The sequence below is a fragment of the Gordionus sp. m RMFG-2023 genome, chromosome 4 (assembly GCF_954871325.1).
Source record: "Gordionus sp. m RMFG-2023 chromosome 4, tfGorSpeb1-WG-v2, whole genome shotgun sequence".
In the NCBI taxonomy this organism is placed as follows: Eukaryota; Metazoa; Nematomorpha; class Gordioida; order Chordodea; family Parachordodidae; genus Gordionus; species Gordionus sp. m RMFG-2023.
The window spans coordinates 20,520,348-20,592,436 of NC_088778.1; the positions used below are offsets into that span (position 1 = coordinate 20,520,348).

A 72,089-nucleotide genomic window follows, 5' to 3' on the forward strand; every position below is an offset into this window, starting at 1 on the left:
TCGGATCCCCACACTCTCTAAAATGGAAAGGGATTATCTATCTATACAAGGAACATCAACTACTTGTGAAAGGCATTTCTCAGTTGGAACTAATTTATTGTAAAAAAACCGCTTGTCATATAAGGAAGAAATTATGAGAAAAACTTTTTGCCATAAAAATTGGCTTAAATTATAAATTAAATTAATAATATACATTTTAATTTTGAACTTGATTATATATTATTTATATTGATTACATATTATTATAATTTTTTCTGTTTAACCCTTCACTACATAGGTGGAAAAAACTCCCGCGGTTACATAGGTGGGGTCTATTTTACCCCAAATTTTAAATAGCTATATCTCAGAAAATAATAAAATTTAAGACCTAAAATTTTACACACTTATTGTAAAAATATTGAGATAATAAATATAAAATTTCTAGATTTCCATTTACTTCTAAATAAAGTTATGGTATTTTTACTAAAGCTGCTCAAAAAAAAAATCTTTTTTTGGAACTTTTCTTAATCATATGATATGACCAAAAATAAATGAAAGGAAGCAAATTTGATTATATATTTTATTAATTCAATATTTCATAGTAATAATTAAATAAATTTTATAATAAAACATCAGATATTAAAAAAAATATTTGATATTAAAGTTCATGCATCTTTTTTAAAAATATTCACGACATGTTACATAAATATGATCTTTGCATATAAATTTTGAACAAATAAATGAGGATTTCTTGTCCCTAACTCTTGGACAAGAGGAGCACCTTCCTTTTTGTTTGGTTGATATAGGTTTTAATTCTTCTATATTAAGCATATTCCCAATATTATCCCTTAGCAGTTTATTAACATGTGGGTTTTTGTACTAATATAAACTTTGATCTATTAATCTCCTTTAAATTATTGGACTTATAAATTATTAAAGAATTTATGCAAGATATATTCAACAAATTATAAAAAATTGCCATAGGACATCTATTTGTTATTCTGGATATTGAATAATTTGAACATAGCTGATCCACAACATCAACACGAGTCTTGGTGAGATTGTAAAATGTGATAATTTCTGGTTTTTTCAAATCCCCAGTTGATGTATCAATATTATTATCATAGTGAAGGGTAGAAAGCATCATGCTTATACTTTTTTGGTACATATGATACTAATGCCATATTATCTTAGCAGGCAAATAAACTTGAACAAATATCTTTCTTTTTAAAATTAAATGATGTTGGAAACTGCTTTTTATTTTTTCTTAAAGTTCCTACTATTGTTAATGAATGGGAATTTAATAAATGTATAGCAAGTTCATAACTAGTAAACCAGTTATCTGTGGTGACATTCCTATTACTCTTAGAAATGGGCTGAATTAACCTTTCAACCACATCAAAAGGCTTATTTCTCAATTTATATGGTCCTTCAGGCTGATTGCCAGCATATAATTCTATTTTCAAAGTATAAAATGTCACTTCTTATCTTATCTAGCACGTTGGTCATAGACCTGCCCAAAATGAGCGGACGTGAATTATATGAAGGCCCACCAGAATAATTCAAATTAAAAATCATATGTTAAATTTATGATTTTTTACTCCACCGAAAAAATAAATAATATAAAATTTTCAAATTTATAGTCATATATATCAATCAAAAAATAGATATAATTATATTTTTTTCAATTATATTTATTAACCTGTCATACATAAATATAATTAGTAACAAAAAAAAAATTGGATTAAAAAAAATTACGTCATTACATAGGTGGGGTATATTTTACCCCAAGCTCAACAAATAGCATATATCTCAAAAACTATCAAATTAATAATCATGAAATTTGGAAGTTGTATTCCTAGTTATAAAATATTAAACTACTGAAAAAACCAGGTCGGAATATCTTCTAGGTTTTGTATTACAATTATTATAAAAGTTGTGGGGTCGTATTTACCCCACCTTTGTAGTGAAGGGTTAAAATCAAATTTGTAATAAAAAAAATTGTCAATATATTTGAGTATAATTTATTTTATTAAAAAAATTAATTCGAATCGAATACAAATAGTAGATTTTATTATTCGTACGAATTCAGATAAACGAATCGAATATGAATAATGCACTATTCGATTCGAATTCGTTTTTGAATAGGCCTAATATTATAACCTAATATGTTAATATGATAATTTTTTATATATAGAACAAATTTAGATATCAAAATTATTATTAAAAAATGTGATTTATAATAGATTTCATAATATTGAAATTCATAATTATTAATATATGTTTTAGAACTTATTAAAATCATATTACTATTAAAATTTAAGTCAAAATGAAATAAAAAGTGCTAGTTAAATAAGTATTTTTTTACAAAATAAAATTAAGAATAATCATTATTCAACAACTCTTTAGCCTTTCTTTTAATTTCCATTTTTTTTAAATATTGAACGCACTATATTAAACTTTTATTAATTTCCAATGATTTCTCAATTAAACAAAAATAAACTAATGATTTGAAAAATACAAAAACATTTAATAATTTAAAAAACCAAAACAAAAAATATATGGATTTATCATCTTTTACCATTTTTTTAGGCTTTTATACACAATTTGAAAATAAATATAAATTTGTTAATAATCTTCTCCAAAAATAAAAATATTTTTACGATAAATCTGACTCACTAAAATAACAATATTAATTTTGATAAAGATGACATGACAAAATAACAATATTCATTTTGATAAAAATGACTTGACCAAATAACAAAAAATAATAATATGTATAACACGCCCCCACTAATCGAAAACAAAACGTAGCACTCTAACCTCATCACCGGCATAATTATTGTCTTTCCATTGTGTTTCCAAATATGCACGGTATTTAGCTCCTTGAGTATCCTCCCTTTGTTCGCTGGTATTGTTAATCTCTTGCAGGAATCACGCCTTGGTTCGATTTGGCTCCATTTATCATTGTACATTCCATAAGCATGTTCTCCTATTAACCCTTATATCGCTGATTCCCAATATCTCTTATATTCGCGGCAAGGGATATTTCACTTTCACAACCCACGGGTTTAGCGTGACCCGGAGGAAATCTGCACACAAATGGAGTTTTCCATTGGCCTTCTTTACCGACACCAACGGTTTTGCCCACTCGCTATATTCCATAGGACATACAATTCCCTTCTTTACCCATTGATCCAATTCTATTTCCACTTCTCTTCGCCATTCGAACGATACCTGCAATTCACAAAATTTTGGCACACGGCTTCCTTTCATTTTAATATATACTTCATAAACTCTTCGAAAATCTCTTGATAATTATCTACTAATTTAGGATTGCGGAAAATAAGGACATATGGTCCGGGATTGTCGGGAAACTAAATGTTTTGAATGTGGGAAATTTGGACATATAGCCACGTATTGTCCGGGTAAACGTGTAAGATTGCGTTGTGCGGATTGCGGAAGATTTGGAGAGAATAAAGAGGAATATAATACTGGAAATTATGATAACAGAGTGGGTTTTCCATAGAGAGGAATGGGACAAAATACTTCAAATGTGCGAACTATTGAGAGCGAGAAAATGGAAGGGACTGTTGAAAATATTTTGAAGGAAACCGAGGAGCAAAATGTAAAGTGCTTTAGATGCCAAAAAAAGGACATGTGGCGAGAGAATGTGGGGATTGGTGACCATATGATGGCAATAAAAATAACGGGTCAAGGCGAGGAGATTAAAAGAGACGGGCATGTTCTCATGAAAAATTAAAAATAATGGGATGTGTAAATATGATAAGGAAGGAATGGTACATGACCCTTGTCCAAGAGTAATTATAAATTTTAATGGGAGTATGGTACCAATGCTATTTGACACGAGAGCAGCCATTATCGGCGTATTTGGCCAGATGAGATGATCAAAAATGAAGGATTGAGAATACGGCAATTCGATGGATTACAAGTATATGTAATGGGGAGAGTTGAAATAGAAGCAATATTGGGAGATAAGTGGATATATTAGATTTATGGATTATTAATCGAAGGGTTGAAGCGGTGATGGGGTTGAATTGGATTACCCGAATAAGGCCATGGTATAATTTTGGGGGAGTATTTGCATGTTGGGGCGTGTTTGTACTCATAACTACAAAAGATGTGTATGGAAACATATCGGAAAAATACATAGAAGCATTACCAAAATTTGAGACAGCGTTTAGTAGGAATAGCGAGAGAAGAAAGAGAGGGAGTATCATAGAGATAATGGAAGAAACTGCGAGTGAGAGAGATGAGAGGAAAGTATTCATAGGAAATGAGGGAATAAGCGAAATAATTATAAGGGGGTAATAAGGCCAGCATGTTTCTAGGGGGGAATAGGGGAAAATAATACTAGAAGAGAAATCAGGGGCAGTAATAGGGGTAACTCATTGGGGAGTAATTGGGGGGGGGGTCTCAAGGGGCGCATTATTCTAAGGGGGAAATAGGAGAGAATAAGGCTAGGAAAGAAATCGGAGGGAATTATTATAGGGAAGAAATAGGTGGGTATTTTAAGAGAGAAATGGGGGGAACTGTTAGGGGGGGGGAGAAATAGAGACGGCATTTAGGGGAAAATACGATAAGAGTTCTGTAAAGGAAATAGAGTTGCCAGAGGAATATAAGGTGGAGACCGAGGTGGAACGAAAGGTTGGAGGAAAAGTGCGTATTCGAGGAGTTGAGATGGAAATAAAGAAAACGGAGAGGAATAACGAAACAGTGTGGTGGAATAAAGAGATGGAATTGGGAATGATCAAAGTGCAACAATTTAAATTCATATACTCTCTTCTGCGAGAATTAAAAACCCTTCTCACTTTCATTCTTCTTCCTTATAAATTTCCTCTCGGACCTCTATATGGCCCTAACATTTGATTATATTCAGGTCCTCTATACCGATTTCCATTTTTCGTGTTAGTTATTTTTCCATTCCTATTTAATCCGTTGGCATCACTATCAGTCCACCCTTTAATTAATTCCTGCACCATTAACCATGTTACTTAGTCCATAATATCTTCCTCTCCATAGTGTCCTTCAATTGTCAAAGTTTGCCCCTTTATCCTCACACTTCGGTTTCTCCTAATCCTTCTTCCCAGGAATATACGCATCCATATTAGTAACACTATCAAAGCCCCAAAAATATTATATTGTATTTCCCAGCATTTAACAAATTTTAAACTCTTCATCACCACTCTATAAAAAGTTTATGATTAACTTCAAAGTTATTTTGGTTATTTGTAATGTCAACAAACAGATAAGATAATATAAATATTCTAAATAGTCCAATTATGCACATTCAAAAAGGAGAGCGCGCTACTTTAACACTCTGATTAATTATATATCTCTTTTATATATAAACTTATTTATTTATTTTTCAAATTTTTTCATTTAGGCTTGTGCATTTGGGTATAATCATTGGCCCATTATTTCTAATTACTCATCCTTAATCAAATTAAAATTAATTGGAGTTATCAATGATATCAATAATTATTTTTTGATTTAATAAAATTATGTATTTTAGCCAAATCATTTGAACATCTTCTATTACTAGCATTAATAAAAAGAGGTTTATTAGTTAATCATTATATATTATGCCCATCTTATTGTATTATAGATAAGATATAAGTTAAATATTTATAGTATAAATTGTACTTATAGTATCGTTTTTTTCCCGATGCCTCTATTATTGATTTATTTTCACACAATAAAAAAAATTATCTTTAACAAATTTAAACATGTTATATAGCAAAAATTCGTTATTTTATGGTCAATTTTTGAAACTAGATAAATTAATGCAGGGCCGTAGCCACGTAAGTGGCGGAGGAGGGGAAGGCCCTCATCCCAAAAAATTTTTTTAGCCCCCAAACCTGGCCTCCATAAAATAATCTATGGCCCCAAAAAATGGCCCCCATAAATTTTTCCGGCCCCCCAAATTTAAAAATTTTTTTTGTAATAACTATTTTTTTATTTTTAAAACATATCTAGTTTGTAAATTTCTTTCTATCCTGTTATTTTTATCCAATTATAAATCATCATTCATTCATATTTTATCATTTTCATGTGGGTTTGTGTGTGAGATTATAATCGCTTAATCACGTTTAAATTGTACTTATTTCAATGATAATTATTCTATATGGTTTAATCACAATATTATTATTATTATAATTTAGCCATTTTTCTAAAACAGCGGTGAATATTTTGGAATTATGAGGAAAATACTGAAATAACAACAATTTTGGTAAGATAACAAATTAAACCTTATAAGTTTACACAGTGGCGTAGCTAAGAATTTTCCTTAGAGGGGGTCCATACATATAAAAGCTGGGGGCTTCGCCCCCAAAACCCTCTTAACGGGCCTTTGGCCCTTTTGCCCGGCCTTCGGCCGGGTTTATCTTACAAATCATAACCATATCTTCGATAATATATAATAAATATATTTTTTAAATGCATCAATAATATGTTATTATAATTTAGTAGATTATTCTCAATGACTTTATAATAATCCAGAATAATTTCAATAGTAATATAATATCCTTCCACAAACATCAAAACCAGAAAAATATAATTCATATAAAATCACTTTTAAGTCTTTTGAAGGTATAATCTAAAAAAAAAATTTTGCTCTGGGAGGGGTCTAAACCCGAAAACCACCCCCGTAGCTACGCCACTGAGTTTACATTTAATCACAGGTGATCCAAAAGTAGGCTTTTACCTTCGACAAAGAATATCAATTGAAATTTGTCGATCCATGCATATCCATACATGAGCCAGGATTTTCATAAGGGGGGGGAAAATCAAAAAAGTACTGGCCCTTTCCGCTTTTCCCCGGCCTTCGGCCGGGTTACTTTAATCTATATATAGTCATAAAATATTTTTACAAATTTTAATAAAAAAAATAAGCCTGGAACAAATATGAAATATATTTTTATTAGTTTATATAAAATAAAAATATAATAAATTACTTGTATTGTATATACCTTAATATAAAAGCATGGTAATAATTTATTCCAAACAATTATAAGAAATTTATTTATAATAAGTAAGTAGACATATAGTTGATTTTACCCTATTATATAGAATTAGTTATAAAATACTAGGTAAAATTCCAATTTTACAGACATATTTGACAATTAGAGAATATATTACAGTTAATAATCTGACAAAATTTACTAATCAATGCTCTTAATATTAAATATAGCAACAATATGCATACAATTATTTAACGCCATCTATTTTATTTAAGTATATATAAATTTAATCTTCATAATATTCATTCCACAATGTCTTTAAAAGATATTTTCTGATGTCCTTATCAATATTTTATAGTTTTCTGTAAAATATATAATTCGCTATATTGGTAAAAATACTTGATTGTCATTTGATAATTAGATATATTGTAAATCGACGACATATAATATTCCACTGTTTATATTGTGCTTTAATATTTTTTTAATTTATGATTTAATTTTATCAATAGTTTTATAATTATATTTTACTTTTATTGAGATAAATAAATTAAAATTACTCACTTTAGAAAAAATGATATTTGATATATTATATTATTTAGTAATTTTATAGATCTATTATTAATAATTATAATACATTTCACTTCTGTCTTAAGAATTATCCTTGGCCTATATTCCATTTATTAAAAAACATTTTTGGTTCATTTTATATATTTATAAATTTATTTTCTCAAAAATCTATAAATTATGATGAATAGTTTTATAAAAAAATATCAACTTTTACATTCTTTCTTTTAAATTATTATTTAAGATATATGCATACATATATGAGGGTCAGGGAGTGGGAAAGGGGGATATTTTTTATTAGCTATAAATGATATTTACAAAAAGTGATAAATTTCTGAAGGGGGGGGGGAAATTTCCCCTTGTCCCCCCCCCTGGCTACACCTATGAGTCATTAAGTCCCAAATATATTATTTTAAATTAATTTTTTAATTTTTCTTCCTTTAATTATATATTTTAATATAGAATATAGATATTATATGTCAATAATAATTTTAATATTCTTAAATATTACTTTTATCATTGTTTTGTTTTATTTTTATAACTGTGCATTGAAGTTTTTTAAAAATAAAAGTGATAATATAATCTTTATTATCTTAAATTAATATTTGATTATTTGATGCTATTTCTTAGCATACAGGAGCTACCTTTTCATGAGATTAGTTCAATAAATTGCGGATGCTGCAAAAGTTTAAATCTTAATTTATTCATATGGACTATTTATAGCAATGTTTCATACACCATCCAAAAAGATCCTGGATTAAATAAAATTATGAAATAACCAATATACATCATCCCAGAAGTAATATCTATTATGGAAGATATGGTGCTTGAAATATCTCAGATAAATATAACAAAAGTGAGTGCCTTTTTTTCTTTTAAGGATAATTAGGCAAAAAATGCATCAGATTGTGAAAACCTGAGCATAATTGATATATTTTTTCTGGAGAAATTTAAGAAAATTCAATAGGAATTATTAAATTAAAGTGTCTTTCTATTAAAACATTACTGATTGCATTTTAAAGCAACTTAATGAGTTAAATGTTAATTCAATGAATATAATAAGCCAGGTATATGATGGTGCAAACGTCATGTCTGATCAAAATGAAGGAGTGCAAATCCTTCATAAAAAATTTAATAAAAAAGTTCCTTATGCTACAACCACAAGTTGCATCTTTTAGTTCAAAATTGGTATATTATTGTTATAATTTCTAATTTTTTATCTAATGCACTGTATTAATATTTAGGCGTTTTAACATATCCTGTAAATATATAGGCCATACTCTTAAGAAACTTTTAGACCAGAGATGGACTGGTCATTTAAAAGCATCTCGCAATATTTATGAGAATTTTGAGGCTATTGGTGAAGTATTATTTTACTTTTCTAATAGAACTCTTAAGTCAGAGGTTTACACTCATGATTCAGTCGACCTCTTGTCTTTTATCTCAATGCGTTAATATAAATTACGTTATATTAGCCATTATAATTTATGAGATATAATATCAATAGATCCACTAAATAAGTATCTATAGTCAGAAGGTACTAATCTAGTGGATGCTAAAAATTGTATTGATTCCACTATCAATATATTAAAAAATAAAGAAGCGATAATTGTTTTGATTAGATTAGAATTAAGGCTGAAAAAAATTTAGCAAAATTTAATATCACTACCCACAAATCATCAAGGGTGCGTAAAACGCCTATAAATTTCCAAGATTTTTTAGTCGAGACCAAATTACAATTTGATTGTGAAAAAGACTCCAATTGGAGTTCTTTAAAAATGAATTATTATGAAATTATTGATTACTTTGTGTTGATCGTTTTTTAGATAGATTTACACTAGACGACTAATCTTCTCATGTTTTAATACATTATCCCCCTTTAACCTTGATTATTTTATATCGAATAAAATGACCCGATTAGATTCCTTTAAACTTAAATATGGAAACGTTACATCATGAACAGGGTTTCCAGGCCAAAATTTTCAAATTGCGGGAGAAATTTGGTATTATGAGGGAGAAATATGAAAATTGCGGTAGAAATATAAAAATTGCTAAAAAAATTTTTTTTGCGGGACTGTCTTCCGCCGGGATTTTGAATTGACTTAATTATCCGCCTATTATCTTTTAAAATTAGTTTATATAAATACAAAGTCGGTAACTATTTTTATAAATAAAATAACATCTTGATTTATTAAAATATATTAATTTATAAAAAAAACCAAAGATCTTTTTTAAATATAAAAGAATGTAACAAGATAAAATTTTATAAAAAAAACGATTTAAATTTTACAATTAAAAATATATTTTATGCGAATGTCCCGCAAAATGACCGCAATTGGAAATCTAACGTATGTGTGTATAACATTATAAGGATAGGAGTTTAATTATCACGTATCACGTTTAAATAGGTAATAAGGTACTCCAAAAATAAGAAATAATACAGATGCAACTACAGTTGCGGCAATTGTAATCACTTATCTTGTAGTAAAATATTCACAGAGATACTTATCACCACAATGTTGGTAGAATCTTTTTTTCCATAATATCTAACGACTCTAATATAAATGAAAAAAATGAGCAAGGCTATCATTAATGTTTTAGGACCTAAATCCAGGAGGTCAATTGACGATTTGAAAGATGGCATAGATATGGTATTCTAACAGATGCATCTAATAAGGGAAATATTCCCCGCTATTTCAACAAAATTAAGGTCGTTTCAATAAAACAATTAAATTTTTCCCCCTCAAATAGTGAAAAATCCAAAGACATAGCTAACCATATAATGGTAAATATAGCAGATTCGAGATTATCAATAAATTGCATGTCAGCTTTCTGATCTGATAATGCCTCATTTAAAAGCAGAGTGTATTTACAGAATTGAGTCAGCACAATTTTGGTCGCGATATGTTCCTAATACCCGCCATCGATAGAATTTAAAAATTTTATAAACCCTTAAAAAAATATTTCTTAAATAAAGATTATAAAATCTGTCCTAACATTTGGGAAATTTTTTTCAATAATGAATGGCAGAGGTATATTTAGGAATGATTTCGCATGTAGGAAATCTACTACATGCTGTTAATGTGTAATTGCAATCAGAAGAATCTTAACAAAGATTCACAAAATTATGCTGCAGATGTGTTCATCTTTACAGTAAAAAATTGACAATAAATTTTATGGCGCCATTGCTAAAACTTAATTATATTTTATTTGAGATTTAAACAATAGAACTAAATATTTACCGTCGTTATTGAGATATTTATAAAATTCCTGGCATGACATATTATATATTTGTTTAACCATTAGCTCGGCCTCTAATGTTGTTAAAGCAATCCGATTTTTCTCCTTTTTCCAGACAGTCCTATCAGGCTAAAAATGCGCTCGGATGAGGCATTAGAATTAAGTAAGGAGAAGACATACTCGCATATTTTTCCCAGCATGGGGATTTATCGTTATCACGAAAAAATTCTACCCATTTCTCCTCTGCTTTTAGACCATCTAACTTTAAGTATTTTGGCGAATCATAAAAATAGAGAGAATTACAATCTCCTCAAACACGACATCAATGTCTTTCGGTATTTTTAATATATTTTATTTATTAAATTATAAAAACCATCAATTGATGGTTTCTGTTCTAAGGTCATAATATTTATACATTTGTAAATAGAGTTATTAAAATCAAATTTTGATTGTAAATATTCTAAAATTGTGTTAATAAAAATATGTGCTTCATTTAAAAATGTATTAATTAGAGTATTAATTAGAATATTATTTGAACATTTTAATATAGCGCCATAAAATTTATCATCAATTTTTAAATGTAGGGATGAACAGAGCTGTAGCATGATTTTGTGAATATTTTTTAATAAGGAATATTCTGATTGCAACTGAATATTAACTGCATGAAGTAGATTTCCTACATGTGAAACGAATCCTAAATATATTTCTGCCATTTCATACTCAAAATTTTTTCAAAATTTTAGGAGAGCTTTTAAAATCTTTATTTAAGAAGTATTTTTTTAAGGGTTTGTAAAATTTTAAAATTCTATCGATGGCAGGTATTAATGACAACCACCTGATAGGTATATATTGCAATAACTTACACCATTTCAAGTCAGACCACTTCACCAACTCTTTTAATTCATTAACTCTTTTAGTTGATGAACTAAATTTGTTAAAACATTTCATCACAATCATTTCGACATCCTCAGATAGTACATTCATTGCCTTCTTGCAATAATTATGTAGTATATGACATATACAGCCAATTGATATTAATTCATTATTGTGCTGCCTCAATTCGGTAACTTTGGTTTTTGCCAATACAGAGGCATTATCAGCGCAGAAAGCTGACATGCAAATCATTGATAAACCTGAATCAGCTATATGTACCATTATGTGGCTAGCTACATTGTTGGATTTTTCACTATCCGAGGAAAAAATTTTAACAGTTTTATTGAAATGTTCTTATTCTTGTTGAAATAGCGTAGGATCGAGGGAAATGTTTTAATATTTCCCTTATTAGATGCATCTGTTAGAATTGCACATGGATGCCAATCTTTCAAATCGTCTAGAATTGACCTCTAGGATACATGTACTAAAACGTGATAGCCTTGCTCATTTTTGTTCTGCCACAAGTAAGGTTTGCACTTATATTGGAGTCGTAAAATATAATGAGAAAAAGATTCGATCCACATTGTGATGATATAGCTCTGTGAATGTTGAACTACATGATAGATGTATACGATTTGCGCAAATGTAGTTGCATCTGTATTATTTATTATTTTTGTTTTGTAGTGCAATCGATGTTGATATACTCCCCTGTACTGTCTTATATGAATGAAATGATGTTGATTTATTATTGGATAAAAATAAAACAGGATAGAAAGAAATTTACAAACTAGACATGTTTTTCGAATAAATATTTAAAATTTATTTTTAAAATATAAAAATAATCAATTAATGTCTCTCAAAAATATTATTTATATATTAAAAACGTTAAAATACTAAAAAAAAAAATGCGATAGAAATTAAAAAATTGCTTTAGATTTTTGCGGGAGATTTTCCAATTGCGGTAGTTTTGTTGGAGTGAGATATCTGCGTGTAAACTAAAAAATTGCGGGAGTCTCCCGCTGATTGGGGGAGACATGGCAACCCTGATCATGAAATGAAAATAGCTAAAATATTATTAGCTGCAGAAGTTAAAGAAGCACTATTTTGAAAATATTCTAAATATTATGTATAAAAAAAATATTGTTATGCATTTAAGGAATTGTATAAATGCTACATATCATCATTAGGGTGCCAACGGCTTCTTGTGTGGACACTTTCTCTACAATAAAGAGGGTTCTATCGAGCATTAGAGAGTCGATGCAAGATAAACATAAGCAAAATTTAGTATTGATGGCTTATGAAAATAAAATAACACAAAATTTATCCTTTAATATATTTATGTTAAAATTTAAAAATAAAAATCGTCGTATTATATTGTATATTCATATTTTAGTATTATGTTGCATTCATATTACATTAATAAATTTTTAATAAAATAGCAAAAAATTTATATGAATGCTTAATTATTTGTTTTATTTTAAATAATGACCTACTCGTAAGCATGACCCTCCTAGCTGAAAAAGGCCCTGAATTACTGACACAATTTTTTAATATATTAAAATATCAATTAATTGAACGAGAGGATAAAATCATGAGATTATTTTACATCATAATTTACTAATAAAATTTATATTTTGAAGGATAAAATCTTGTCTAAGATGTGATGAATCATAAGTTGCTGTCATGTAATAAATGCCTACATATTATTTTTTTACTGACTGACAGATGACTAATTTACGATATCTTTTTTTTATGGTAGAGTTTTATTCATATTACAGGTAAATTACCAAATAATATTATAGCATTTTATTATGTTAGAGGCCAATCAAACTAATTAATTTTATATGTAAGGTTTCTGCTTATCTGCTGCAATATTTTATTTTTAGATTTTTTTTAAAATTAATAGTAAATATAATAAATTTGTGCTATATAAAATTTATCATGCTTTATATTTATAAACTGAAGCTGGAATGCTATAATATTCTGTATACATTTATAACTTACCACATTTTGGTATTGTTTAGTTTGTAAGCCATACCTGACCTTTTAGGATATTTTGTCTTATATTAAGCTCTACCACACCTTAAAGATGTTTAATGCTAATTATACCACTAATTTTTTAGACTGATAATTACAATAATATCAAGATTTATGTTTGCAGTGTATATATTTAATCCACTCTTAGAATATGAGAGTTCTAAGAGATAATTGGATATATATGTTTGAATCCTTTAAATCTATCATAACTAAACATTTCATCATTGGCCCATTTTTTAATAAATTCTAAAAAGAAATAATTTTTTAAATAAAATAAATAAAAATTTATAATAGATTATTTTACAGGTAATTTTAATATATAATTACTACCATTAAAAAATTATTTAGCTTATATATGATTTTATTGGTTTTGGGCTGAAAACAATGTTTAAGAATATATAAGATTCATCAAATATATTAATCTAATAGAATTTTACCTCTTAAACAAATAAAAATGTCTAAAAATATGAGTAATTAATATAATTGTAGATATTTTAGCTAATTATTATTTTTTAAAATAAAATATACTTGTTTTAAATAGATTAATGAAAAAGTATGTATATTGTTTAAAATAAAAAAATATATTAATGCAGAAATAGTGTTTTTGTCATATATTTGAAGATTAGAAATCTGCAAAGCCCAGCTTAGTTCACCCAAAAGTCAGGTAATTTTTTATTCATAAAAAATCAAGCAAGGCCTAATAAATCTCAAATTTTAATAGGCCAGCCTTGGCATTAAAAATTTGATATATTTTTTTGAATTTCAATCTAATATTTTGAATAATATATTTTTTATTTTTCCAAGGAGATGAACGCTCTTGGCTTATTTTTTGTCATCTTTATTCCACATTCCTTTATGGATGCTGTCTTAACAACCATTGTGAAAAAATGAAGAATTGCTCTTGACTAGTACAATATCCAGAGACTTTTTCATAAGTATTTGCCATAAGTCAATATTGAAGAAACTTGAAAATCATATTTATTTATTCTTAAACTTTGCTTTGTAGCTACTTTTTTTGTTGTTTATCAAGAGAAAAATAAAAATGAAGAAATGGATTATCTTAAACAATGGCTTAAGAAATAAAATTAAATTGCGAAATAGCTGGAAAAGGGAAAATTAATGTTGTTTCAATAGGAGACACTGATTGCAAATCTTTATGTACAAGCTTCTTTAGGTCATTCAAATTCAAAAGGAATGTTGAGTAAAGACGTTAAAACAAACTGAGAAAATGTTTACATAATCTAATAAAGCTTCTCCCTGGGCATTGGTATAATCAAAAAGTGCGAGAAATTATACCCATGGAAATTTTTTAAATATCATGATATAGCTAAGTTTATGAACAAGCTAAAGCTTGTTATTTGCTGTAACTATATACTGATTATATATTAATGAATGTAATGTTTAATTAAAATTATTATATTAATAATAAGAGTATAATTATTTTGCTCCACCCTTTTGCTAACCATTTATAAATAGGCAGCATAGAATGACAAAAAAGTCTGATTTTACACGGAGACTCACAGGTTGTTTAGAGGTCAGCAATGGCAAGGTTTTACACTAAGGTCTGCCCGCCTATGGTTTTTTAAAAACTTATCCACCCACCCATTTATCTCAAAATTTGCTTAACCCACTTTTCGCCTAATGTTTAAAAATTATTTTATTGGTTTGTTTGGTTCTTTATTATTAGTTAGACTTATAAAATATGCAAAATTATGAAATAAAAAGGTAATATTTAATAAATATAAGTCTGTTCTGCCAATTTTGCCCCAAAACATTTCAAATTCACTGGCTCCTTGATTTAAAAGTATTTTTAACCAACCCACACTTACCTACAGAATGTAAAATTTTTATCCTGCCAGCCTGTAAAATGGACAAACTAAATACCCACCCATTGCAGATCTCTATGCTGGATGTAGATAACATTTTATATAGTTAACTAAAATTAATGTCCCTTGGGAGTTAACTATAATGAGGTTTTATATTGCCTGAGTAATATTTCAAGCAATTTGAGTTATTTGAGTATATAAATTAAGAATAATTCAAAACTATATGACCCTAATGATAGGTTAGGTATTTTACTTATACTGTCACAAACAGATCTTAAGATTTAAAAATGAGCTCAGCATTATTTTGTCATTTTTTTTTCTTTTTAGCTTTCACCTTTTCTGGTGGTAAGCTCCTTCACTTATCTATTATAATATTAATCTTGCTATCTATTTTTGTCTTTGTATTTCTGATCGATTTCATTTGTATCGATCACCGGTGTATCATTTTTGAGGCCAAAGTATCTTGAACTCCCACCGGTGTATGAAATCAGTATCGACCAGATATCCTACCTGAGTATTCCCAACACGGAGTTATCAAATCGACAGATATCCCAATCCTGATCTCTTAATATTTGTTCACCGGTGTATCACGAGGCCAAAGTATCTTGATCTCCCCCACCGGGGCATCAAATCAATATCGACCAGATATCCCACCTGAGTATTCCTCACACTGAATTATCAAATCGACAGATATCCCAATCCTGATCTCTCCCATTGGTATCAATATCGATGGATATCCCACCGGAGTATCTTTATCAAGTCTATTTTAACTTGGTAGACAGACATTGAGCTTGAACGGCCCCCGAGGTCACCATCATCCCATCATCCTAGCGCTGGCCAAGAAATCGTTATCATCTGACCTACGAGTTCAGCTGGCCTTCTTTTTTTTGGTTTATTGGACAAGTATCCTAGCACCCGGCTGTCCAAGCCTGTCGGTGACCGGGGTGGCATTTCTCAGCTCAGAAATTCATCATATCATATGTCTAAAGCCATACACCATTGAAGAAAAACCCGAAAATTTAGCTCCTTCCCAGCATTGAACCTGGGACCTTCGGTTTACAAGCCTTCATCACACACCACTGCACTTTATAATTACTTTATTTATTTAACTATTTTTTTAAATTTGCAAAGTATAATTTCGCTGGAAATATATTCCAACATGTGTAAAATGCCTGTCTACGACAATTTTAATACATATTGCCTGATTACGCATATTGTCAATAACATATATAAAAATTAAATATCAATCTGAATTAAGAAATATATTTTTCCTATGTCACTTAAGAGATACACCGATACCGATACTTAGTATTAGTATCGAGCTAATATACTCACAGTATTGGTATTTATCGATACTTTTAATTTTAATCAATACTAGTGGCCGATACCCCAAAATGATAATTAATTTTCATAAAGTAAAATTTTTTTTGCGTACATTAAGCTATAAAATTTTAAAAAAATTAATGTACCAATTTCTAAATGGATAGGAGTTTTTTTCCAATTTCTTTTACTCTTAATTTAGTATACATATAAATTTAATTTATGGTATACATCATCTGGGTTTTTTATTCTAAATCGGGCTGCGAATGCTTGTCCGCAATTTCAAGTACAAATATCGGTTTTCTTACTAATGAGGAACTAATCATCGCTCTATCGCTTCATCTTGGATAATAAATCGCTTCCTTCAAGATGTATTAATTGCTCCTTAATTACCTTCAGATTTCAAAGGCCGCTTCCCCCAGACACACAAATATAAATAATGATTTCAAAAACCTTAAAAAGGACTAGTATCTCAAATACTCTCGAGATATCATTTTTGCTTAAGGAACAGGAATCGATGAGCCGAATACTTTGGTCATCTGGTCTTCAAGTTGATTGGGATTACACTTGCATAGATTTATAGAAATGTCTCTGCTATTAATCAGCCTGACTCTTGAAAATAAATAAATATATATATCTTTGCTGAATTCGTTTTTAGTGTAAAAAAATTATATAATAGACCGATAAAATATAAATATACTACATTACTATTTTTTGGTATAGACCTATACTTTTTAGTATTCATGATATTGTTTTGATATTTTTAAATAAATATTAGATTTCTTATCATTCATTATTTAAAACAAAAATTATATTTATATTTCAATAGCTAGAAAAAGACCAATGAAATTGTATGTTAATGCCACTAAATTATAGAATAAGCTTTTTGCTGTTTTCCTTAATGATGTATTCATTAAACATCGTAGCAATTTCGACTAATAAAAGTGGTAAATAATTTTTTTTCAGCATATTCAAATTTCGATATTAAAATTTACAAAAAATAATATTACCTGACTCAAAATAAATAAATTATAACTTTATTAAATTAGTGATAGTAGGAGTTGCATGTGAAAACCAAATATTTTTGGCGAACTGTCATTCCGACCACGTTATACACATTGTAAATGCAGTGTTTGGTCGTTTTAGCCTAACACCATGTGGATCTGATCTAGAGGAAGAAAACAATATATTAGCAATTGACCAAATGGATTTACAATGCAGTGCTTCCAATTCTACTGATTTTGTCAAGAAAAGGTTTATTTTTAAGATTTAATTTTGATTTATTGATTGAAACCAGGTTGTTGAACCCTACACCTGGGTTTGTGAAAAATTTTGCTTTGAGCTCCCAACTTTAACCCTCAATCTCATCTTTTATATCTATTTTTTTAGCCTCATGATAACTTTCAAACCCTAATTGTGAATAGAGTTCTGCCTAAAAATATATCAAAAATTGGGTTGAATTTATTATTATGGGCTTGGGCTCTGGCTTAAAAAATTGAATAGAAAAAAAATGTGTTCGCTTGATAAAAATAAAAAGATAATTAAAATTTCTCTTATTCACCCCCTAAAAAGAAAGTTATTTGAAAACAAAGTAGGATCACAGGGTTATCCAATACACTCAATCTTTTTATCAGGAATTCGAACCGAAACGAAGATCGGTTCATGTTCAGTTCAAACTTCTAAAAACGGGGTAAAACCTTTGTATACAAAAATATTACATTTTGATTTGTCATTTATAATACCATATATAAATAATTTTTCAATTTATCTCTAGGCATTACATTATATGCTAAAAAATGTTGTTATATATAAAAGTTTAAAAAATGTGACTGCCACTTATCAATCAAAATTAGTAATCTGTAAAACAATTCGGATATAAATTAATATTTTGGCAATATACTAGTAATAACTTTCACATTCTTTTATAAGCACGAGGCTCAAACCGGTCAAGAATTTTCGCTTCGATAAAAAATAACTGTTTAAAGGCTCGGTTCAGGTTCGGTTTGGATCTCTGCTTTTTATTAAGAATAATTTATAATTTATAATTGTTATTATAATTTTAATTTATTAATTTTAATTATTTAAAATTTGATTATTTTAATATTTTATACGTCTTGTGAATATTTATTAAGTTTTAAAATTTATAAGCTATATATTTATAATACTACTTGATTTTAAAAATGACTCAGACTTAACAAGTATTCGAGAGGTGGCCATATCATATACTCGTTCAGTTAATATATTGAAATCTTTTATATTGTTCATACCTAGACTCGGGCTTAAAATAAAAATCCACATTGTATTTTGGCCGAATGACATTGGATTGAGCTCGGGCTTACTAATTATTAAAATTACAGGCTTGGTATAGGCCTATATTGAATTCGCAGGGCCTTAGTCTTAACTGCCATTTTTCCATGACTTTACTTTGGAATAGACCCGTGACAATTTTATTCATGCTGGAAAAGCCGACGATTCAGATGAACGGTGCGCCAGGCTCACCGCCGATTTATTTGTGGCAGCGCGGCGTGTATAAATTTATTTAATTATATTTATACTTGATTTTTGATATCTCTGGTGAGGCTGATTATGTAAATTGCATTGCACCAACAGATATTATTAATATGAAAAATATTAAAAAATTGCCATACCTGTTGGCACGCATTAATTATTGAGAAAGTATCCGTAGTGTTAACAAGATTCTTATAAATAATGTTATAAATAATTGGAAAACAATCGTTAAAACTTTTAATGGGATATAATTGACAAACTTTGCACATTATTAAATCATTCAGAGAGACGTTGGAATTTCTTTCCTCCCAAAGGGATCAAGAATAATTTTAGAGTTATTATTTTGTAGTAAAATAGAAACACATATACAAAACAATAAATCTGATTGCAAAAGGAAATAAGGAAAAAAAGCTTGGGTTTCTAATTACTGAACTTCAAGTAATTTATTTTATATTACATTTTTATTCATAAAATTATACTTTAAACATTAAATATTAGCGAGACTACTTGATCCGAAATTTCAAAACCCTAAATTATTTCAGAATATTTAAATTATTCTACAACATTATTTCAATTGTTAATTAGACAATTAAAATTATTAGCATGATAAAAATGCACAGAGTGAGATCAAGGTGAAGATAATGGGCAAACATCCAGTTCATATATCTAAAATAGCTCCTAAACGATAATAGGAAAAAAAACCCCGGAAATAAAATATTAAAAATTTCAAATTTAAATAGTATTTTTTTTTATCAATAAATAACACTTTTTGAATCTCACTAGGATTTCTTCTATGAGATCTTCTTCAAATCGAAAAGTGATTGGGAATTATTAGGAATGCTTTATCATATTAATGTATGGGGGTTGGGTAAAGCAAGGTAAATGTTGTTTTGATTTTTACTTTTTTGCTAATTTCTATAAGGAATTTTTTTTTTATTACAAATTTGAATATTCTTTAAAGTGGAGGATTGTTTTTATACGCTCTTATATTTTAGTATAACCTAGTAATAATTTATATTGATAAATAAATATATAAGCGAGTGCCCATGGCAATATATTATATTGATAAATAATTAAAAATTATATCAATGGAGTATCAAGGGATCCGACGAAGAACGCACAAATAATCAATGTGAAGGTTGGAATCTTCGTTTTTCTAATCTGGTTGGGAATAAACTCCCATCAATCTGGGTATTGATTTAAAAAAATGAAATGCTAGGTGGCTACCGATGAAACCAAACTTGAACGATGGCGTGTAGATAGTTGGACACCGAAAACAAAATCGCAGAGTTATAATACCCAGATTCGGTTAAAGAAACTTTGCGAATAATACCGTGATTGGATGCGAAACCTTCCAGATTTTATAAGAGTGATTTCCTTCAATATTCGATGTCAATCCATATAATTATTATTCTAAATTGTTAAATATGTATATATATATAATTATGATTTACCAATAAAATAAATATATTTTATTACAAAATTTTGTCAAATTTAGTCTACTTAATATCGTAATTAAGGATGGATATATTTATTACTATAGCAAATAATTTTTACGAAAATAAGAAATACATGGGTTATTTTACTGGCGTATTTTTTCCCAGTATCAATTTGAACTTCAGCATTTTATCTTTTAAGAATTTTTTATGGAGGATATATGAGTAATCTTTAAATAATGAATTAGGGCCTAACAAAATTTAGCCTATTTATATTTATATTTTTATAATATTTTTTTCTAAAATACTAATTTGTTTATACATTATAAATATTAGTATATCCAAATATACCTATATTATTAGGTTTTAAGTAAATTCTATAAATATGAAAAAAAAAATTCAGGGTTTTTTTCTGTGGGGTTTTTATTCCTGAGTTTTTTTTCCGGGATTCCTCTTAGACAATCTCTAAGCAACAATTGTAACAACATTGGCGATTTAGAACAAGAATGTCATCTTTTGCTCAGCCAAAGTATACCAGAAGAGAATGCATTAACCTTTTGAAAAAAAGCGACTGTACTGCACAGGCTTGCTAATTTAGCTAGGAAGATTCTTTGTATACCTGCAACCAGATCACCCTCCGAGAGAATTTTTTCTACCATTGGATTAATACTCAATGCAAAAAGGACTTCTTTATGTCCACGAATGTGATAAAATATTATTTTTTCATGAATTATAATTTTACTAAATCTGATTTATAATTTATTTTATTTCTTACCTTTTATTTTGTTTGCATTCCAAAATTTTATTTTAATAAAAATCAATAGAATTTTATAAAGATGACTCTGATTTGAGTAAAAATGCAATTCCTTACCATTTTTTTGAGAATGATAAAATTCATAAATTTAAATAGGAGTGAGACAGGAAATAATTTAACAAATGAATTAAACTATATTAACAATGTTTTAGAATTAAACGCCCAAATAAATTATAAAAAATGTAATACATTGAATTAATTAAATTTTTTTTAAATAAATAGCGCCACCGATAAAAATTTTAAAAAGACCACTGCCGTCAATGAGGCCTTGGCGCACAGGTCTACTTTGGAGAACTTTGTATGATTTAAAATTATATGGAATTTTCTGGGACAACGCAAAATTAGCGAATATATCAGAAATGACAATTCAACAAACCTTAAAGAATTAAATTTTATCAATTATGGTTTGGCAAAAATTATTTTTTTATAAAAAAAATTGAATTATTTGATTCAAATCAAATTTTATAATACTGGAGTAAAATAATTACTGGAGCAAATTTTAATCAAACATGCAGCCATTTCATTTATATTACATATTGGCTTCCCTCTGCAATTTTTGAATAAATCATTGTTAAAATAACAATAGAAATATTTTACAATGACATATCATATTTGTACATTTTTAATGTAAGCAATGGTTGATTATTTTAATTAAAATAGAATTAATATTTATGATGCTCCAATAAAATTTACGGGGAAAAAACTAATCTAATAGTGTTACCCCTTCCCCTCCCTAGCAAAATCCTGGCTAAGTCTATGGATGTTATATTTTTTTTCCTTCCCATTGTAAAAATATCTCTATTTTGTTAATTAGTTTGAAGCCGTATTTTATTTATAATTCAATCTAATCTAATAACCTTCCTTATTTTGTATTACGTGCCATATTTTCACTTTTCATATTTTCTTTTTCTAATTATGTTTAAAAGCATCGAAAAAAACTTCCTCTTTTTATTGGATAAACATATATTTTTAAAAACTAACTTTCTAATAGAAAGACGGAGGGTTCTAAAAGTTGGGATACACCAAACAATAGTCTCCCTTAGTTAGGAACTTTAAATTGGAACATCACCCAGCTGGAAATAGCTGTAAAATCACCATCATTTTAGTAAAAAAAAGAATTTTTTATTTGGTTTAGTAGTTTTATTTAAATCAGGGAATTTCGCAATAGTATTCGTTTTAGAAAAGAAATTATTGTTTACGACTTATATACAGATATCGAATAAAAAGACAGATATGTGTATACAGAGATACATATATCATCGAATTTTTATGGATAATCGGCTTTTTATTTAAGAAAATATCAAATTAGACAATACCTTATCAATATATATTTTTTCAAAATTTCCTAACCTGGTTTCCTGAAGCTTAACCCTTTATTTTCTAGGTAAAATTATGCTAAGGTAAAATAATTATAATATATCATATTTTTCAATCTAAATCCATACTTTTTTTATTAAAATATTTTAATTAAAATCGAACCCTACTTACTAACATTTTTGTCATAGTGTGACAAAATATATTAAAATATATGTTATAATTATATTAGATAAGTTACAGACAAATATTTTTTATGGAATATTTACATTATTTGTTTTAAAAGAGATAAATAATTGAATTTGTAATGTTATATGAATCTACATAATTAAAAATTATTTATTTGAATTCTATATTATTTTTAACAAGCTTAAATGCACAATTAATCTATAGATAATTTAAGTATATTTTATTTTTTAATCAATACAATATAGATGCGATAATCGACACGAATGTATGCTAGAAGCCTCAATTCAAAATTTTGGAGATCCTTGTATTGGTACTCCAAAATATCTTGAAATTCAATATTACTGTGATATAAGTAATAATTAATAAATATATGTAATTTATTTTATTTGAATGCAGAAAGAACTACAATGATAAGTTCAAATATAGAAGACGAGTATGAAGAAAGCGGGAATATTAATATAAATATGTTTACCAATAGCTTAGATTATAAAATAGCCAACATTAGCAACATGAATACTCACATAACTAATTTATATGAAAATCGAACTATAACATTGTTTTCTACCAAATCATATAAAGTTTGTCTATAAATAATCATAAATATGAATAAATTTATTTTAACAGGATTTATATAAGCTGCAACCTATCTTATTACAAAATAAATCAATGGCGATATCTGATATAAGTTTTTCACAAACCACATATATTCAAAACACAACGCTCAAACAAAATAAGTCATCCAAATCTAGTCATCATAGTGTGAACTGTGCTTCAAAATATGTTAGAGATATTTTATGGCCACAAACGGAAGTGGGAATGAGTATACAACAAAAATGTCCATTCAATGCTTATGGTTTAAATAAAAAAAATTTTCTTTTTTCGAGATATATTGTCTTTCTGCAAAAGACAATATTTCCTAGAGTTGTATATTTAACCGGTTATATACGGCTCACGTAACTGACCAATATTTAATTCAAATAAATGTTTTTTAGGGATAGTATTAATATTATTTGACATATAAATATTTATTAAAATATTTGGTTTTTAATTATGCGGCACGGCCCGAATTTTTTAAAAAAAAATTATATAGGTTCAGCCCGGGTATTTAAAAAAATTAATAAGGCACGGCGCGTTTACCCGGATCTGCAGGTCTCTGATTAATATTTTGAGATCAAATCTATCATAATGAAAAATCTTTTTTAAAATAATAAATTATAATTAAATCAATGTCATGGCCATCGTATAATGTAAACATTATGTTTAAATAAATTGCAACTTAATTAAAATGCTTATTTTGATGATTTTGATTAGAGGTCTGCAATGAGAGAGTTTTTAGCCCGCCATGGGCGGGCATTGACTGACTTTATGAAATTTTTATTTATTAATTTATGTTTAAATAAAAATACATTAATATAATAAATTAAGAGCTAAACCAACCATTAGAATAATTTGTAAACATGGGGCAGGCGGGATGGTTAAAACAAAATTTTTAAAATAATGGGCGGATGGACGTTCATATTAAAACCCGCCAATTGCAGACCTCTAATTCGAATCTTTAGATGGAACAGATTGAATGTATGGCATGTACAACGTTGATGTGCTGGTAGATAATCATCAACGGCATATTCCATATTCATGTCATCCTTTTTTACTAGGAGGGATCAAATCAGAACTGGCAGCGGTTAGATCAATTCCAAAGAGCTTAACTTTTATATATAATATATAGAGATAACTATTAAATAAAATATTGCACAATATAAAGTTTTAGGCATTATTAGCGACATATTTCAGAATTTTGTTTTGGATACAGTAATTTTGAAATATATCTCATTACTATAGCCAATGTAAATGTGTGTTTTCCGATTATTCTTCAATTAGCCAAAACTGCCAATTTTTTTTCTAAGGTAACTTTATCAATCCAAATTCAATCAACTGTTATGCTAGTATCAACGGCTTGATTTTTAAAAACGGCTGGCCCAATATTTTAGATATTAGGTATATCTAGAATTTTTCACATAGATGACAGAAATCTTGGAAATCTACTAATATTGTTGCGTAATATTATTTTGCTTAATTTAAATCGCATTATATACCAATAATATCTATTAATAAACAATTGAAAAGTTATATTTACAATGCAGGCTTTTCGGCAAGGATATTTATTTTTTATTAAAATAAAATGTAATTTTATTTGTGTTTTTTTTATAAAAAAATCGGTTCTTTTATGCAAAATTATTATCTTGAAATGATAAAAATCAATTTGAATAGCTAAATGGATTATAGGGTAAATTATTAAAAAAAAACAAACAATTAAAATAAAATAACAATATGTTTTTTTATTTTTGCACAACCCTCAAAAAATAAATGACAATCAAATATATAATATATAACAAAACAGATTTAAAAAATACATTAAAAGTTGGATATTTTAATTTTCGTTTTTTCTTATATATATTCTCCTTTTTCTAAATTCCTTTAAAATATATTTCAATATAAATTATATTTTTATAAATTTACCTTAATTCATTGGTTGTCCTCGATAACCAATCTCCAAAAATTGATGCATTTTACTATATCAATTTTTTCCTTATTCCAGTTAGTATATTTTCTTCTTGGAATAGCCGATGTTGGATCAGTAATAGAATCACCACTTACAGAGGAAGAATTGATCATATGGAAATTATTTGTAATATTAGGTATTGAATTTGAATTAGATAAAACAGGATCAGGATTTAATGTAAATGAATTTGTATTACTAGATAAAATTTGTCGTATATTAAACATTTGAAAAATTAAGTTATATAAAAATTGTAAATGCAAAAAAATTACCGTATGTATTTTATAAAAAAAATTAAATTATATAAAAATTGTAAATGCAAAAAAATTACCGTATGTATTTTTTAAATCTGTTTTGTTATATATTATATATTTGATTGTCATTTATTTTTTGAGGGTTGTGCAAAAATAAAAAAACATATTGTTATTTTATTTTATTTGTTTGTTTTTTTTAAAATAATTTACCCTATAAAATATAAGTTATATAAAATAGAAAAATTATAGTGAATAATAAAGTATAAATAACAGTTTAACCAGATGAAATAAAATTAAAAGGGCAGTGGTAAAATATACGAAAATGAATAAGTAAATGTTGAATTGAATATACAAAAATGTACAATAAAATGAATATTTAAAAAAATTAAGAAATATATGTTCATATTAATATAATAAAAATAATACCTTGCAACAATCCGCGGTGGTACAAACTGATACTATATTTGACAATAATTTTTTCACGCCTTCTCTCATTCTATCATATTTCCATATTTGACAAAAAATGGAACTCCAAATTAAAACTACTCTCTTACCCCCCCCCCCCCCCCTCTTTTCTTTAATAGTATTGAATAACGATAGCGTCATATCTAACTTTATTCCAATTACGATTTTGCATTATACTCCCCCACCCCCATAGTAGAAGTTTTTGAGTACGGGGCGAGGTTATAATATATCTTGAAATATTGAATTTTCTAATATAACAATATTCAGTAAAAATAAACAAATTCTTTTTGAATTTATAAATTAATATATAAAATTGGCGAAATATAGAAGTTAGCACATTTTTTGATAAATTTAAATAAAACTGAATCGAAGATTATTGGAAAAAATTATTATATTTCAAAAAAAATTCAGAGGAGTTATATTTCCAATTCCATCTAAGCCATATTTTATTTAAATTTGAAAATAGGTCTATGTGTAACATGTAATGCTTGCTTAATTAGAGTCGGAATGGACTAATAAAATATTCCCTAATAATTAAGGGACTAGTTTTTAGCGATTCATTTTTTTAATCTGACCATTCAGTTTTTCATTTGAGCAATTATTATATTTTTTCTGGGCAATTTGTTTTTATTTGAGCATTTTAAGGCTGTGTTTAGGTCGGCTTAATTTGGATACTTAATTGTTTTTTAATATAGGCTAAAAAGTATTTGAACGAGGACACCCTATTTTGGATTGTTTTAAGTATTTATTGGCATTGTTATTTTTCGTATTTTATTCTCGTTTTTAAAAAAAAAAATTCTCTTGCTTTTTTGGCTATTTAGTATTAGGACAACCTAGGACATGGCTCAAGGGTTTTTTCCTTAAACTTTTTCAGTTTTAATTTTGAATGATTAAATAGGAGCGTAACTCTGGTATTAGAATGAATGCTTAATTAAGTACTTTTTAGCTATTGAATGACAACCAATAAGTGTAAGGTCATTTTTACTAAATTTATTCTTGATATCTTCAAAAATATTAGAGGGAATGCTAAAATTTGAACCATGCCTTAGTTAATGTAATTTAGTTCAAAATTTTACCCAAATCCCAAGGGATCTAATACAACGGTCTTCCTTAATTGGTATCAATAATTTTTTAAATATTTTTATATATTAGAAATTGGGCCATTTTTTAATCAATATTTTTTATAAATTTATATACACTTTTTAAATGTTAAAAAGTTTATATTTATGTAAAAAAAAATTTCTTATTTTAATAGTGATTTCTAATAGCTCTAATTTTAGCCTAATCCAAAAACGATAAAATCACTTTTAGTCGAAAACCATCTTCAGCACATATTTATTTAATAGTGATTCATATAGTTAGGTTATAACTATTATCAGCCGATTCCAAAAAGGTGAGATCTAGGGGTTATATGCCACATTTAATATATAACATTATTTTTCTGAGTAAATTTATATTTTATAACTACCACTTATTTAGGTATTGGAAATTATCAATTTTTTTACACTCATTAGTCTTAATAAATTTACAAAGTTGTAGATGTTCAATGATAACTTCAAGATAAATTTTAGAATTTTTTTTATATTTAAAAAATTGTCCTTTTCCAAAATAAAATTCTGACTGCGCGCCTGTCCTTATTAAATAAAATATTAAAACCTTATCTTATTATTAATGTTTTAATTTAAAGTAAACTACAATTTTATTAATAAAATAATATGGTGAACATTTAATATCCTCAATCCCAATATATTAATCGCAACAGGTCTTATAAATGTTTGAAAAATGGGTCCTTATATTTAACGAAAGATCATCTCATGTTTTATTATAAGGAAATGCGTTATAGAATTTAATATACTAATATTTTATTATTATATCATTGGTATTAAATTAACATTAGTCACATTCTACACTTAAATTATTTTTATACTGCATAATATGTAATATATTAATAAAAACCCTAATTATAAAATCATAACATAAGTAGATATAAACCTAATCTTCAAAAAAATACTGCATAATATGTTACAGATAAGGTAATTAGTCAATACACATATTAACTAGGGTAATATGTTACTATTTATCATTCATAGGATCTACACATATTGGAATATTTTTCTGGCTTATTCAAATTTAAAAAATACTTTAAATTATTGCGTATAAGACATAAGATGTGAAAGATATTTGCCTTAAGGGGTAATACATTTCAAATTAATGTATTCTCACGAATGGCACTCACTACCTAAAAGCGTAAAATAGGCAAATTAGGAAAAAATGTGTATTCATCACATAACAAAAATATCAACACCTATAAGAGTTGAAAAAGGTATTACCTGCCTATTCTGGACCTTTTATGATAATCTTATTTATAATATTATACAAAATTTGTATAGAAAAAATATTGTAAATTTATTACAAAATAAAATTTAATATTATACAAATTTGATTTATCAACAATTTTAGTGAAATAATACTGGATAAAAATACTTTTATTAAAAATTTATCAATCGAAACCTCGTAACTGATCAAAAAGGCACAAATTATTTTAAAACAAAAACTCGTAAATGGCATGTGGGTCAAATATAATATTTCAATATCGCTGCAGACTACGATATGTAATATATTATCAATGCTAAATTAAATCGATTATTTAACATTAATTCTAAAACACTTTTTTATTCTGAAAATAAAAGTTATTCAGCATGTTATTCATATTCAGAATTCTTTAAATATATGAACACCTTGGACGCAGCCTAAGAGTCTTATTCATCAATTTGATGTTAGGTTCATAACAAGAGTTTTCTGGTACAAACTGGCTTACTTTATTTTTACATCTTAGTTTGTATGTTTTGAACGACATTTTTTTTTAGTTTTATACAGGATCCAGACTGGCTTTTGTGGAAACATAACGTACAGGGAAAATTATTAATATATATAAAGCCTTGTTAGATCGAGCTTCTTGGAAATATGTTTTACAATGCTGTAGACCTAAATTTTTTTAAAGCATGTTAGACCCCTAAAACTTCCATTAGGGCATTAGCATTCAACTCTTTTTATGGTCAATTCATAAATTTTTTTTTATTTATAACTCGTAATAAGGTTTTGCACATTGGTTTTGTGGAAGTAAAGGAAATTGGTTTCCAGAAAATCCTGATTTAAGTGAATGCAGCTCTCAATGGAGCCTCGATTTGGAAAATGAAGTATATCATTTTTATTTATATTTAATATTATATAATTTGCTAACATAATCCATCACTGACAATTGTCGACAAAGAAATCTCCGATTTTATTTTTACTATTATGAATATAATTTATTATTGTATAACTCAGATTCACCATTTTTTATCATATTTTATAATTTATAGTATTTTTAATATAAATTAAATTTTCTTGAGAAGTTTATTACAAAGTTGTCTAAAATTGATAGGGTAGGTAATTGCAAAACATTTCCGTCAAAATCAGTATTTTTAATTAAATAAATGATTATGTAAAAAATAACAAAAAATAAAAACTATCATCTTTAGGGTTGTTAAAAAGCCCAATGATTTTAGAAAATAATATTGTATAATCTTGGAGATCTTTCCTGCTCATAGATGACAGAAAGGATATATCTCTGCCAAATCTTGAGGCAATAATATTTTGGCTAAAAAATCGACCCCAATCTGGCTTTAACAACTCTACCTTACCAATTTTGCTGATGCTTTTAGAATTTTATTTGTATATTATAAAAATAAATCATAAAAACTTTGTATTTTCTCCTATTATTTTTATGTGAAAATTGGATAGAACTTATTTATAATTTTTTATTAATTAATTGAATTAGATCTGAATTTCGAAAAATAAGTCAATCAAACATAAATTTTTTTTTTAATTTGTAAGGTATAACCTAAAATAATAGGTTTATGCAGAAGTAATTGATATCAAAATATTGTAATAACTTAAACATTGTCTGGAACGATTTAAAAAATGATCCATTCTTTTTTGACATTTATAGGTTAAAAAAAAGGTGGTCCTTTATCATCTAGAAATATGATTCGGGCGTTTTTCTTGCTGGCAAGCTTTTTCTAGTGAAATCTCTTAAATCCTTTTATGAGTGTTTTGATTCAGATTATAGAGGCATCCATACACCTTTAAATGTTCCCCTTAAAAATATTTTTTATAAAAGATGGAGATACAATTCTATAAAATATCCTGACTGCGGAAATTTCTTCTTTTTTGAAATCTGAATAAATCCATAAGGCATATAAACTATTGGAATCCAGTGGTTGCCCATTTATCTTGATTTTATAAATGCCTATGTAATTATTAAATTATATTGTAAAAGTCATTTAAAAGGGATTCTAATAATAAAGCTATAAAATTGATTATCATAAATTATATCAGTTACCACTAATAATAATGCCTTCTATAGGAAAAGGAATGGGTAGATTTTGACTTAGAGACCTTCATGGGCCTAGATTTTAGGACCAAGCCCGGACCAGGCCCATCGTAAAAATTTTTTTTTAGCCCAGGCCCGGCCCGTTTTTAATATTTAAAAAAATTCCCAAGCCCGCTATAATATTTAAAAAATTTCCCAAGCCCGGCCCAAGCCCATAAAATTATTTTATGTATACTTAACTTATGCTGAAGTAATACTAATAGAAATATAATATTTTATTTAGTAATAATATATATATTATATATAATATTAATAAATGATATAAACAAAATTTTAAATTATATTTTCAAATTGTCATTTAAAAATAATATATTATCTATAATTTCGTTATTTAAATTTGTTTTTCTTTCTTCAATAACCCTTCCAATAGTACTGAAATTCCGTTCCACCAATCTAGGATGCAGTCATCATAGTTGATATCCTCTTCATTTAGCTGAATATCCATATATAAATTAATCTCATCAGCATCCGTCTCATTATGAAGTATTGTATCATCCTCCCATGAAGACATATCCAATAATGAGGATGAAGCTAAAAATATTATATAGCTAAAAAGATTTATAAAGAATATATAAATTAAAAGTGAATGGAATATTTACATTGTAATTGTATGGATAGATTTATTTGATTAATTGTTTAAAGGAATATTATACATTATTTGCAATTTTCAATTAAACTTGCACCTAAATTACATTTATTACAATAAGTATAAAACTCTAAAAGAAAATCTTTTTGCAATAAGTTGATTATGATATTTATGTACCATGATTTGATTTGCAAGATATATCATGTTTCATACTTATGATTTTTTATGGTGTATATATTCATAACCTTTATAGTTTATGAAATTATGTCCTTTTTGAGTTTTCTAATTAAAATTTTATTTTCAAATATTATAAAAAGTTTACTTGAATGTCTATTTGTCTACGTCTAACAATTGTTTTTAAATTTTCTGCTACTGTTGGGATTTTGCTTTGAATTTGACGCTAACTTGGGAAAATATATGTCATATCGAAAATGTTGGCCATCTTTGGGAACATTTTTGGAAATATTCCCTGATTTTCGCTGTTTCGTGCCCAGGCCGTTGTGTTAAATTAAGTAAAATTATACCAATTTCCGATTTAAAAAATATATACTTTGATAATTAACACTAATAAAATCAGAATGATATGTTATATTTGTCCTATTAAATATCCTTAAAATAAGCTAAATTTGAATTTAAAAATTTAGACCCAAGCCCTATAGCAAAAATTTCAAATGAACCCAAGCCCGGCCTAGGCACGCTAGAAAATTTATAATTAGGCCCAAGCCCGGCCCATAAAGGTCTCTACTTCTGATTAAGGGCTTGTTTGACCAAATCATCTAAGGAAATATAGGCTTGTTTATCAATAGTTACATTGGCGTCAGACTAAAATTATTTTGAGCACCCCCTAAGTTTATTTAGCATCTAAGAACATAATTAATATTTTAGCTTAATTTGCAAATTTTATTAAAATGCCTCATTTTATATACATTATTTCAAAATACATAAAGCACATCAACTATTCTACAATATTCTCAATTTCCATATACAAATTTAATTAAGTTAGAAAATTCGTTAAATATTTTTTAAAAAAGGTAATTATCATTTGTTATAATTATTAATCTTTTACAAAAACTCTTTTCTAGATATAGCGGTTGCCTTAAATCCAGTTGAAAGTTATTCAGACCTTAGTTAAGCTTGTTTAGAGATATTGAAAAGTTTATGGAAATGTTGATCGAAGCAAATATAATATGTATATAATTCATTAAGATAATTATATTTCATATTTCGGATGAAAACAGGAAAATATTAAAGGGATTGACGTATGGGCCCTTTATCGATTATCATCTTATCCCTAATATTTAATATGTGGTACCAAAACCCTATTGTTGTTAAAATATTTATTATAACAAAAAAAACCAATCCGACTTGCTAAAAAAAATTACCTCTATAAATTTTCCCTTAAAAACTTTATTAATAAATTAAATATAAATAAAATAGCAATATAGTGTGCATTCTACACTTAATATTTGCCTTATATTTCGAAACATACCGTTCCGACCTCGCATTGGATTATTTATGTCATTTTCCGTTTTCTTCTTTAAAATCTAAATTCTATAATAGATTATTAAAACTATGAAATATATTTAATAAAACTGTTATATACTTTGATAACAACTAAAGGTCTTATATTACCTTTCTTTTCAAATTCATATTAGTATCTATCAAGGAAAACATTATCAACTGATCTAGCCTCTAAAATATCAGTGTTATCGCACAACAAAATTGAAATTTTAGGTGGAGATCTTAAAAGATTAATTAAACTAATTGGTCATTTGTCAAACGATCAAATGCAAAAATATCAATATGTTGAAGCCAATATTCTTTTTCAATACAGAAATGATAGCAAAACTATTGCTAAGGTATAAAAATTACATTATATATAATAATTATCTCGCATCACATAAGGATTTACTAAACTCTAGCAATGTTATTCTGTCATCCGCTTACCTGAGTACATGGACCGATTTACCTTATTATGAAAGAAAAAGTTCTGCTACCATTCTTTTGCGTAATATTGAAAATATAGGTCATCTATTAGGGTCACTTGTTACAAATAATAGTAAATCTCCTAACGTACAACAAAATCTCGTTTATTATTCATTTGAAAATATAGGTATCCCAAATATTAAAAAAACACTATCAACAACTGAAAAAACGTTTAACTAAAATCCAACTAGTGATCGGCAAGCGTCCGGTGCTAACAAAAAAGGTCCGAAGGGCCTATTTTTGTATATTAAAAATTTATATATTTTAATATAAACTTTATTTAAATTTTTTAATAAAGGTTAATATATTAAAGAATATGTAAGTATTTTTTTAACTTCGTCTATACCTAAACCCAGGTAATGTAGATTCTATTTAAACCTGAAATATTAGGGAATAGATATCATCCAAGAATACTATCTCTGAAAAAATGTATTCTCTTATATTAAATTTGTAAGCAATGGCTTCTTTAAATTTGGCGATTTCATATCATTTATAGCGAAATTTACCCAATGATAATATACTTACAATTTATTACAAGCGGAACTTTTCCAATGATACGTATGCATTATTTCGTTTTATAAAACCTGAGTTGCTGTATTTATTATTAAATTTTGGATTCTTGCGATATTCATTTTGTCTTAAGCGCCCAATCTCTAGGATGATATTATTTGAATGTTGAACCAGATTTAAAGACAAGCATTGGATTTACAACACTTTTTTTGATAAAAGAAAAAAATTGCCTGCAGATAGATCAAAGTTTTCTTTAAAATCAGGTTCAACTATACAATATTGTCATTCAAAGCTGTTTTAAATATTATAATCTTAAAATAGATTAAAATAAAATATATTTCTATCATTAAATTTGTCTTAAAATTTAGATTATAATAATTAAATCAATTGAATTATATATATATATCAAGATGATTTAAATAAATTTGAATTTATTTGATCTGAAACTATATTCTTATTTTATATGCCTTAAAAATAATTATTGTTCTTTAAAAAAATTAAGGATTGGACCGGTTTTGGCTAAAGCGCTTGAAAGACGCGCCCAGCAAGGCATATTAGGACCGTACCGAGCTTTGATCACCTCATTTATACCTAATGATATAAATATTTTTAAATAAGCATATAATAATTGCCTGCTTTTTATTTTATTATTGTATTATTATGTCGTATGGAATTTTGAAATTTATAGGAAATAGTAAAATTTTTAATTATTTTCTAAGGGCTATTTAATTTGAAAATATGCTTTTACTGGAAATGCATTCGGTATGCGTAGAGCATCTACCTTATGAATTTTAGAATTTTGCCGTAAACTTTTAGAATAATGTAAATTTATATATAGATTTGTCATATTAATTGAAAAATATATATACATTTAGGGCAATATCTGAAATTCATAAAATAGGAATCTACATTAGAGGTCTGCAATGGGACGGTTTTAACCAACAAACCCGACCACTAGTTGTTATAAATTTTTTAGCTCGCCCACCTACCCATGGTTTTGAAAAAATATAACCCCGCTCCATTGGTTTTAAAAAATTTTACCCGCCCGCCCATCGTACAAAACGAGTTCGTCAAAAAAATCGCATTCACATTCAAAGTTCGTCAAAAATAAAAGGAACGCTGTTGACATTTTTTTTTTAAAAAAAACGAACTTCGAACGCGTTCATTTATAACATTACAAATAAATAATATAAATTTTTTTTTACTTTTGAATGGTTTATCATGTACATTTATATTTCGGATAAACGATGACAAAAACATTTATAATATAATATATAAAAAACATTGTTTATGGATGTATATTAAAATTGGAAAATGGAAAAAAATTTAATTTATACGCGCGAACTTCCGTTGATTCTTTGAAAAATTATCCGCCTGCCCATTATGTATAAATAAATTTTAACCTGCTCGCCCTCCCGGCTATTGTCTAAAAAAATTTCCCGCTCATTGCAGACCTCTACTCTACATAAGCTTGAATTTATTTCGCATAAAATCAGATTTTATAAATAGAAAAATCACTTTCAGTAAAGGATTTAAATTGATAGATTTACAAACTCCATACGACATTATTCGGTTTCTACTTATTAAGAAAACTTATTTTTTTTAGGTTGAAATTTTTTTATAAATTTTAAACGTTTTTTTGTAGTTGTTGATCATTTTTTGGTTTTTAAAATTACATTTCAAATTAATTTGAAATTTAATTTTGCTATATGATAAATATAACTACATTCAAATGTGCAAAACCATAATTTAAATATGGTTTATTATATCTTAAAAAATTACTAACACCTATATTACAAAATACAACATTAATTTGTAATAATTAGTCATGAAAACCATAGATGAAACCATGTTATATGATCGAAAACTCGGAGTATTCAAAAATATAACATTTCAGCCCTTTTCAAAATTATATCACAATGAAATAAATGAAGGTATAAGTTTTACAGAAAATGCCCTTCACATTATAAATAGATCACAAAAAGGTGAAATTATTTATTCAAATTGTTTAATATAAAATAATTTAGAATATTTTACATTGACCCTTTTAAATGGTAACATCATAAATATCTTGAATGAAAATACACCACAATATGAAACAAATTCTAACTTTAACCAACCTCGGTTGGCTTCAAAAATTATATCGATCATTAAATCACTTCCAAAACATCTCACCCAGGCAAATGCCTATAACGCTACGAAACCACTCATGTATATGACATTTCCTCTCGCAAATTTTTTTTACAATGACAAATTTAATCCAAATTTTAATACCATAAACTCCTATCAATTCAAACCCCATTGCATGTTTCTCGAATACAATAACAAGTTAAATAATTTTCGTTAATTATATTGAAATTTTCTAGATTACTCCTTTAGGAAAATTTTATAAATAGATAGTTGAACTATATTTGTAATATATACACATATTTTTTAGCGATTTTCAAGGGAATTGGTCTTCGAAAGGATGTTGGCTTGTAGAATACAATAAGATTTATGTAAAATGTGCCTGTGATCATTTGACTAATTTTGCAGTGTTGTTAGATATAGTTGGAATAGAGGTTTTTGATATTATTTTAATAATTTACATGTAAATGGTTTAGGTTCCATTAAAACATGAAATCATGTTAGTGATAATAACCCAAATTGGATGTATTGTATCAATATTGTGCTTATTAATGTGCATCGTTACATTTCAATATTTTAAGTAAATCCAATTTTTCTTTATTTATAATTATTGTTCTCCTATATTAATTCATTTTTACATAATTTTCTCACTTTTATAGAAAAATTTTAAATGAACGTATGAATATTCACAAACATTTATGTGTTTGTCTGTTGGTTGCCGAAATCATATTTGTATTTGGGATAAGAGCTACATCCAACAAAGTATACTTTGATGAATAAATTCATTAAAATGATGTGATTTTTAACTGTAGATTGGGTGCTCAATTATAGCTGGGTTTTTGCATTATTTTTTCTTGTCGGCATTTATGTGGATGCTTTTAGAAGGAGTTCAGCTATATACAATGTTGGTGGAGGTTTTTGAATCGGAAAAATCTAAAACGAGATATTATGTGATCATTGCATATGGTAATTATACTTTTACTTAATTATAAACTTTTTATTAACAGGTATTCCCTTTATTATAGTTTTGATCTCAGTGTTTATAAATCCTCATGGCTATGGCACAAAGAAATAGTATCTTAAATTAAATAGATATATCAGTTATATTTTATTTATAGTTGTTGGTTAACGGTTCAAAATTTTTTCATTTTTAGTTTTGTCGGACCAATTGTTATGATTTTAGTTGTAAGTATATATAATATACTTACTTTTACACGTATAGAATGCTTTGATTTTGTTACACAATTAAATTTTTTACCTTGTTTTGGTACAAGTACAACTAATAGTTAATTAAATACGAAATTATTTGTAACGGTTTATATTTTAACTCCAACCTAAATTTTATAAATCTTTAAGGTTTATTATTTGCTTATATGCATAGCCAATACAACAATTAAAATAATGATTATTTAAAAAATTTTCCCTTTAATTTCCTTCCTCCACTACTTATTAAAAAATTTAAAAACTAAATCATTTGGGTAATATTGTTTTTTTTTAAAATAACAAATGATCTTATTGAATATCACCTATAAAAAAATTTAATGATTCCTCAAGATCATAAATAATTAACAAAAATAATCGTTATAAAATAAATTCAATTTATACAGGGCTACTGCCTCCCTGAATTTATTATTAATACCATTTCCACATCTACAATTCCTAGTCCTATTAATATCACTTCATGCCCTACTCTTAAGACACAAGAATATATTAATAAATTTAGCAACGAAAGTCACCAACAATTGCCTAAATTTCAAAGTTAAGGTTAATAATGTCACAAAAATTAGCTATTTATACTTCCATACATTTCAATATTGAATACCTTAATATATGGAAAGGTAATTTATCTACCTATTATTACATCTTTTGTAACAAAATTTCTAGGTATATAAGTAAAAAATCTTTAACAGTCAAAAAATAGCTAAACTCCGAAAGTAAAATTTGTCTCTACAATATAAACCAACTCTCAAACTCATGTAATTATTTTCATGCTTTCAACTATAATTCCATACCAAATCGATAACTTTTCGGCTCAACCTTTTTAATTTCGATAAAATTTTGTATACTGAGAGAATATCATTAGAAAGCATCGAATCCAAAATTTTAGCCTCATAGTACTCATAGTTCCTGAGATATCAATGGTCAAAAGTGCCAAAAATGACGTTTTTTCGAAAAATGCGATTTTTTAAAATTGAGATAAGTTAAAAAATAATGATTTTAAAAATATAAGTTATATGTCAATTTATAACTCTATTAAGGGCCTTTTATTGAATATTTAAAAATTTTTTCAAAATAATATTGTTGCGGTTTTTATTTAAGTTATAAATTTTAAACATTAAAACTCCGAGTGTTTCGCTTTCCAAATTTTTTTGAATTTAATATTTTCTTATTCTCTAACCTTATATCTATTCATAAAAAAATTTAAACTTGGGACAGCCAAGGGTTTTTTAGTTATTGCGATTTAAAAAATCAAAAAATAAATATTATTTTTAAAAATAGATGGCGCTCCTTTATAAAATTACGCGTTTTGTTAAAATTATTATTTTTTTTAAACTTTTTTCCATTTTAAACATAAATAATAAGATTTTCCAGCATTAATAATTTTAAATTTCGTAAAATTATTTTATTAATTTGTAAATATAATAGATAAATAAAAATTCATGAAAGATATTACTTATTTTCGGGTTTTCCTTAAATTTAATTGTTTTGACGCCATGATAATTTCGTTTTGCGATAGATTATATGTACGCCCAGTAGCCGTTGATGGGTTAATTATTGTTAAAATATTATTTTTTGGTATGTAAAGGAGATCTTGTGCCGCTGGATAAACAAAAGAATTTGCTGGTCCTTTAGGATGAAGAAAATTAATTTTTATTTCATCTCTAACCAATCGGAAACACTGCGTGAATTTTTTGTGTCCCAGGTATTGAGATAGCTTTGCTAAATCTCTCAAGTAGCCTCATCTCTTCTTCCTCATACTCTGGTATGGTAGCATAAGAAAAATTTATACCTTTTATATACTCTTCCGCATATTTATAAAATTATAAAGGTGTAATTATTTGATCAGTATAAGGTCTTTGTAAGCTTGCCTTGACAACTAACCTTTTTACTGTGCCGCCTATGCGGTTGCAGGCACTTTTACCATGTGCCGTTGAAAAAAAATGCCATTCTGCTTGGACACCAAAATCGATTTCATGGTAACAAACATTGATGAAGTTTTTCCTATTTTTATATTGAGCTGCTGAACCATCAGAAAAGTAGTAAATTTTTTCTGTTGGAGTGTCGAATTTATTTTTAAAAAAATTAATCATATGCGATTGGAATAAATGGAATGAAACAGTATTATGAATTAAGGATTCCGATATTACCACAAAACTTAGGTTGTTAATTAGATTGCCTATTTTATAATAAATTGAGAATGGATGCAGCGTAGCTTGCGAAGTTGTCCAATGATAACCCTGAACTTCATCTTGGACAATAAAGGAATAATTTTCTGAAAAGTGTCAAATAATTAGATAGTGATTATTTTCTAAACTATTTTTAAGGTTATTGTGAAATAAACTTTGTTGTTCACAAATAAATGAATGGCGTATGAGAATATTCATTTTATTGAAAAAATAATTAATAAATTCGTCTGAAGATTGAGAAATAGTCTCCAGAGTTGTTCTATCTACCGAAACCAATTGTTTAAACGTAATAAGAGCTATATCATTTTTTATAAATAATTTTTCAATGCCTTCTTTTAAGAGTGTCGAGCCAGGACACTCGCTACAGTCACCAAAATAACAGGTTGGTAATGGGGGGTTGCAAATCATTCTGCCTATAACATCTCTATAAGTTGTTAATATATCCTCACCATTTTTAGTCATTGTTGCTAATTCACAGCGTGTATGCTACAAACGCATACACTATGTGTTCCGCTAGCCCCTGCCAATATGAAATTTTTTGGTCTTAAGCTTGCGAATTTCGAAAATACAATTGTTATGCTTGAATTACTCTCTTAAAAATGATTATATAATTCTTTTAAATTATTAAAAACTAGCCTTTTTTGAGCGTTCACTCGTTCCCCCTTTTCAATGATAGATATGCAATCTTTTTTTCCTGGTAATACCCTGCTAACTTCATCACTGCAAAAAAAACTTTTAACAATATCAACTGTTTTTTGATTGAGATATTTTGCAGGCTTTCGATTTGGAGTTGAAAGAATCCCCTTTTCTTCTAAAATGATTTTGGAATTATATGCCATATGATATGTAGCGTTGAATTCCGTTTTTATTTTATTTGCACTCCAATTAGGAGGCAGAATGGTCAGCAATTGATATTTTTTATTTTTAGATAAATTAATATAATGTAATTTCATATTGTTGAGTATATCATTATTGTCTTTTGTGTCCGATTCTGGATTGTTAATTATTATATCTGAAAGAGCTTTTGATATTTTTGCTATCTTTTTTTTGGATAATTTTTTTCAGTTAGTTTTTTTTTCTTAATAAGAGATATTCCAATTTCGTTTAAGGTTAAATTGATTGTATCTATTGATGCTGATGCTGTGGGGATATTATTTACATATTCGCTATCAGAATTTATATTTTCAATATTTTTTTGTGATAAACGCTTACGAAATTTATCACAAATATAGTGTTCCGCCTCAATGTTTGGAAATTGTGTCATCCACGTCGTGACTTTACGCAGGTTCTTTTTACAATTAAAGTGTTTAGATTCTTTAAAAGGATTTGCACATTTATATTTATACATTATAAATAATTTTAAGAAAAAATTAATATTGAAATATTTGTAAAATAAAAATTAATTAATATCAAGGCAGGTGCATGAAAACTTGCTATTATCTTTCAAAAATTAATTATATTTTCTTATATAGGAATTGTAATTATCTTTTTAGGAAATTAATCATTTATTTTAAAAACTAATAATTTTTACAAGTTATCAATAAAGTAATAATAATAAGTAAGTCTATCAAATGATCTAAATAATATATTTTCATAATATTAATGCTGGAAAATCTTATTATTTATGTTTAAAATGGAAAAAAGTTTAAAAAAAATAATAATTTTAACAAAACGCGTAATTTTATAAAGGAGCGCCATCTATTTTGAAAATAATATTTATTTTTTGATTTTTTAAATCGCAATAACTAAAAAACCCATGGCTGTCCCAAGTTTAAATTTTTTTTATGAATAGATATAAGGTTAGAGAATAAGAAAATATTAAATTCAAAAAAATTTGGAAAGCGAAACACTTGGAGTTTTCATATTTAAAATTTATAACTTAAATAAAAACCGCAATAATATTATTTTGAAAAAATTTTTAATATTCAATAAAAGGCCCTTAATAGAGTTATAAATTGACATATAACTTATATTTTTAAAATCATTATTTTTTAACTTATCTCAATTTTAAAAAATCGCATTTTTCGAAAAAACGTCATTTTTGGCACTTTTGACCATTGATATCTCAGGAACTATGAGTACTATGAGGCTAAAATTTTGGATTCGATGCTTTCTAATGATATTCTCTCAGTATACAAAATTTTATCGAAATTAAAAAGGTCGAGCCGAAAAGTTATCGATTTGGTATGGAATTACCCAGTTAATACACCTATAACCTTACGTTTTACCCACCAAGATCATTACTCAATCGTAATTTTAATATTATTTCTCGCCTCATTCAGCCTATGATATTTTTGCTTGATAACCTTAAGCAAAACAATGAGGGCATCAGACTATTGCAATAGGGGGTTATATTCAAAACGTAGTGTGACCAAATATTATAAAAAATACATAATAATATTTTTAATTTTTGTATATTTTTATAAAAATGTTTTAAATATTTTTTTTATAAAAACTTGAATATTTTGAGCGATTATTATGAGCAAGATATGAGCATGTTTAATTAATAAACCCTTCGGTAAGATCTAAAAGATACTCAGGGCTGTTAGCCAATAAATTTCTTTTAATTTTTACCGAACTTAGCTGTTCATGTTTAATTAATAATCCCACTATATTCGGTAAAATTGAAACTTAGGAGCTAATATGTATCTGTTAATTTTACCGAACTACGCGGTTCAGGCTAAAGCCTGATTCCATGCACATGGACTGCGTTAGCGGTTAGCTTAGGGCTATATCACAAAGATTAGGGTTAGAGCTAACATAGAGAGGAAACACTAATCTTTATATATAAGAACATTCCCTACTTATTAATTAAACAAATTATTTTTATAATAACTTGTAATATTTGATTGTATTATGAGAAATTTAGATTTTAACGCATATAATGGGTTTATTAATTAAGCATGCACATTATCTTCTCATAATGATCGCTCAAAATACTCAAGTTTTTATTAAAAAAATTTTAAAACATTTTTATATAAATAAAGTTATTTTGTATATTCTGTAATACTACGGCAATTGGGTCAGTATTCCAGAGAATAATTCACCGCTTCTCTATTAAAACTAAATCAGCTCGGATGCTAGATCTCTGTTAGATATGGGACTATATCACACTACACTCATGTCATTCCTTCACAATACGCAGGATCAGTGCATCTTTAATATATATCAGAGATCCCGGGCCGGGCCATATTTAATTATTTTAACTATACCCTGGCAGAACCTAAAAAAAAATTTTTAAATACCCGGGCTGGGCCTAGGAAAATTTTTTTAAAATAATACCCGGGCCAGATATTTAAAACCAAATATTTTAAATGTTTTAGGAATAAAAAAATTAATAGGGCGTCTAAAACGATGAAACTCATCAAATAGGTTTATTACCAATTTATTTAAATATTTAAATAAAATGTTAATGGAGAAAAAATAAGAATTTAAGTTGTGTCCTAGGTCAGCTTAATAATTAATAACCGTCTTTTAAGTATAGGCTAAATGCCAAAAAGCAAAAGAAAATATTTTTAAAAAACGAAAAAAAAACAAGAATAAAATACGAAAAATAGCAATGCTGCCAAATACTTAAAATAAACCAAAATTGGATGTCATCGATCAAATATTTTAAATTATGTATCCAAATTAAGCTGACCTAGGACTCGGCCTTAAATTTTATTTAGCTATTATAATTTTAGGAACAAATAAATCTCATTAAAAATAATTTCTATATTTTTTTCTATTGGGTTACAAAAGTAATAAAGTAATTTTATAGAAATAAATAGTCATTAATATATTTATTTAAATTTTTAAATAAAATTATAAAAAACTAAATAAATTTAAAATTCTTATTTTCTCGATTAATATTTTTATTTAAATATTTATGTACATTAGTTAATAAGCATATCTGGTGAATTTCATGGTTTCAACTTGAATTTATAATATACTTTATTTAAAATTTTTTAGCAAAATTATAACATCGTTTCAAAATAGATAATTTTTTTGGTTTTACCGGAAACACTTCATAACTGAAAATATTTTTAAAATAATTTTTATATTTTCTAAAGAATTTTATGGGCTATAAAATGATATGTAATTTGTGACTTTGGACGAAATATTTATCTGGTAATTTGAGATTATTAAAACCAAGATGGCTCCCTTATTGGACTTTGAAGGCTTGTGAATTTGAGGAGAAGCTTTAAAATTTAGATTTTTATAAAATATAACCAAATATCTCACGGCATCTTACAGCCAGTATACCTTTTTTTAAATCTTATTCTTTTGGACTTCTATGTATCAATATAAGCTTTAAATCCACTGAAACATCAAAAACCTAGGATTTATTTAAATAAATTCATCAAAAAATGTGTAATAACAATTAATTATCCTATTATATTTATATATTTAATTTAAATGTTAATATTAGTATATTATACAATATGATATCATAAAATTTTTTGCAAAAAAATATGCCTCTTTAGGATATTTATACTATTTATTTTCTTTCAAAAACATTTAATTTAAACACCTTTGACAATGAATTACAGAAATAATAGAATATATTTTGCATAAATTTTATATAATTATATACATAACATTAGAAATAAAATATAAATTTTATAATTTTACCTTGTTTTTGAATCATGGTAAAAATTGGTTTCTTTTTGAAGAAAGATTGATAAAAATAAGATATCTATGGGTAAAATAGTTCTATGACTGTTCCAACAAGCCAAGAAAAAACGCTTTTTTGTGATATTAGCAGCAAATTTTTTTTAAAAAAAATACATCCGTTGTAAAGAAATTCTTAACATTTTGCATTATACACCATCTATAAAATATAATGGACCCCTGCCATTCTCAGTACCTACTGAACGAGTCATTACTACATCAAAAGCGGTGCTGACAGATAAACGATTTTAAAATCTCTGATTATAATTTAAAAAAAAAATTTTGAGATTTTTTTTTGAAATATGAATCTTTATTTTATATGAGCAAGAAAAACTATTTATTCAATCTTTTTTCATAGTAACAGTCTCGATACTTTAAAAAAATCAATATAACCAACTTTATTATATTTGTAGAGTAACGCGTAATGTAGCAACACGACGTTACTTTTTGATTAATGTTGACAGCTCTAGTAATTAGCAATTAATTAAAATTTTAGTAATTATGCCCATCCCCGATTTATAATACCCACATCAAAAAGTAGTCTTAATTTTTATAGCCGTTTGCTATACGCAAATATATTATCTTTCGTTAATAAAAAAAACAATCAACCTAATATTTTATAAATAACAGAATTACAAATAAAAGTTTATTCTTTATAATTATGATTTAAAAGATTATTATATATAAAAAGGAAAAAGTAGAATATTTAAAAAAGTATTTATATTGTTGGAAAAGTCGTCTTAAGGCTCGCCAAAAAGAAGTCGAGGGAGGGGGGGGGGCTCTATAATCTTATACCTATGCATTTTATTTATTTGATCTAGATTATATATATATATATATATATTTATAGTGTCCTTTTTCGAAATCATTAGTTTTTTCAAAATAGTGTCATTTTTTAATGTAAACCGGATAAAAGATACTATATTTTTGAAAAAATTCACTGACTCTGATAAAGAACACTATCACTAATGACTAAAAAAGGTTATAACTAATTGAAAACTTCATTAGTTTTTTCAAAATAGTGTCATTTTTTAATGTAAACCGGATAAAAGATACTATATTTTTGAAAAAATTCACTGACTCTGATAAAGAACACTATCACTAATGCAGGCGCGTAACCATTGGGGGGGAAAGGGGGAAATTTCCCCCCCCCTCGCAAATTTGAGTATTTTCATAAATATCATTTTAAGCTAATAAAAATTTTACCCCCCCCCCCCCCCCAGCCCCCCCCCCACCAATCAAAATTTTACAAATATTTGAATATCAATTTTCCAACATATTATTCAAAAATATTAATAAAATGGAAAAATATTTAGTCAAAGAGATTGAAATCAAACGATAATTTATAAATAAGGCTGAGCATGAAAAAAAGTAATGTGTCGTTAGCAGCGATATCATTATTGAATTCAATTGATCAATCAGAGTTTATCATTGCTGCTAGTTGCATCAATAAATTATTTTTAGCTACTTTGTAGAAATTTACAAAAACCAAATTTAGATTTGGTTCAGGTTATTGATTTGGCGGAAAATATACATGAACAGGTAGATACAATAAGAATGAATGTAGATAAATATTTTCATAATATTTATCTAGACGTTGAATCGAAGGCTAAATTTTATGATATAATACTAATTAAACCTCGTCTAGCACCTAGGCCATTATTGAGATGAAGATAAATATTGGCTCAACTGAAGAATATTATAAAATATCCATTTTCATCCCATTCTTAGATACTTTTTTATCGCAAATAAAAGTACGGGTTTTAGATAAAAAACAAGTCTTTAGCAATCTTCAAGTTTTATTACCCAAAGATCCTTCTTCATTTTCAAATGCCACTATTGGTAAAATTAAATATTTAGAAAAATTTTATTCCTATGAGATTGATACTGAAATAAATTTAATCAGTGAATTCGAATTGTGGTACAAATATTTATACGTTTAGCTATTTTACCTGAGCATGCTATTGATGCGCTCAATCGGTGTAAAGAAACCTTGGCTCAATTTCCTAATATTTCGAAGTTGTTTTATATTCTTGCATGTTTGCCTATTACAACATGTACGAATGAAAGGACTTTTTCTAACTTGAGAAGGTTGAAAACATATTTACGAAGTACTGAATCTCGGCTAAATGGGTTAGCTCTGTTAAATATACACAGAGATTTGGTTCCAACGACAAACGAAATAATTAAAAATCTTGTATTTGATAAGAAGTTAAAAAAACTTGTTAATTTAATTATTTTCTAGTCAATATTTTAAACTACTATTAGTATTTATCAATAAAAAAAGTATATTCTACTTATATTGTATGAGAATTTAAGCTGAGGCTAGTTTTTAAAGCAAATTTTATAAAAAAAATGACATTACACTTTATTTCAACTTTACATTTAAAAAAACCTTTACATTTAAAAAAACTTTATTAAATATAATATACCTAACTTGAAATAATAAAAAAGAGGCTTGTAATATCCTATCCATAAGCACGAATTAGTAAATAATAGTTAAAAATAGAAATATAATTATTATTAAATTATTCATAATTTAATAGAATAGCTAAATAAGACCCGGCCGAAGGCCGGGGAAAGCTGGCCGAAGGCCAGCTAAAAGGGGTTGGGGGCGAAGCCCCCAAAAATTATTTCCCCCCCCCCCCCCCCCTATAAGAAAATCCTGGATACGCCACTGCACTAATGACTAAAAAAGGTTATAACTAATTGAAAACTCTATTATCTATATAAATAATGTACTATTTAAAAGGCAAACTTTATATTTTTGGGCATCGCTTTATACATTATGGGTCAACACTATAGTAGAATGCCTAATCACATTGACAAAACTAAGCTTAATATAATAAAGTAAATTTTTTTTATATATTATTTTATAAAACACTCATTTTCTGATTATTCATATCGTATTTATTTATTATAGATAGTCTAGTTATCATCAGATCAGGGGACCAATCATTTTAACATCCTACCCCACTGAATTCTATCCAAATCAAACACATCATTTTATCAATTTTTTCCCTTCATATTTTAGTTATGTCTTGATCTCTTTTTTAAAACCATTGCCCAATTCTATAATCCACCTGTATAATTTGTATTTCCTTTCAGTAAGGTTAAACAGTCGTAGCTATAATTAGTTTATTCTGATGGGAGCCACAGCTCATTTTTTCCATCTCAATACCCTGATTTCGAATGTCTCAAAGATATGTTCTTATTTTTCCTTATACCTCGGCACTGAGTCCACTCAGATGCAACAAAAAAGGTCGGGCACGTTGTCAGTATCGAAATTCAAAATTCCCGGGAATGTTCAAATATATATAATATAATTGTAAAATGTTCAAAATACATAGGGAACCAAAAAAGATGATCCAAATCACAATATTTATATCAGAGATGCGCTGATACCATCTTTTTAGTTGATACCGATACTTAAAAGGTATTTGCCGATACCGAATACCGATACCAAAAATAATAATATAGTATATTTAATGATCATTTCTTATTTATTTTGGAATTCATAAAATTAAATTAAAGGAAATAGGAAATATTAACAGATCCTTCCTTTTTTTCGGTTGGCTAAATTTTTTTAAAGTATTTATGTCGGTTAATTATCATTCTTAAATAGAGGCCACTGGTATCGGTCAAAATTTAAAGTAGCGATCCATATTGATACTGATCGATACTGAGAGATAAATATTTTGAGCTTAAGATTTCTTCCATCTAATACCCTCCAAAAATTGATTTTGCGGATCTTTATAATAAATTTAATCGAGGCAATCGCACATATATAAAAATTCTTCAGGATTACATAATCCTTTTGTCTTGCAAACACTGTAGTATGATGAGAGTTTTTATAGAGGAGAGGCTGAAATTTTGTTCCTTTTTGTACTCACCCATATATATATATATTAAGTCTGCAATTTATGTGAAAAACGTCAAAAATAGAATAATTTTTTTTTGTATAGATTGCAGAATGTCTGTCTTAAAATTCCGTAACAATCTAGAAATACAAATTCTATATCTTTTATAAATGTGATTGTTTCCTGAGATATTGAATACCTCAGAGCGATTATTGAGTTTGAGTCAATCGCTTGGATTAGCAATATCGTCAAAAATCAAGTTGGATATGAACTTTGCTGCGTATTCTATAGAGTATTGCATGATATAAAAGGGTGCCATTAATAGAGGTAGCCTAAGTTTAAGGTATAGCCAGTTTTATTTGGAGCTAATTATAGAATTGATTACAAATTTTTCTATTAATAAAATATGATAAAAATATTTTTTTATTTCGAAGGACGTGGTTTAAAGGCGCTTTGATATTAATCTTTCTTATGGGATTGACTTGGATTTTTGGACTATTTTTTCTTAATAAAGAAACCCTTTTTGCCGCGTACATTTTTACTATCCTAAATTCATTCCAAGGGCTATTCATATTTTTGTTTCACTGCCTCTTTAACGAAAAAGTAAATTTATAAATCAAAATGTATATTTATTATAACAAATTTTTAGATAATGAAGGAATATCAAAGAATAATTTTTAAAACTCCATACATTCCTAATTGCTTCAAAATTTATTTTAATCATGCAAAATCTGTCTCAAATTCTACCAGTGCTAATCATTATCCTAGCAACGCGTCATTCAATAAAAATACTGATGGATGCTTGAAAAAAAACTCTAAGCATTTAAAAAACATGGATATTGCCACTTACAAAGAAAATGAAAACACTATCAAAAAATTTTTTCGTTTACTAAAAGAAAAGAATTATAATCATGATAGCTCAATAGCTGACACTATTTTATGCCCTTTATCAGATATAGAATATGAACAAAACCCAATTAATATTAGACTTAGTGATGCGTCAGGTTAAATACTCAATTAAAAATATTTTGCATAAAAAAAGTATATAAATTAATTATTTTCCTACATGTTATGAAATATAATATAGCTATACAACTTTACTTTTTTTCCACAGAATAATGAGCATTTTTTTCTCTTTATATTAATTAGAAATAGGGATAAGTCCTACAGAGAATGATTTGCCACTTTCATCTTCATTTTTGTGTTTAGGCAATTTTGGCAAGGCCATAAAAATTTCGACATCGTTATATGGTCATCACGATTACTTAACAAGACCTAATCATGATATTGAAAAATCTGACTCCAGTTATAATCACTTTATTCTAGATCACAACAACAATAATTTATATTCACTGCACCTTGACAACCAAAATAAAGGTGTCTTTATATTTATAAATATAATTTTTGTATAGAGTTTACTAATATTAACTTGCTTCTTTCCCTATATAATTAGATTAAATATTTACCTTTGTTATCTCCCGGATCTTCTTTTGGTCATCCTATTAAAAATTATGCTTGGAAAGCAGTTTAATTTAAATTATTTTTATAGATAAAGCTAAGCACTGAAATTTAATTGGTGAAAAAAATATTAATTTTTATTTTAATATAAGTTTTTTGGAGTGTTCACCTAGGAAAAATATTATAAAAAATAATTAAATGCTTTTAAAATAATATTAATTGTATATATAAAGAATCTCAAAATTATCAAGTCCCAACACTCGCTCATAATCCAATTGCTGAAATAAATAAGGAAGATGCGATAGAAAAAGACATAATTCCTACCAAAATATCATATACTCCGTCGGAAATCAATAATTTTTCTTTTCCAGTGACAAATTTGGATGATTATTCACCAACAGATACGTCCAGCACTTATAGTGATCAAAATGTGGTATTGAATTGCGATATATCATTACGAGGCTCACAAATGATTGATGATAATACATCTTTGAATAATATTCGAATATCGAAAAATATCAGCGACCATCATTTTTTCAACAGCTCAATAATAAAATCTTTATCTGCGGATGACACATTATTTAAACATTATAAAAATAAGATATCAAATTGGAAAGATATAAACGTTTATTTTTCATTGAAAGGCAAAACACTTAAGAGTTATAATGATATTGAAGATTGTCATAAGTTTTCTTTTTAAATAAATATATCTTATTGTTAAAATCGCTTATTTATTTAGATAAACAAAATTTATGTTACGCATTTCAATAACGTTAAGAACTTGTTAAAATGAATATATTAAACATTCCACTTTAATTTTATAATAAGATTAGACTTTTTAATATATTTTCATTTTTCAGACAAAATCTAATCATTGTATACTGATCTTTGCACATTTTTTAAATATTGATATAATGTTTGTACTTTTGTAACTAGTTTATATTAATCTTTATATCACTCTTCATTCCATTTTTTAAATAAAGAATTTATTTGTATTGGTTACCATTAAAAATTGAATTTGTATTCAAAATACAACCAACGGCAATTATTTCATTCTTAAATTTTCAAATACAAAAAATGTATTTATATTTATCAGTATTTTTTTATAACCTAATATAAAATTTTCTTAGTTATACAAATGTAAAATTAATAAATTTTGATAATCTGAAAGTAATTTGCTAACTTTTAAAAAAATATATTAGGGCATCAAATGCTCCACTACTAAGCCGTCACGTCATAAATGAATGCCACCATCAACTTTTTCATGTTTTTGTAAAATATTTTATCATGTGCCTTTTTATTTCCGCCTTTAAATAAAACTATTTTTTAATATAATACAACTCTAATGGTCTCCAGGAAAGTAACATCTGATGAAATTCAACATAATTTAAAAGAAATATCTAGATGACAAATTTCTAAAACTTAAAAGATTAATCGTTCTGCTGTCAGAGACATCATAGGAAGTATAATAATGTTAATATAGAGGCAAATATCCTGGATCTTCAAAATAAACAAAAATGAGAGAGTTTGAAAAAAATTATTTAATTATGGGTCAGAATGGAAATGGAATATGCTAAATTCAGTTATTTCTATTTCTGTTAATACATGTTTACGTATAATTCATTCTATGGATTTTTCTAAAGTAAAATAATTTGATTTAAAACATTTTTTATTTATAACTTCTAGTTAGGCTATTCCCAAACAAAACGTTTTCGATGAATGTTTTTCACAATATTTTTTTACATAACAATATACTATTTTATAAATATACATGTAGCTTAGCTTGGATTTATTTAAGGAAAGGGTTATGAGAAATCGTGATAAATTATTATTGATTATCCCATGATTATTAATATTTTGATGGGTAATATCTTAATATCATCGCCATTAAGGTTGGCTAAACAGTTGTAATGGTATGTCTTGGTTCGACTTATTACTAAACAGCCGCCTATTTAGTATCTACTAAACGGTCTAAAAAGCAAAAGAAACATTTTAAAAAACGAGAAAATAAATATGAAAAATAATGATGCCATCAAGTACTTAACAAAATTGGATGTCTTAGTTCAAAAGCTGTTTAATCTAGGATTTTGCGGGGCCCATATCTATAACTAAATATAAATTATTATAAAACGATTCACACTTGCGTCTGACATAGTATATACTGATTACCTGCTGACAATAAACGCATTACTATTGTTAGTTCGAAAATTTTAGGGTAAGGTTATTACGCAATGTTTTAAAAATAATTAATTTAATTGGTAGAATGTATAATTATCATAAAGTAAATATTTTATGTCTTTATTTAAAAACGACGAGTATATATAATTAAATATAATATAATGTTTTTGTTTTTTTGAAAAATTTATGAACGGCGTTCCTTTTATTTTTTGACGAACTTTGAACGTAACGCGTTCCTTTTTTTAAGACGAACGCGTTCTAATTTAGCGTTCGTTCAATTTTAAAAACACTTTTCACTTTTATTTATTTGAAAAATTTAATATCTGAATTTTTTATACTTTATAATCAGTTTTCCTTTTTTCACATTTCAATTTTTTTGACACGCCATTATTATAGCTTATTAATTTGAATATTATTGTTTATATTTTAATTTAATAGATTAGCATAAGCATGGATATTATTATTTCATCATAATTTGATTCTGAAAATTCAAAATCAGATGAATTAACATTTTACTATAACCCAAATATGATAATTATTTACAGTAACATCCTATATTGAAGGAACTAATTCAATACTTACTAAATGTAAAATGTGTCCAAAATGTATTATATTAGTTTCAAAATCTTCAAGTTCCAATTTAAAACGAAATTTGGTTGTAATATTAATTATTTATTAACTATGTAAAATCATTAAATTTAAAGAAAAATGCACTTGGAAATTTGACCCTAACAATAACGATAGTTATTTTAAAATTAAAAAAAAATTAGTGGCCTAAAATATGGTCAACTATAGATAGACGCAGTATTAAATGGGATTAATAAAAGGTATTAAACCTATCACTATCAAATTAATTACATATATTTTATCTTTTTAAAGATTTGAACATATATATGAAGATCAATATGTTCTTTCTGCAATTATACATCCAGTATTAAAGCTTCAATGGCCATGATAAAACTTCCACAAAACGAACTTATAGAAAATAAACTTATAGAATTATTGAAAAAATGCATTGACAATTCTAGAAATGATAATGCAAGAACTTTTAATTTCGAGATATCCTTTTTTTTTGACGAGGAAGATTGGAGAAGCTTATCTCAATTTTTTGAAGCAAAGGACAAAACAAGTTTTTAATAAATTCCCCACTTTAAAAGAGTTGTTTATTAAGCATAATACCGCAATCCCCTCATATCTGCCCCTGTAGAGCGCGTTTTTAGTTTAGCTAATGCCGTATCTGCCAAGCGTCAGATGGAAATTTTGAAAAACAATTATTAAAAATTAATACGAAAAATTTTTTGTAAATAAAAATATATTTTTATTCACTATATTATATTGTATTATAATTATATTATCAAAATAAAACTATATTATTTTTTAACATGGCTAATATATTGTGTTAAAAAATATAAGACATTTATTTATTTAATTTAAAAAAAAATTTATCATAAAATTTTGAACGAATGTGAACTCGCTCCTTTTTTTTGAAAGTGAACATGAACAAGTTAGATTTTTTTAGAAATATTTACAGCACTAATATAATATAATGTAATATGAGAGTGAGGTTGCGGGGGGAGGGGTGCCCGTTCCTCGGGGCCCTGCTATTGTTCCTAGTTGGGGATCCTTGGATCGAAGCCATCTACCGTGTCGTCCGCCGTCAGATTTAACGTCTTATCAAATATAGCCGGATTGATATCCCTCACGAGGTCAGCTATCGCATCATATCTATTCCGTTGGTAATATGCAAAGTACTATATATTTTTTAAATAAGGTTCTACATCTATTCTCACAGATCTCGCCTCTTTGAAGCTTGGCAATTGGTCATCCCTAACAATTCCCTCATGCTGATTATTCTCTAAAGCTCCTTAAAAATGATATATCATCTGCTATTTTTATTGCTTAAATAAGATTTTATATCCATTCTTATGGTCATACCTTTTTAGAGCCTTTTTTTAATTAATAGCTTAGAAAATACAAAAGTGTTGATATAAGCGATGATAAAAATGGTCAGCATGGGCCTTTACCGTTCTAGATCTACGGGTAGCCAAGAAAATTCCATGATTCGACAAAATAATGTTATACCTATTTCATAAAAACTATATAGTTATATCAAATAATCGATCATAATATTTATTTATACTAGGGTGCCTCACTAGCCAAACCTTCTGCCAGTGGTTAAGCCTGTGAATCATAAATAGTAGTAAGTAACAAATGGTGACTGATTTTGCGGGGATTACCGGGGCTAAATTCTCCTCGGGCAATAACGGGGCCCTAGTATCAATTCATATTTATGACATTAACAATCCGTTTGGCAAATAGTTTAAAGAGAACTCATTACTAGCAAAATAAGAAAAAAATTGCATTATCAGAGATATTCTGCCCTTATATTACATAATGAAATTCAGCTTGCACTTGATGACCTATCAATAGATTTGGAGGTTTTTTTTATGAAAGTCTACAATTACTTTTTAATATATATTGTAAGAACTGAAAAACTTGAATTGGTTGAGCTTGGATATAAACAACTTTATCACTCAAAAATACGGTGGTGTTCTTTATTCCTTGTGTCCCACGATTTCTTGAAATGTATGAAGCATTAAAATTGTACTTTCCTTCAAATATTAATCTACCATATATTATCATTTTTGAAAATGATTTAAACGAATCATATCCTCTGCTCATTCCTCGATGAATATGTTTGATGCAGCGTCTACATGGCAAGATATTCTTTAACAGCTACCCTTCTCCCCTCTCAACTTATACCTACCCTCATAAAAAAAATTACCATGATTAATTAAACGTTTTTAATTATAATGGTATACTCCCTTTATATATATTAAAAAGAATAACTTAAATTATCACCACTCATAAGTAGTGTTAGAAAAAGTCGAGTTTTCACCTAAACCCGAACTCGGACCCTGAACCCTCGTATTTTGGCTGAACCCGGACCCGGAACCCTTTTAAAAGTGAAGGGTTCAAGGGTTCTTAGGTGTCATAAAAATTTTTAAAAATAAAAATATTTTAAAAATAATATAAATTTTTTAAAACTTTATTAACTTTTTTTTGTGGAATCATTTATTTTATCTTCGAGTTTTTCTTTCAATTTTCTTCCTGGACTTCCATTTTATTTTAGAGATTGATATCATTAGTGTAGTTAATAATATTTTATTATGTAAATTTTTTAATATGCTATGTTATAGAAATACGTTGATTTTTTAAAATGAATTGTGTAATAATATTTTAATTTAAATGATATTGCACAACACGTTGGTCCTCAATTTGTATGATGCTAGAACGATTATTAAGTTTGAAAGATTTTTGTAATGATTTATAGGAGCATGTGAAGTCATTTTATCGGAAGATGATTGGTGCCAAATAAAGGACCTCACTAGTGTATTAGTTCCTTTAAAAACAATTATGTTTATTTGATTTTTATGACATATGGATTAGATGCCTATTAGATTTATAAAAATTTACAGTCCTTTTTATACGAAATTTTAGAAAACATGAAAATTCGAGAGCAACAATATTTGCAAAATAGTGTTGTATACGCTTCTATATATTTAGACCCTCGATATCAAGTTTTATTGAGTATTGAGCAAAATCAATAAAGACCATCTTAAGGATTTATGGCATACGCAAAACTCCATTATTTACAATATATTGGAGGCTACGACAATACTTACTGATTGTAGTGATAATAATAATAATGATAGCAACATTGGATCTTGAAATTTTACTTTAAGATAGAGAAAAAAAAAATCAAATTATCAACAGATAGAAAGGAGAGATCAAAAAATGCCTATTGCATCTTTAATAGTAAAGTTCTCAGAAGTTAGGAGAATAAATAAGGATATAAATATTTTAAAATTATGGGAAGAAAATTCTTCAATATATCCAGAATTATATATCTTATCTAGAATCTTCATGGCTGTACTGGCGACACAAGTACAATAATTTTATAAAGATAACTATCTATTTTAGGTAAGAGAACCTGAATTTTCATCTTTGAAATATATATTGTCTACTTTACAAAAAAATCTCAAGGATGATATTTTAGAAGATATTATGATTGTGCGATTGAATAAAACATTTAAAATATAAATTATCTCTTTTAAATTTTTCATTTGTAAATTTCGAATATGTATATATTGAAGTATAATAAAATTAATCAAAAAAAAAATCTTATTTTGAGTCATTATTTTTATGTTCCCTGAACCCGAACCCTGGACCTTTTCAATTTTATTCCTGTACCCGGACCTGGACCCATTTTTTTGTCGAAGGGTACATATCCCTGGTTTTTACGACTATGAACTCGAGTTAGAGCTGCAAAACTCATTTCAAATTGAGTTGCTCAATGAGCCGCATGAATTGGATCGATGAATCGGGGTCAGAGTTGCTTCAATGAGTCGGCTACAAAATCAGTTGAGAGTCGGCTCTAATTTATTTTGAATCGTCTTGCTAGTATTTATCGAAGAAAATATTAAAATATTTTGGCCACTTTTAAATATTTAAAGATATTATTATCTACTCCCAAGAATAATAAGATTTTCTATTATTCTGGTTTTAACATAATTAAAGTTTTTGAAATAGTTTCGATGTTTAATGTTGGAAAAATTATTTAGATGTAAATGGAGTTCAAGTTGAATTAACTGGAAAGATGCATCGATATCATAATATAAAGTGGAATTTAAGAGATTAAAACATTATTTTCTTTCAAATAACATTCTCAGAACTTTTAAAACTGACTTTTTTAAAAAAATTAAGTTTATGTTATTTTATCGTAAAGTTTCTAAAAACAATGTAGAATGAGATATTCAACAGGATACTAAACACTTTTTTAAAAATATTTTTCCCTTTCCTCGTCCTCCCATTTTCCATGTAAAAGTTAGATATAGTTTTTGACATTTACTTCAGAAGGGGTAAAGTTTATTTAAAAAAATTTAATCTTTTAAATATTCTTATTTGTCGAAGGACTCATTTATTGATGACAGGAGGGAAGGGAATTAATAGGGAATAGGATCGAAGTAAATTAATTTATAGTTTTTCTAAGGTAATATTCATGGTTTAGATTTCTTTTTTTTATATAATTATTTAAGATCTAAAAAAAATTTGTGGAGAGAAAGGTGGTGTGAATTTTTATTTGAAATAAACTAATTAATCGAACATTTTTGCCCAAATTCTTTTAAATACTTTTTATAGTATGGTTTGTGACTTTTCCCTTCTATTTTTTCTAATAGAAATTGACTACCGATTTTCAGAGGCATCATTATTGTATTCTCCAACATGTATATAAATCTAGGTTAATAAAATAATAAAAAATGTTTTAAATTTTTTTTATCATCTATACTTTTTACAATAACTTTTTATCAAATTTAACCCTTCAATACTCTGGTGGGGTATGTGAAACCCCAGGCATGCTAGAAATTATATTACATAAAAACGATTAAATATTATGATCTGGAATCTTCAGTAGCTTCATCAAATATATCTTAGAATTTATATTCCAAATTTCATATATTTTGGTTGAGTAGTAAGATATAAGCATTTTGTGACTGATTGGGGTAAGTAAATTTGTAATTTTTTAAGAAATTTTTTTTTAAAATTATTTAAATTATAAATATATATACTACTATATTATAAAATTTATTAAAACAAAATTTAAATATCTTATATTTTGAATGAGATATATGAAAAAGAAAACGTAAAGATTTTCTCTGGTGGAGTTATTTTATTATTATTTTTCACCAGCTGAAACATTTCTCAAATTATTTTTCTAATTTATAAAGATTATTCAATGCATATTATTCATGCTGGCCGCAAATCTCCTAAAATCCCGATAATGAAGGGTTTGAAACAAGGTTGTGTTCTATCGCTTCTCTTATTTAACTTTATTACAAATCATATTATTTTAAAAGTTAGAAATTTACATTCGGCGTCCTCAGGAGATTTAAATATTATCACTTTTGCAGATGATTTATGCCTTGTAGGAGAATCGGTGTCAGACATCCAATCAGTTATTAACTGTATCATTGTAGAGACGGGACACTTTGGTCTGACATTAAATAAAGAAAAGACGAAAATGATGACATCGTTTTATACTTCCTCGCAGGCGACCCTAAATATTGATGGTAATACGATTACAGAAGCGGATATTCTAAAATATTTAGGGGTCCTATTGGATAAGAAAGGTGGTACAAAGAAAGATCAACACTTTAAATTCAATAAAACTAGGGTAAAGTACAGGTCCTTGATGAAGATTTGGTCATCTAGACAAATATCTATTCCTTTAAAGATAAGACTCTTTAAAGTCTTAATATTAGCTTCCTTATACTATGGTATGGAAACCTGGAACGATAATATATCTGATAATAACAAGATGCAAGTTTTTATAAACAAATGTTTAAGATATTTAACTAGGACCTTTTATCCGCGAAACACTACTAATTATATGTTATGGGCATATACTTCCTATTCATAAAACAATAGAATATAAGAAAATTGAGTTGGTGGGCCATATTTTGAGACACCCCTTGAATAATTTAATCCATCAGGCACTTATAGATCAATCCCCTAAGACACTGCTTTTAAACTTTTTTTATTCCATAAAAGCAGTTGGTTTGGGAGAATTTTAAGATCCTTGACTGAATTAGATTTATCTTGGGATTTCCTAAAGAGAGCTTCGATTGACAGGAAAGTCTTCAAACATATTTTAAGACTTATATATGAACATATGACGAATACTTGCAGAAGATTTATATTTTGTTAAGGAGTTTCCAAGGGAATCTATATCATTATTGGAACTAATATCTTAGAGTTCAAGCCTCTATTTTAAAGTAATTAAATTGTTTTTAATTATTGGTGATTAAATTGAATCATATTATACAGGATATAAATTAATTATTAAAGATACGGAGTTGTATTTGGTTATTTATTAAATGGATAATGGCACCTTTAATGTCCCTTAGAAATTCTTAACTTAAATTAATATTTTTAGACCATTGTATTTGGAAGATTTTATTTTAAAATGATTTTCTATTCTTTATTCTACTTCTCATTATAACTTATTTATATTTCTACTTCCTGCTAATTTTAAATATGCTACTTTATTGGTAGAGGGTTTAGTTCCACTCATAAATTATTTTCTGGGTAATAGGTTTGTCGGTATCCTGAGAAAAAAATCGGCTTAATTATATGAAGGATAGGCCTTCATATAATTCACGTTCGCTCATTTTGGGCAGGTCTGTGACCAATGTGCAAGATAAGATAAGATAAGAACATTTAATCTATAGATGGAAATATGATTACTGAAGTGACTATCTTAAAATATATAGGTGTATTGCTGGATAAGAAAGATTGTACTAAAAAGGATCAACAGGCTAAATTAAATAAAACCAGGGTAAAATACAGGGCATTGATGAAGATTTGGTCATCACAACAAGTATCTATCCCTTTGAAGATTAGATTATTTAAAGTTCTAATAATGGCTTCCCTTTACTACGGCGTGGAAACATGGAAGGATACCAAGTCGGGCAATAGCAAGACGCAGATATTTATAAACAAATGTCTAAGGTATATTACTAGGACCTTTTACCCTCGAAATACTACAAATTATATGTTATGGGCGAGATGCGATATTCTTCCTTACATAAAACGATAGAATATAGGGAAATTGAGTTGGTGGGTCATATATTAAGACATACCTCTAACAACTTAATACATCAGGCACTTATAAACCAATCCTCGGAAGACACTGCTCTTAAGTTCTTTTTATCTTATAAAGGCAGTTGGTTTGACAGAATAATAAGGTCCTTGGCGGAACTAGATCTATCTTGGGAGTTTTTAAAGAGAGCTTCGGGACAGGAAAATCTTCAAATATATTTTGAGACTTATATATGAGCATATGACAAATACCTGCTAAGCGAGGTAAAAATTTATAAACTATATTCATTACTATATATTTTAAATTATTATTATTAAGACAGCAAGATATTTTCTTGAAAAGGAGGCTTTAAGGGAATTTCTATTAGGACAAATATTAGCTAAGAGAGGCAAATAAATTAATAAACTATTTATTACTAAGTATTTAAAATTATCTTGAAAAAGAGGTCCATTAAAGGGAATCTATATTATGATTTATTCTGGACTTTTCATAATGTATCCTAATCGCATCCTAATTGTCAAGCTATGTTTATCTATTTGATACCTATTAAAAGAAGATCAAACTTCTATATTTCAAAGTAATAATTTAAATTTAATCAATTGTGATTTTTGGTTTTTTAAATTTAATCAATTGTGTTTTTAGTAATAAATTAAATTTAAGCAATCGTGGTATGCTATTGGACATCTGTAAATATTTTAAAGATCAGGAGATACATTTGGGTTATCGGTAAAATGATAATGGCTCCCTTTAATGTCCTTTATAGAAATAAATTAAATCTTAAACTAACATTAGACAATTGTATTTGGAAGGCTTTAAACAGTTTTCTACATCTATTCTATTTCTCCTTATAATATATTTTCTATTTCCTGCTAAATCAAACTATTCACTTTATTGGAAGAGGGTTAGTTCCACTCATAAATTAGTTTCTGGGTACAAGGTTTGTCGGTATCCTGAGAAAAATCGGCGCAACATTTTGGGCAGGTCTATGACCAACGTGCAAGATAAGATAAGATAATGATTTTTGCAGATTCTGAAACTAAATATATAATTATTTATGATGTAATATCATTAATTTGAGGTGATTATGACAATATAATTAATAGTGAGGATGAAGATTTTATATATGATAGTGATCATGATACACAATCTGAATTAAAGGATAATAAACTTAATATTATTTAGGTAAATATGAAATCATTTATCATAGTATATTTCTCTTTAAATTTAGCTAAAAATATAAGTTAATTAAATGGAAAAAAGATCTTCCTAATCATAAGAACTCATCAACAAAATTTAGTTATTCATCTGTCAGGAGTAAAAAAATAAGAGAAAGAAGCTGACACTCCAGAAAAATGTTTTGACTTATTCATAACACCAAAAATGATTGAAGAGATTATTTAACATACCAATAAAAAATTAAAATTATATTTAAAAACTATACTGACCAGATTATGATGAATAGTTTTATAAAAAATATCAACTTTAACATTCTTTCTTTCAAATTATTGTTGATATATGCTAATTGAGGGTCAGGGAGTGGAGGGAGGACTAAGAGGGATATTTTTTATTAGCTTAAAATGATATTCACAAAGAGTGATAAATTTCTGAAGGGGGGGATTTCCCCTTGCCCCCCCCCCTTGGCTACGCCTATGATTGGCATAATGAGTAATTGCTGGTTTTTGTTTCACTAATTTATTGATTCCTCAAAAAAGCTGAAAAATATCTTATTTTAAAATTCTAGCATTCAAATTTTAGTACATATGTTAGAATTTAACAAATAATTGGTCACATTTCTTATTAATTGTATCATTTTGACATTTAAATTTTTAGTAAAATTTAATATTTTATATTATACTTTAAAAAAATATATCGAATTTTAAGGAATAAAGATTTTTTGTTCCCTTCAATTATCATTTAATTATATAACATATTATAGTGGTCTATTCAAAAACCATGCGAATATTCGATTCGTTTCGAACATTTAGAATCGGATTGAAAAGTAACGAATACGAATATTAAATTAATGGTTTTGTTCGAATATAAATTAACATTCGAATTTCAGAATTATTCAATATAATCAATATGGTTTTTAATAAAATTTAATCATTTATCATTTCTATTGATAACTTGTCAATCTGACACAAGGGATATTATTTACACATTAAGTGCTTATGAAAAACTTTTATCAGTAAAAACTATCTGCGTCTCGTACGCAGCGGGGTGGGGGGGGGCAGGAGGACAAATCCCCCCCCCCCCTCAAAGCCAAAAAATGCAGATGCCGGATATATTTTTCAAAAATATTATTGTTTATATTAATTTATATTTGTTAATATTTATTCGTATCTCATATTAAATATATATTTTATTACATTTATTATCACATTCATAAGTTATTTTATCATTTAATTTCGATTACAAGTTTTCCGGCGTAATATTTACTTATTATTTTCAAATTTTTAGCGGCGTAATATTTATCTACCATTTTCAAATTTCTAGTCAAATAATAATTATTTCTGAAACTTCTGGTCCAACAATGAAAAAGAAATTGCAACCTTGTCCAACGAGATAGAGCCTCTTCCATCAAGCACTAACAGCTATTAAGGGGTTAGAAGAGCCAATTATTTGCTATTACTGAAATATCACAATGGCCTGAAAGAAATATTTCCTCAGAAGCAAGAAAATTATTGGATTCAATGCTTATTCCAAATTTTATTTCTCATTAGAATGTATTATTTAATTATACAACTATTTTAAGTATTACTTTTCAAAAACATGACATTGATTTGATTAGGAAGATGAGAATAGCGGAGAGCATTTTATCAGAACTCAAGGAAATTAGGGCTAATGTTGATGAAGAATTTCATATTTCATATTTTATTGTTGAGTCAAAAGCAGAGCTATACGTGTTTAATATTTGTCTCCCTCGACTTGTAGCAAGGCAAGCTCATCGTTAAAACATTAATATAGGATCAGTAGAAAAGTATATCTTAGATGCAGATACATTTATAACCAAAATAAATGAATTTATAATATATCATGCAGCACTTACATCTGCAAATATTACTTCCACAAAGCCTTCCCAACCTTTTTCAGATGGTGATAGAAAAAAAAATATTTGTTAGATTTTTATTATGAAGATGTTAAAGTATCTTATGATGCCTTACTAGCTGAATAACTATGTTTATAAGATTAATAGTTGATATAGTCCCAAAAAATGTTATGGATGCTCTGCATTATTTCAAACACATTTTAGATTAAATTTCCAATGTATTAAAAGGGTTTATAAACTCTTCCCATTAGTAAACTAATGAGAGAACACTCTCTTTTTTAAGAAGAATAACAGAGGCCTGCAGAAGTACCATTTGCAGGGCCTGGCCCGACTTTTTTTAAAAAACTTTCAGGCCTGGCCCGGCTTTTTTTAAAAATTTTTTTAGGCCGCTCGGCTTTTTTTTTTAAATTTACAGGCTCAGCCCGGCTTTTCTGAAAATAAAATTTTCAAGCCCGGCCCGGATTTTTTTAAAATAAATTATATTTATTTTGATTTTTATAGTTAATAATAACGATTTCGAATATAGGCTGTTTTAAAAAATACAGCCCGCCTTTTTTTTTTTAAATTTACAGGCTCAGCCCGGCTTTTATGAAAATCAAATTTTCAGGCCCGGCCCGGATTTTTTTAAAATAAATTATATTTATTTTTGATTTTTATAGCTAATAATAACGATTTCGAATATAGGCTGTTTTAAAAAATACAGCCCGGCTTGGGTGTTTTTTTAAAAAAATTTCGGGCCCGGCCCGGGTATATTTAAAAAAATTAAAATACTGTCCGGCCAGGGGTCGGGCCTGCAGGTCTCTGAAAAACATACCAAGAAGTACAACATGTGAAAGTAGATTGAAAGGTTTGGATCTTTTGAATATTCATAGGCATTTGACGACAAGCAAGGATGAGATAATTGAAAAATTAGCTCAATTCCAACGAAGATTGGATTTTACATTGTAAATATTTAACATACAAAATACAATTATTCCTAAGAAACTTTTTGTGTGAAGGCTCAAAAAATTCAAATTTCTACTTTGGGTCATTTAAGTGATTCTTTACATATAATTTTTTTATAATTTAAAATTGTGTATTAGGAATAGTTATTAGTCCTAATAAATTTATGCTTGATATTTTTAAAAAACAATAATATTTCTCAAAAAAATTTATTATCCCCCCCCCCCCCCCCCCCCTTCCCCAGACTAAATTCCTGCGTACGCGCCTGAGAATATCTTATAAAGAAAATAGAATAAGCAATATGAAAAATAATTTTCCTTAAAAATTGGCGTGTTATAGAGGTAATATGCATTTCAATTTCGTTAATTCGTCATATTATTATTAATTTTTCGCTTAAAATTAGAATTAATATATTTTTGTATGAATTATTTAATATATATTTTTTTTTAAAGAAGAATTATACGAATCAAATACAAATATTCGATTCGTATTTTTCTTTGACCAGGCCTACATTAGTACAGTAAAGAAATAACAAAATTAATTAAATAGTTTACAATTTTTAATATCAATTATAAGGAAATCAACGTGGGCAATAGTTATTACATTCTTCTTTCGACATGAAATTATTTCCATTTCCTCTGCATCCGCCATAATTAAATGGTTTGCACTTTTTTTGTTCCAAATTGTAATACCATCTTGCTCTGGATTCTCTACATGGACCTACTTTTAATGGTTGACGACATATATCTTGATTAAATATGTAAAATAGTTGGAGTGATATAAGGATATTCATTATTATTTAAACAAAAAAATATATGCTTACCCTTTGGCTCTAATGTAATTTTTACAGAAGGTGTAGCATCCAATATAATAGACCCATGGTAATTTCTAACTGTAATTTAATATAAAATGTTTTAATAATGTTTTATTAATATATTTTATTCTTGGGCCATTCCATGTCAAATCGATCAAAAAAGGCACTTTTTCGGTCGACCCCTTTTAAAATTGTTAAAATTTTCTGGAATTATTTAGATAGGTAATAAACTGAGAAAGCAGTTTATTTTAGCTCACGAGCACACCTGGTTCTTGAGACATAGAGGCTCAAAGGTACAAAAAAGAGCCACTTTGGAATCTGTAAAATTTTTAAAATGCTTATATCTCAAAAACTATTTATAGTAAAATAAATTATAATATTTCATTTTGTGGGTAAAAAAAATTCTCTAATGGGCTAACAAGGAATAATAAATATTGGCTATAGGCTTTTAACATCCGGTTTACCTAAATTGCTTTACCTGTATTTTTAAGCAAAATAGTGAGTTTGTTTTCGAATTTTTTTTTTGCTTTTTATTTAGACACCTTTTATAAATATATATACGATGTCAAAACCTTGGCGACACTATCGACTTTTCCGAAATATACATTTTTACCTAAAATTGAAGAAAAAAGTAGATGGCGCTAATGGTTGAAAAATATTATTCTTAAGGAAAATGAAAATATTGATACGTTTATAAGAATTCTGATAAAATTTTCCAGTTCTGCCCCCCCCCCCTCCCACTATCCTTAAAATGTTTTACATTTTTTTAGATCTCCATTTTGCTACTATAGCGAGAGAATGACTTATTAGCTCGATAATATATAACAGCTGCAATAAAAACAAATATTTTATTAGGCATATATTCGATTATATTTTACAAAATAAATTGTTTAAAACGATCTCTCTTTCTGCGAAATAATTTTAACCTGTCCGTTCAGATTAATTTTATTGTCTGTCTACCAATAACAATCTGGATTTGGAGAGTGCAAAAACATGTATTCTAGGTGTAGATCAATTAAAATTTTATTCTATATCACAGATGGACGTACCAAATATTAAAATGTTGCAACCCATTTAATCTACAGAGACATGCTTTATCGCGAGAATCTAAAAAAGATTCTACCCTGGATGACCCAAAAAAATTTACCATTCAATTTAGATATGTTAATGGCAATAAAAATTAGCAAACATTCCTTATACTTCAAATGACAATGTAGATATTGATTCTCTCCTTCATATAATTAATCAAGAGGCTATTGATAACATTAATATATCCCTACAATCAGGGAAATCTCTCATTAAAAGAAAACACTTATGTGAAAAGAAATATTCGAAGAAAAAAATATCTAGAGTAAAAAAAGTTTTAACGACTAAAATTATACCATTATCTTCATACCTTAAAAAATTATATGAAAGATATTTATTATTGGAAATTTGTTACATTATTAAGTGTCTAATGGGCATATGCCCACTCTGCTCCTCAGTTAATTAGTATATTTAATAGAAAATCAAAATTTTTTAGTATAAAAAGTAAAAATATCTGGTTATTGATAAGTTAGCAGCAAAATTTTAACCATAATCCGTAATTTCATAATGCGTCATCTATTTTTTATCAGTTTTTGGAGTCGATAGCGTCGCCAAGGTTTTGATATTGTATATATATTTAGCAAAGGTGTCTAAATAAAAAGCAATAAAAAAAATCGAAAACAAACTCACTATCTTACTTAAAAATACAGGTAAAGCAATTTAGGTAAACTTAAAAGCCTATAATGGCGCCAATATTTATTATTCTTTGTTAGCCCATTAGAGAATTTATTTACCTACTATTATTGCATTATGTGATTTTTTATATGCCTGTTTATTTTGTATGCATAATATAATAAATGACAAAATATGAAAATCAGAATAATTGTTCAGAGTTAACAAATTTTAAAAAAGTATAATATGCCCCCCATAAAATTTTTTTTAGTTGAGTTGAGCCCCCTGAGATTGTGAAGGCTAGCGACGCCCCTGCCAATAATTAAATAATGATTTATAAATATTATAAAACTTTATCTATGTGACACAACGTAAATCATATCTGTCCAATAAAAATCATCGTAACTTATTTGGTCCAATCATAATATCATACTAAATTCAAACATTCGTTCACTTGTCAAAATCCCATAAAACAAAAATTCTTCATCAAAACAGAATAATAATTTAATCTTCTATATACAGTGGCGTAGCTACGGGGGGGGGGGGGGTTTGGGTTCGGACCCCTCCCAGAGCAAATTTTTTTTTTAGATTATTCGTTCAAAAGACTTAAAAGTGACTTTATATCAAATAAATACCATTAATATTTATATTTTTCTGGTTTTGATGATTTTGGAAGGATATTATATTACTATTGAAATTATTTTGGATAGTATTATTATAAAGTCATTGAGAATAATCTACTAAATTATAATAACATATTATTGATGCACTTAAAAAATATATTTATTATATATTATCGAGATGGGCAAAAGGGCCGAAGTCCAGTTAAATGGGCGCCCCCCAGGTTTTTATATGTATGGACCCCCTCTAAGGAAAATTCCTAGCTACGCCACTGTCTATATATATATATAATTCACCAATAAAAAAAAATTGATTGACATTTCACATAATATATTGTTATTTAATAATTATTTAATCGTCATTTCGAACAACTGCAACGGAACTAACGTATAATTTTTTTTACTATAAATATTCTTTGAGATATAAGCATTTTAAAAATTTTTACAGATTTCAAAGTGACTCTTTTTTGTACCTTTGAGCCCCTATATCTCAAGAGCCAGGTGTGCTAGCGAACTAAAATAAACGGCTTTCTCACTCTTTTATCTATTTAAATAACCCCAGAAATTTTTAACAATTTTAAAAGGGGTCGGCCGAATCACGATCGATTTGACGTGGAATGACCCTCTTATGTTATGATATCTACAATGTTGTAGTCATAAAATTTGTGGTGGGGGCACGCTATTATTCTAAAAAAAATAGTAGGTGTGGCATGTTAAAATGGGCAAATTTTTTTAAGGCAAATTTTATTTATTTATTATTTTAATAATTTATATCAAAGTATTTCATCTAAAATACATTACATCTATATTATATAAAATAGCTATTTAGAAAGTTATATAAAAATCGAAGTATTTTGCAAAATATATTGCAAAGAAATAATGTAATTTTTTATATATAAAAATAATTATATTATTATGATATAATGCATAAATCAGAATAAATAAAAAAAGGTAAAAAAACTACAATCTATAGCGAAATCAAAAAAGGTGGAAAAAAACTACAATATTCTATAGCGAATCTTCAATATTTTAAATAATAATAGCCGCGTTTCCTTGATTGGTTATGGTTTGCAGACTTAACTTTTCAGTCACTTTTTAATATATGAAGAAGAATTCCACCGACTGAGAGGAGGCCCCTTAACGTTTATCATCTTAAACTGGAAATTTATCATAAAGCATGCATGCAAATCCGTCATAATGACATTCATAAGGTAAAGCTGCAATCACATTCAGCAATACTACACGGATTTGTATTAATATAATTTAGAATCAAATTCTTTCAAATCACCGGGCTGTAGCGTCACTAGGGGGCGGGCGCAGGGGCTCGAGTTCCCTGAAAAATTTCTAGAGCTACCTCAAAATTTTGGATTTTTTTGTACCAAGTGTAATTTTGAAAATGTTAGCTAAAAAAATAGAGCTAAATTTAGATAATGCTAGCTAAAAGTAAGGGTATTTGAAAATAATTTAAAAAAATTTTTAGGCTCCCTGATTGTAAAGGCTAGTGACGCCCCTGTGACGGGGGCATTTATTACTTTCATTATCATGATTATTAACAATATATTCCCTCTTTCCATTTATTATGAGATCCAAATCGAGCTTCATTCGGAAGCAAAGTTGTTTAATTTGCTCTTCCCCACGAAGAATGTGTGTCTGTGCTGGCTAATTATCTTTTTATTAACCGCATCAGACAAGATAGCTAAAAAGATGAAGCTGTATAATTTAATATAGTATTTTTAATTACTAGAATTATTGGAAGTGGAATCCATTAACCTACTTTGCATATTGTAAAAATACTTCATTTTTTTGGCTCGTTGATACCAAAGTGTCTTTTTCTTTTAATATTACTAATCCAAATTTCTTTATTTTCCTGGTGAGTTATTTAATATATTCTCCTTTAGAAATATTAACTTAACATTCATTTAGAAATTATAAAAGAGATTTAGAACCTACCAGGCATATCCTGAAAAGATTTTAACACGAATCATTGGATTTATTGATTTTTCAGCTTTAGGTAAACGGGATTTTCTTGTCTGAAGCCTTAAGGATAAATCAAATAGAACATCATACATTAAGGTAAGATGGGATAAGAATGAATTTCTCACTTTCTAATTCGATGGGCAGTTCAGTAAATTTAGAACTATTGCTAGAATTTGCTGAATTTAAGAAATGCTCAGATCCAATCATGGGTATGGAAAACTCTCAAATTGATAAACTAGCCTATTCCAAAAAATTTAATTCAAATTCTGTTATTCTTCTCCCTTTACCCCCAATCCATTAGTCAAAAAGAGCATAATATCCAAAATTGGAACAGCATTGTTTAAAATATATACAGCATATTTTTAACATTCTAAAAAATTGAATTTCAACCGTTTGAAAAAAACGGCCACTTGAATGAAGAAAAATCTAATCCTAAAATAACTAAATATATTTAATAAAAAAATGAATTTCTTCTATATTTAAATAAATTCAGACCGAGATAAATAAACAAAATTAATTCAAGATCTGGACGAGTCGGGTAAATTTTTAAAAAATAATTTCAGATAGAACCGGATTTTAAAAATTAGGCCTGATGCAGATCACTAATAATTTAAATATCATAATTTTTAATTATATATATTTTTTTTAATATCGATATAAATTCTATTTTAAAAGTCAAAATAGTAAAGAAATTATATTTAAAATTTATTTTTTTTACTCACCTTTTCTGGTGGAGCTCCTTCAATATCTCACTCCACATTATGTTAATCATGCTATCTCTTTTATCTAATTTATACATTATATAAAAACTAATTCTACTTTATATTTTAATGGTTTTTATTTATTATTATATTATCTATTTATATACTGTTTTGCGGCTATAAATCATATAATTTTAAGTTTATTTTCTTGTTGAAATAATGTTCAAATGTTTATTATATACAATTAACTTTTACCAAAAGATATATATATATATATGTTACCTTCAATGTGTTTTCTCGGTAATGTGTTATTTTTTCAACTTTAAATCACCTTTAAGGGCGTTTTAAAAATTTATAATTTGATTTCACCGGAAATGTATCTACCCTGTTTGGATTACCTACCCTATGATTTTCAGATAATTTTGCCATGAATTTTGAACCAAATATAATTTATGTTAGTTTCAAAGGGTAAAAGCAAAATTGTCTACAATGCATAAGATAGGTATTAAACTTGCTGGATTATATTTCCGGTAAAATCAGATTCTTAAATTTAAAATAACACGCTCAAGAAATGATTTAAAGTTTAAAAAATAACACATTGCCGGAAAAACACATTGACGTTATAACATATATTCTGATAAATTGTGATGAAGATTATTATTTTTTTTATTACTTAAGTAAATCTTTAATTCTTGTCTAACTCTAAAATCCATATAAAAACTATATAACAAAATTAAAAAAATATGATTAAATCTATAAAATGGTGAAGATTAAAAATTACATAAAAACTATATAATAAAAATTAAAAATAAATATCAAGTTTAAATGGTAAAGATTAAAAATAAAAATATTATGCTGACACAGTGAATTGATTTGGATCGACATATTTCAAGGATATTCTCTGCTTGAAATAAAAATTTTTCTCCTGGTCACATGAGATATAAGAGATTTTTCCCATAACTTTAGGAAAAGTGATGCTTTAATGCCTAAATTATCAAGTGTGGAAGTGACAGGTAAGAAAGAATATTTATAGCTTTTTGAAGTTTCGACTGATGTGATGGAAGATATTTGTTGATTTGAAGTTATAGTGATTAAACGAGTTTGTTCGAATAATCGGTAACTTCTGTACTTATTGCTGATCCTAGGTGAGTTCCGAACTGTTGAACAGATTGAATGGGAGTTAATTTTGAGGAGAAAGAAGGAAGGGAGCATAGCTTGCATTAATAGGGTAAAGGTGAGACCTTTTTGATAATAGGCCATTCAATATTTCGAAAAGGGAGCATGCGATGGCACTATCGTCAAGGTACCAAATATTGAGATTTAAATTGCATTGAACATTTATATCAGAGACTACTTTGAATACTTAAGCAAAATAATGCTAGGACAAGGAAATCATCCTGTTGTATACTAGTTGGGATTAAATTATATGTTTATCGAGTTTCAGGGCTGATGAAGTTAGTATTTGATGATTTTAACGTGTGCTAATTTTTCACCTATATAAGCTCGGTTCAGTTTAAAAGTAAGTCAAAGCATTTAAAAAATATATTTATGTAAAAAGTATAATTTATAAACTAAAAAAAATATATAATATGTAAGAAATGATCCAATGGGCAGGCACCCGATTATTGAAATAATATTGCATATTATTCCAATTTTTTGTCTACTCCGCAGCTATCCCAATGATGTGAAAATTTTTTCTACCAATTATTTTTAAAAATCCTAAGAGTACGTTCCAAGTCACTCATAGGAGTGCTAATTAAGGGGATAAAATTATGATTTGAAAGAAAAAAGTATATTTATATTTTTCTTAGTTTTTCCAGTTTCTGTAGAAAGGTTGATATTATTCGATGTGCGGGGACATGAAAATTCCCAATTTAATCATTATTTATGTATTAGTGTAGTCATAGATTTCTTATTATATAATGTTTAATGCATTTTTCATATTTATATAATGTATAAATTGAATAAAATTAGGAAATTAAAATTATCACTAAATTTACGTAAAATTAATAATAAGAGATTTAATAATTCTCAAATACATTGGTTTGACAAAATAAATTGAAAATTTACATGAAATATATTTTTTAAATTATATAATTAGTTATAAATAAATAAAATTATTCAAAATTTACCTTCAAATACTATTAAAAAGAATATTACTACTATTACCATAAAATAGGAATTGAATATCATAATTTCCGATGGTATATAGCAGATTAAAATTGTTATTTAATACATATCTAATCAAGATTAAAGCAATATTATTATTATAATCTTCAATTAGATATTTAGTTTAATTTTTAAAAAAATTTGAGGATTGAATAAATAATTATAGTTTAACATCTTTATTCCATTGTTTTTAAAATGTTTTGTTGTTAATTCTATTGTATTGTAAAAGCAGAAAATCCACTATAGTGAACCCTAGTTCAGTAATATGGTAAATTTTTGGTAAGAAATTTGTTGAATTTCCATTGTTATGAAAATAAATTATATTTAAAATATAAATAAAATATATATAAATATACTTGCCCAATTTTTATATTAAATATCATAATTTTATAAGTTTTTAACAAAATTAATTTTTAATATAATATATACATTAGAGGTCGGCACGGCCCGGCAATCTCATTTTATGGGCCGCGTCGACCTCTAACCAAATAAAAATTGCAATTTAAGTATAATTCTTCAATATACAATTTTAACCTTTTTATACTTTATAAATACTAGTGATTCATAATAGATATTGAATCTGAACTATAAAGATAAATATGGGTTTGCTTAGTAGTTCATTAGCATATTTAAGAGGGGGGGGGCAAGTATGTTACCCCTTATGATAAGATTTTATTAGTGCTGCGTTTACCGTTCATTGACGAAAATCGAACGCGTTCATGTTTACGTTCACTTTCAAAAAAAGGAAAAAATTTTATGATAAATTTTTTTTTAAATTAAATTTAATATAATAAATGTCATATTTTTTAACACGACATATTAGACATGTTAAAAAATAATAGTTATATTTTGATAATATAATTATAAATACAATATAATATATCGAATAAAAAGACA

The 72,089-nt window shown here is 27.0% G+C and overlaps 1 protein-coding gene across 5 annotated transcripts; it reads left to right on the plus strand.

The window, feature by feature from the left end:
* The first annotated feature begins 13,362 nt into the window (after positions 1-13,362).
* Positions 13,363-50,342, plus strand: LOC135929179 (adhesion G protein-coupled receptor L3-like). Of its 5 annotated transcripts, none has more exons than XM_065465719.1 (23): positions 13,363-13,417; positions 14,270-14,340; positions 17,652-17,769; positions 17,872-18,076; positions 23,329-23,435; positions 23,480-23,661; positions 23,708-23,936; positions 29,456-29,556; positions 33,036-33,239; positions 33,286-33,493; positions 35,703-35,861; positions 35,904-36,204; positions 36,314-36,437; positions 36,480-36,583; positions 36,663-36,765; positions 36,816-36,969; positions 37,011-37,077; positions 37,122-37,188; positions 46,816-46,913; positions 48,358-48,526; positions 48,573-48,927; positions 49,133-49,300; positions 49,615-50,342. In XM_065465719.1, the coding sequence occupies exons 3-23, from the start codon at positions 17,676-17,678 to the stop codon at positions 50,079-50,081; spliced, it is 3,666 nt and encodes a 1,221-aa protein (XP_065321791.1). In that variant the 5' UTR covers positions 13,363-13,417; positions 14,270-14,340; positions 17,652-17,675; the 3' UTR covers positions 50,082-50,342. The 5 variants fall into 5 exon arrangements, with proteins under 5 accessions (XP_065321791.1, XP_065321788.1, XP_065321792.1 ...); XM_065465716.1 differs by having other exon boundaries at positions 49,073-49,300; positions 49,615-50,341; XM_065465717.1 differs by lacking the exon at positions 14,270-14,340 and having other exon boundaries at positions 13,367-13,417; positions 49,073-49,300; positions 49,615-50,341.
* Positions 50,343-72,089: the final 21,747 nt, after the last annotated feature.

Coding starts and splice junctions, on each gene's coding strand:
- LOC135929179 (XM_065465716.1), top strand. CDS start 17,676: ATGTTAATGCCACTAAATTATAGAATAAGCTTTTTGCTGTTTTCCTTA. Junction 36,970..37,010: donor TTATGTGATCATTGCATATG/GTAATTATACTT, acceptor TTTTATTAACAG/GTATTCCCTTTATTATAGTT. Junction 37,189..46,815: donor CAATTGTTATGATTTTAGTT/GTAAGTATATAT, acceptor ACTATTTAAAAG/GCAAACTTTATATTTTTGGG.